Below are 71,753 nucleotides of genomic sequence, written 5' to 3' on the forward strand. Positions count from 1 at the left end.
TGCCAGTAACGAGATTGAACTAGGTATTGAGATACCGACGATCGAATCTCGGACAAGTAACATACCGATGACAAAGGGAACAACATATATCGTTATGCGGTTTGACCGATAAAGATCTTCGTAGAATATGTGGGAGCCAATATGAACATCCAGGTTTCGCTATTGGTTATCGACCGGAGATGAGTCTCGGTCATGTCTACATAGTTCTCGAACCCGTAGGGTCCGCACGCTTAACGTTCGATGACGATCGGTATTATGAGTTTATGTGTTTTGATGTACCGTAGGTAGTTCGGAGTCCCGGATTTGATCACGGACATGACGAGGAGTCTCGAAATGGTCGAGACGTAAAGATCGATATGTTGGAAGCCTATGTTTGGACATCGGAATGGTTCCGGATGAGTTCGGGCATTTTCCGGAGTAGCGGGAGGTTACCGGAACCCCCCGGGGAGTATATGGGCCTTATTGGGCCTTAGTGGAATAGAGGAGAGGAAGGGAAAAGGTGGGAGGCATGCCCCCCTAGCCCAATCCGAATTGGGTGGGGGCCGCCCCCCTTTCCTTTCCCCTCTCCTCCCCTTCCTTCTCTCCTACTCCTACTACTTGGAAGGGGGGAATCGTACTCCCGGTGGGAGTAGGACTCCCCTAGGGCGCGCCATAGAGGGACGGCCCTCCCCCTCCTCCACTCCTTTATATATGGGGGAGGGGGCACCCGATAAACACACAAGTTGATCATTGATCCCTTAGCCGTGTGCGGTGCCCCCCTCCACCATAATCCACCTCGGTCATATCATCGTAGTGCTTAAACGAATCCCTGTGACGGTAGCATCATCATCACCATCATCACGCCATCGTGCTGACGAAGCTCTCCCTCGACACTCAGCTGGATCGAGAGTTCGTGGGACGTCACCGAGCCGAACGTGTGCAGACCGCGAAGGTGCCATACTTTCGGTACTAGGATCGGTCGATTGTGAAGACGTGCGACTACATAAACCGCGTTGTCATAACGCTTCCGCTTACGGTCTACGAGGGTACGTGGACAACACTCTTCCCCTCTCGTTGCTATGCATCACCATGATCTTGCGTGTGCGTAGGATTTTTTTTAAATTACTACGTTCCCCAACAGAACTCACCCAAAAACATGTTTACCACCTCAAGAGACTTGCAGTTAACTCTGAGTAAGATCCCACCAAACCTTCCCCTAGGTGGCAAACAGTGCCAATCAAAGTCTAGGCCACCAGAAATAGTTCCAAGATACTGTGAGGTGAAATTATCACGTCATGTCTCAAGCAACACAATAAAATCAAGCCTGTAATCCTTGGAAGTCTTCGCCAGAAACCTACGCTTAGCCAGGTCTGCAAGACCTCTGCTATTCCAGAAAATCCCTTTCATGGATCCATGGAATTTCCGCTTGAATTTAATCCTAGCACTCTGACGCACAACAGAAAGGCCGTATACCTTCCTCTTTCGTGTGCGTTTGGGCTTTGTTGGATCGATCTCACAGTCCGCATGACTCAGATCATTACCGGCACCCTCGGTTGGGTGTAAAGAAGCCGCATGCTCCTCTACCTCCAAGATCTCTGAATCTAGCAGACTCATGGGTACCAGTTCCTGACACATATGTTCCAAATCATGAACACCCAACTCATTAATATCACTCTCTTCTATCGGTTTAACCGCCGCAATGTTTTCCAGATCACAGCCTAGTATGTGTCGCCATAGGGTAATCACCACAGGGTGGTGTAGACTGATAACCCACAAGTATAGGGGGTCAATTTTAGCCTTTTTCGATAAGTAAGATTGTCGAACCCAACGAGGAGCTAAAGGTAGAATAAAAATTCTCTCAATTTCTATCGACCACCGATACAATTGTATGCACACCAATGTTTGCTTTACTTACAAACAAGTAGAAAAACTAGAAGTACTTTGTAGGTGTAGTAAGATAAATTTGCAAAATAATAAAGATGTGAAAATAAAACTTAGGTACTGTTTTACTAAAAGAACAATTAAGTTAGCATAGCGAGTGTGGAAAAGTGGTGGTAGGATTTGCGGAATTGTCCCTAAGCAATTGGCTAAGTTATTAGACCGATATCAAGTTTTATTGTGGGAGAGACCACTGCTAGCATGTAATCCCTTACTTGAAATTCTATGCACTTATGATTGGAACTATTAGCAAGCATCCGCAACTACTAAAGGTCATTAAGGTAAAACTCAACCATATCATTAAGATATATTGGTCCCCCTTCAATATTGTATGAATCAATTTCTATGGTAGGAAGAAGTTTCCATTACTCTTGCCCTCTAATGCATAGTCCTATCAACATACAACTAACCCTACAGTGTGATCCACGAGTGCTCATATGATGGGCACCAAAGAACAACAACATAACCATAAGCAATTTAAACCAATCATAGCAATTCATCAATTACCCATAGACAACAAAAGTCTACTCAAACATCATAGGATGGCAACATATCATTGGATAATAATATGAAGCAAAAAACACCATATTCAAGTAGGGGTACAACAGGTTGCATGAGAATGGACCGTTGAATATAGATGAGGGAAGGTGATGGAGGTGTTGATGAAGACGACGACTTTGTTGGAGTAGATCACCGTCACGATGGTTCCCCCGGCAGGCGCTCCGGCGCCACCGGGGGAGAAGGGGAGAGATCCCCCCTTTCTTCTTATTCTTGATTGGCCTCCCCCCTAGATGAAAGGAGGGTTTCCCCTCTAGTCCTTGGCCGCCATGGCTCCCGGAGGGTAGGAGCCCCTTCGAGATTTGATCTCTCTCTCTCTCTCTCTCTCTCTCTTGTGAATCTGTTTTCTGGCCGAAAACTGTTTCTTATATTCCCGGAGATCCTAACTCCGATCGGGCTGAAATTTTAACACCATATTTTTCCCGATATAAGCTTCCTTCCGACCGAAGGACTCCAACCGACTTACGAGGTGGCCACAAGGCAACCCCGCGCGCTCGAGGGGGTGGCGCCCTAATGCCTTGTGAAGGCTGCGGGCCTCCGTTTGCATTGATTCTTCCTCTCAAAAATCATATATATTAAAAGAAAATCTTCGTAAAAATTTATCGCGTTTAAATTCGTTTGATATGGATTTTCTGCGAAACAAAAAACATGCAAAAAAGTAGGAACTGACACTGGGCACTGAATCAATACGTTAGTTCCAAAAATAATATAAAATGTTACAAAATTTGTGAAGTTGTAGAATATTGACATGAAACAATCAAAAAATATAAATAGGATGAAGATGTATCGTAGACCGCGGATTTGTGGCCAAAGCTATACATTGTCATAAATGCAATCAATAAGATATGTGTAAAAATTAAAAGTAGTCATATCATTTTCAAGCATAATTAACATATAGCAATTAAAACTGCATCCATACATATGTTGACAGAAAATGTGCAGACATTACATAGTAGAGATAATATCAGTGGCAGTCATAAAACTTGCATCTGATATTCAATTTAGTGCTAAAAGTTATAAAATACGTCATTGCAATCATATAACTTGCCTATGCGTGTAGATACGGTCGATTCTTCCGTATGCAGCCATATCTAGTGCTCATATCGCGTCTCGGCATGAATGTGGCCCACATATCAGTGGGCGGGGGAGTGGTGAGGCGTTGGGTGAGCCAAGAATGATTGTTTTTATGCAGAAAACACCATCAACTTTTATTTAATTACGCACCTTCAGACTTCAGCACATAGTGGCTCGCGAGAAACATGAATTAAAAATAGTGCCAAGGGGATTCTATTCGATGCCCCGCACTCCATAAGCTAACTGCACTATCCAGTCAACCCGGAATAAATTGATGCAAGTAAGACAAACGAAATGTTCTTTAACACAATGTTCGCTCAGCCCAACAAAGGAATAAACCAAAACTAAAGACATGTGGTGCTATTCCCCGCATGAATAAATAGATGTAAGAAAAGAATTTAAGTTCTGTTGTTTCGGACAAAAAATTGTTCATGCGTTAAAAAAATCTGTGACATCTAAAAAAATATTTAAACATTGTAAGAAATATTTTTGTAATTATAAAAACGTAAGTTGCATTGTAAAAAGGCTCACATTTCTAAATAAAAATCTGGCGGGGAATATCAATGTCCGTGCATCTGTTGTTATTTATCTTGTTCTATTTAAGAAAACTACGTGGGGAATAGAATTTCTCCATGACATGTGCATATTATCATGAGAGCGGGATCATGCTGATTAAGCATCCATTTTTTCAAATTTTAAATTTCTTTCGGACAAATCAGATGAACTATATTTTTTATCTATATTTTCAAATTTAAAGCTATTCAAATTCAAACAAAATTTCCACTGATTTGTGTGAAACAAATTTACACACATTCATTCTGCACTATATCTTCTTTTATCTAGATTTTTTAATTTAAAACATTAAAATTCAAAACAAATAGTTGATTTGTCAAAAAATTCAAAAATAAACAAAAGATCTGCCGTGTTATTCCCTGCAGGAATAAATGTATCTAAGAATACAACTTAAATTCTGTTGTTTGTCACATTTAAAAAATGTTCATAAGTTACAAAAAAATATGTGACATGTAAAAAATATTAAATTCTGTAAGAAATATTTTGTAATTATAAAAAACGTAATTTTCCTTTAAAAATGTTCACACATTTAAATAAAAATCTGACGGGGAATATAAATGTTCGTGCATATATTTTATTTATCTTGTTCTATTTAAGAAAACTATGCGGGGAATTGAAATTCTCATGACATGGGCATACTATGACGAGAGCGGGATCATTCTGATTGAGCGTCTATTTTTTCAAATTTTAAATTATTCAAAATTTAAATTTCTTTCGGACGATGAACTATATTTTCTTTTGTCTAGATTTTCAAATTTAAAGCTATTCGAATTCAAACAAAATTTTCATTGTTTTTCCTGAAAGAAGTTTACACACATTCATTATGGAATATATCTTCTTTTATCTAGATTTTTTAAGATAAATATATTCAAATTCACAAAAATAGTTGATTTGACCTATATTTTTCAATATCGAGATTTTTAAGAAAAAAATTGAATTCGAACAAAAAATTAGTTGATTTGTCCGAAAAATTTACGTACATTTATTTTGCACCATATTTCCTTTTCTCTTGATTTAAAATTTAAAATTATTTAAAATCAAACAAAATTAAGTTGATTTGCCTGAAAAATTTATCTAGATATAAATTGTTTGCTAACATAGAAAAAAGATTGAATACAGAAGATTAATTATGTATATATCTTTAATTCATGTCAAACATCAGCCGGTCGAGTGGTTATCAAGCATTGCTAAACGCAGCAGGTCGACGGTTGAAATCCGAGCTCTAGAGTTTAATTTTATTTGAGGATTTCTAGCATAAATAAATAAAATGCAAGGGTGGTTTCTGAGAAAAAAATAGTTGTGTCTTTAATTTTTTTTAGCATTTTCATTGTAAATAAATAAAATGCAAGGGCGATTTCTAATAAAAAAAATAGTGCTCGTGGATCCCCTTGGCTCTACTATGTGCTGACAGGTGCGTAATTAAATAAAAATCAAAGGCATTTTCTACCAAAAATGTGGATTTTGAGCGTAAATAAATAAAATGCAAGGGTTGTTTCTGAGAAAAAATAGTTGTGTTTTTTATTTTATTTGAGGATTTTCATTGTAAATAAATAAGATGCAAGGGTGGTTTCTAAAAATAATAGTGCTCGTGGATCCCCTTGGCTCTACTATGTGCTGACATGTGCATAATTAAATAAAAATAAAGGCATTTTCTACAAAAAGAATGTGGATTTCCAGTGTAAATAAATAAAATGCAAGGGTGGTTTCTGAGAAAAAATAGTTGTGTTCTTTTATTTTATATGAGGATTTTCATTGTAAATAAATAAAATGCAAGGGTGGTTTCTAAAAAAATAGTGCTCGTGGATCCCCTTGGCTCTACTATCTACTGACAGGTGCGTAATTAAATAAAAATAAAGGCATTTTCTACAAAAAGAATGTGGATTTCCAGTGTAAATAAATAAAATGCAAGGGTGGTTTCTGAGAAAAAATAGTTATGTTTTTTTATTTTATATGAGGATTTTCATTGTAAATAAATAAAATGCAAGGGTGGTTTCTAAAAAAATAGTGCTCGTGGATCCCCTTGGCTCTACTATCTACTGACAGGTGCGTAATTAAATAAAAATCAAAGGCGTTTTCTAAAAAAAATGTGTGGCTCACCCAACGCCTCACCACTCTAACCGCTGTCATGTGGGCCGCATTCATGCTGACACGCCACGTGAGCGCTAGATACGGCAGATACGGAAGACTAACCATATCTGCACACATAGGCAAATTATATGACTGCAATAACGTATTTTGCATCTTTTAGCACTAAACTAAACATTATATGCAAGTCCTATGACTATCATCGATATTATCTCTACACAGTACAGTAATATGTTAGGAATTACTAACAAACACTGATGTAGAGAAATTAAACTGGTTAGAAGTTCATCAGAAAAAAAACATTTTTTTTGCAATAGGCCAAAACATGATAGCTCACTATCGTGGCTCAAGCCATCTTTTTTCTCGTCATTTTTTTCTTGCTGCTCGTACAAGCATAGGCTAGTGCCCAACTAGGAACAGGTGCATCGCCCCATGAATTTCGATTGGGCAAAGTACTTTCTTTGAAGGTGGGCAAAGTATCTTCAGTAGGACATATAAAATTGGGAGGAAACTGAACCTCTCGTTCGTCATGCTTCTAACTGAATCCCTCGCCGCGGGCTGCTCGGCGTCGCTCTCAACAAGCCCTCACGCCGCCTGCCTCGACACCGCTGTCACCAACCTCCGTTCTGCCGCCGTCACCCAGGTCCAAGAGGAATGAAGTTTAGTTGGCCACGCTGCTGCCAGGGAAGCCAAGTGGGGCGCTGCTACAGCTCTGTGCGCCCACGACGATGCTGCTGCTTGTGCCGTCCCCGTCCAGGCCCCCTGGGTTCGAGGCCTCGCCAACGCCGCCACTGCCGTCCAGCAGGCCAGTACGCTGCACCCCTTCGCCTGTGCGGCGCCATAGGGCCGATGCTTCTAGTGCTGTTGGCCTGCAGTGCCTTGCGCCATTGTTTGAAGATCGCAGGAGGCCATCCTGCGCACCCCAGCTCCAACATCGCCTCGGGCTCTTACGGCGCGCCATAAAACAATGGCCGGAGTCTTCATCTCCAGGGTCGGCGGCACCTTCTCGCTGCATAAGACAAAGACGGCAAGCCGCCCCAAGGCCACGCCCGTGACTCGCGCGGCAGAAATCCTGGTATGTCGCTCTCTTGGCATTGTCAAGGATGGAGAGGACGTCACCACCACAGCCTTGGACGCTTTCGCGGACCATTTCAAGGAGCATCTATCGCCGGAGGTGCTCACAGCCATGAGAGGCCTGTTTAAGCTAGACGACGTCAATGTAGATGCTGTGGAGGAAGCTCTCCTGGCGCATGGAGGAGCAGGGCCGGTCCTGAGATTTCAGAGGCCCGGGGCGAGTCTACTACTTTGGGGCCCTTAATACAAACATCATGACAAATCAGTATTGTATACAAGATGTTTCCAATAAATGTTGTTGTCATTAACGAATTAACTATGTTCTTAGGGCCTCTTACATTTTTGTCGTCGATGTTGATGCCAAAATTTTCTTCCGCTTCAATTTAGAAGTTTTCTTAGTTGGCTTCTTTTCCTCCACAACAAGTATCCCCAACTCATCATTTTCTCTTCCTTTTTTTTCAATCTACTCCCTCCGTAAACAAATATAAAATATTCTAACTCTTTTCTTATTAGGAAGTAGCATACATTTTAATGTATTTATTCACTTCGTATTTATTTACGAAGGGAGTACTAGATATCATACATTGTAAACGACAGTAATATATAGCACAAATTGTTAGGAAAAAAATTGCATCGAAGGTTGAACGATGCATGCTATGCATCATGTAAATTACGTAAATTAGCAATATACGTATAGGAAATAGGGATTCATTGTATGGCATACCTTGAATCATACAGATCGGTGTCGCCATGTAGGCGAACGCTTGTCAAGTGCTCGGCGGCTCGGCTCGGCAATGGCACCGTGTTGACTGGAATCTGGCGGGACACTCTATGATGTGCGTGTGTGTTCAAGGCCCAAGGACAGGGTAGCGAAGTTCATCGGTGTATTGCCACAGTCAGGGCCATGGAGTTAGATCGTACAGCGCCTACCTAACGGCAACTCGCGATCGGGGCCCTGAACTACAGATCGTAGGAAAGAGCCAGAGACGCACAATTCAAAGAAAGAAATCGTTGATTAAGGAAAGAAAGAAACCACTGATTGCCTGCGTTGGTTAGCTGCATTTGCCTGGCTGGGGTACATAGGTTTTTAGGCGAGGATGGGCTACCTACGTAGCATACAGAATACCTGGCACGAGGCCCCTGTATTTGGGGGGCCCGGGGCGGCCGCCCCCTCTGCCCCCTCCCCCCCCTCAGGGCCGGCCCTGGGAGGAGGAGGCGCGCTGGACCTAGAGAGGGCCGACGAGGAGGCCGTGCTGCAGTAGGCAGCATCCTGAGCCGCTACTCATAATCTGGGTTGTTAGTTGCTATGTTAGTACAACTATTTGTATGTTGCCGGATGGTTAGGTGCTGGGTCAAGTTTTAGCTTGGTAGCGAAGTGTGTGGGCGTGCTGTATATGCGCCATGTATCAGGTTATCTATGCAACCGTGGGTGTTGGCTGTCGCATATGTATGCACACAAATTGCTGTTCTCGCTGCTAGTTCAGATGCTATCATGTTTCCTCTTGCCTATGTTTAGTGGCTATGCTCTAGGGTCCTTGCTGTTAATTTATGTCAGCACAACCAGTAAACTTTCTGAGCTGGAATGTCCGGGGCCTTAACTGTCCGAATCGGCGGTCGACAATTAATGCTACTATCGCTTCCTCCTCCTGTCATGTAGCGTGCCTCCAGGAAACGAAGCTTGACAGCATCGATCAGTTCACGGCTGCTTTCTTGGGAGGGGGGGCATAGGCTGCGTAGCTTCGCACAACGTCCAGCAAATGGCACCAGGGGTGGTATCCTTCTTCTTTGGGATGACCTTTTGGTGGAGATGTCCAGCATCATCATCACCACCTTCTGCCTCTCGGCCATGGTCCGTGTCAGTGACTCAGGTGTGAGCTTCAAGATAACCACCGTTTATGGCCCCACCGACCACTCGCTCAAAGATGTGTTCTTTGCCGAGCTCATTGGCCAAAAGCCACCCGCTGGTGTGGCTTGGATCGTCTCCGGGGATTTCAACCAGATTTACCGGGCAAGGGATAAAAACAAGAGGAACGTGAACTGCAACCGTATAAATTGGTTCCGTGCAACTCTCCATAGTTGTGAGCTCAAAGAAATCCACCTCCAGAATAGGAGATTCACATGGAGCAATGAGAGGTCCAACCCTTTGCAAGCTCGACTCCTTCTTTTGCAATGCAGAGTGGGACAAAACATTCAACGACCACGTGTTACATGCACTCTCCTCGTCCCTCTCCGACCACTGCCCGCTTCTTCTTGCTGAAGATAAGGGGCCAAGGAGGCCTAGGACCTTCAAATTTGAGAACTTTTGGGCTTCTATGCCAGGCTTCTATGACGTGGTCCACAAGGCATGGGCCGAGCCAGTTGAGCATACCGACCCATACATGATCCTTTTCCACAATCTCAAGAAAATGGCGACGCGTCTCACGGAATGGAGTAGAGGCCCTTCTCTAAAGCCAAGATCCACCTCCATGTGCCCTCTTGGTGATCCTCTGCCTCGACATTGCTCAGGAGGGAAGGTTGCTCTCCCCTGGGGAGTGCAACCTTCGAGCTCGGCTTAAGAGAAGGGTCATAAGCTTGGGCGCGCTGGAGAAAGCACGTAAAAAGCAGTGTGCTAGAATCACAAACATTAAGGAAGGGGATGCCAACACCAAATTCTTTCACCGTCGCGTTAACACGAGAAGGAGGAAAAACTATATTCACCGGATTATGAAGGATCAAGGGTGGGTGACCGAACACAATGCCAAGTAGAAGATAATCCATGACCACTTCTCGCAAGTAATGAAAAGAGGAAGCGGGAGCACGAAGGACTTCAATTGAGAGGAGCTCAATCTGGAGTCGCATGACCTGCGTGAGCTTGATGCTCCCCTCTCTGAGGCGGAGGTCATCGAGGCGATTAATAGCATGCCTAGCAACAAGGCGCCTGGGCCAGATGGCTTCACCAGCCTCTTCTACAAAAATTGTTGGGGCATCATCAAGCACGACCTCATGAGGGTGATTCAACGCTTTGACTCCCTCCACACAACAAACCTACACTGACTCAACTTTGCGAATATTGTGTTGCTTCCCAAGAAGGATGGGGCAGAGAGCATCGTCGACTTTAGGCCCATTAGCCTCATCCATGCAATCGCCAAGATCATCGCGAAGGTGCTCGCTATCCGGCTTGGTCCGCACATGTCCGCCCTCGTCTCCAACGCTCAAAGTGCATTCATCAAAACACGGAGCATCCACGACAACTTCATGCATGTTAGAAACCTTGCGCGGCGCCTACACAAGAGCAAGACTCCCTCTCTCCTTTTCAAGCTGGACATCTGCAAGGCATTTGACTTTGTCAAATGGGAGTACTTGCTTGACCTCCTTTGGAGGCGAGGTTTCCCAAGCAAATTTTGAGAGTGGATTGCGGCTCTTCTATACTCCTCATCTTCAAGGATCCTCTTGAATGGGGTAGCTGGTACCCCCATCAAGCATGACCAGGGACTATGGCAAGGGGACCCCGCCTCTCCCCTCCTTTTTGTGATAGCTATTGACCCATTGAGGCAAATCCTTGATGTGGCGACAAGGAAGGGCCTTCTTCACAAGGTTCGAGGGAGAGGGGTCATGGGGCGAACCTCTCTCTATGCAGATGATGCGGCTGTGTTTGTAGCGCCGATCAAAAGAGACGTAGACAACCTCGCGGCCATTCTGCGAGGTTTTGGTGAAGTCACCGGCCTTCGCACCAACTTCCATAAGAGCTCAATGGTCCCCATTCGGTGCGACAACCTTGACCGGGGCCACATCACGCAAGGGCTACCGGTTGTCAGGGCTTCCTTTCCGCTCCGCTACCTGGGACTCCCGCTATCTGTGTGGAAGCTGAAGCTCGCCGACCTACAATTTCTTGTCGATAAAGTGGCAAGTAGACTGACTACATATGACGGCTAAAACATCACCACCATTGGCCGCGCGACCCTTGTTAAGTTGGTCCTCGCTTCCCAAGTGATCTACTTCATCATGCCACTTGTCATACAACCCACCATTCTGCAAAACATCGACAAGCTTGAGCGGGCCTTTCTATGGTTGGGGTCGGATACGACATCCGGGGCAAAGTGCAAGGTCAATTGGGATGTTGTCAGCTAGCCGCTCGCCTATGGTGGACTAGGGGTCCTCAACACCAACAAGTTCACGCGGACTTTGCGTTTGCGGTGGCCTTGGTACGAGTGGAAAGAGCCCACGAAGTTGTGGATCGGGAGTGGGAACCCGTGCGATGAGGAGGACCTCAACTTTTTCTACGCCTGTACCACCATCACGATTGGGAACGGTGCGAAGACTCCATTTTGGGACTCCCATTGGCTCCTTGGTCGCAAGCCCAAAGACATTGCTCCGCTCATTTACGAGACTTCCTCCCGGAAGCACTGGAAGGTACGGGAGGCCCTCAAGGACAATGTGTGGATTCTCAAAATCAGACCGCCCGCATCGGTTTCCATCAAGCATGTTGCGCAATTCTTCACCCTTTGGATGCTGCTGCACGAGGTGCACCTGGATGAGCTCACTGAGGATGACATCCTATGGAAGCACACGGAATCTGGGCACTACTCCGCGGCCTCCGCTTACAAGGCACAATTTTTGGGCTTGGTCCTCTCCCCCATGGACCAAATGGTCTGGAAGGCTTTGGCCCCACCAAAAGTCAAGTTCTTTGCTTGGCTCGCGCTTCAGGATAGGATCTAGACTGCTGACAGATTGGAGAAGCGAGGATGGCCTAACTGTGGCCCCTGACCCTTGTGCCGACGGATGCAGGAATGTGGCCCTCATCTTTTCTTCAGATGCCGCTTCACTCTCAGGCTTTGGAACATGGCTATCCAGAAATTTCGCATCCACGACATGGACACGTCTACATGGCACATGTTTGACTCCATTCATGCCTGGTGGGCGAGCACATGCACCACGGGCACCACCGATAGAAAAGTAAAGACATCGATTACCATGCTAGTGTCATGGGTCATCTGGAATGAGCGCAACGCAAGAGTGTTCAGGCAAAAGAGCGCACCTCCGCAAATCTTGCTCAGCATCATTGAAGACGAGGCAAACCTTTGGATCAAAGCTGGGGCAAAGAAACTAGGGTCTTTTTTATTGCAAGAATAATTGTCATGCCGTAACTTGGGTGTGTATTGTAACAAACTCTCTCTCCTCCTTATTTAATATATGAGACAAATCTTTTGCCTCCGTTTCAAAAAAAACTGAAAACTGCACATGTTTGACGTAATATCCATGTTTCTAAAATAAATCCTTGAGCACCTGAGCGCGGTTGCCATGCAATGAGCTTGGCTCCACTCAACAGCATTCCTACAATATTGTATTCAAAAGAAAAGAAAAAACTGTGCCCACCGCAATTTGTACACTAGCATCCTTATTCCCAGCCATCTTGCACTAGTTAGTATATACTCCCTCTGTCCCATAATATAAAAACATTTTTTACGCTTGTCAAAAACGTTCTTATATTATGGGACGGAGAGAGTACCAAATGTTCACTACCCTGTTTTGGGAATACTTATGCTCTAAGGGCATGTACAATGGTGCTATCTTAGGTGCACTACATAGGATAATTGCTGAGTTGTAGGAGAGAGAATCCATAAAAAAATATTTGTCTTCTCTTATTTAAGAGATGATCACTTAGCTCGATATGTGTCACCATGATTTTAGGAATAACTAGTTATTTTAGATAAGACTATGAGATAACCCATTGTATACATGTTTTATTGTCATCATACATGCAAGGTTTAAGATAAAACTATCATATCAACCATTATACATGCCCTAATATAAACACCATAGCTCTACAACATGCCACTCAGTACTGGAAAACTATGCACGCCCAGCAACAAAAATGGAGCCAATCTAGTCAAAACTGTTCTTTCAAGAACTCGGATCTCTTCTACCTAAGGATAGCCTACCCCACCCACAGGCCACAGTGACAAGGATCCAGCAAAAGCCTGGTTTTGCAAGCAACAAACATGTCTAGAAAAACTAAATCTCTCTGGCAGTAATGCAGAAAACAAGTTGACAAGCATGAAGCAGTACACACAAGGATCCCTGCCAAAGCCAACATTATTTCCAGGTCCTTGGCCAAATCCAATGCTTTACTTGCTCTAGGAAAGAGTAAAATTACTAGCTACTGATCTACAAGATCTTATATTTCTTTACAGAGGGAGTAGCTAATTTGTACAAGACAGATGGCACTAAGTTACATTCAGTAAACTCAAACTTCAATACAATAAGTTACTGGAACTACAAAGCAACTATAGACTAGAAACAGAGCAGACAGTGGAAGATGGTGTAATCTTCAGGTATCAACACCATCTACCGAATGAGCACAAGAGACTTCAATCTTCAGGCATTAACCCTGTCTAAGGCTGTCGGAAGGGGTCGGCTACTGACCGACCAATCATGGTTATGCTTATTGACATGGTACTCGGTCAGTATGAAATAGTCTTGAATACAAACCGAGCGTGTCGAGAGGCTCTGTTTTCCACTTGTAGCAGCTTGTGCTCATAACCCACCATTTCAATGCCGTAGTGATTATACGCTTCAAATTCAATTCTGTCTAGCACCTTTGCATTCAATACAAAGAACCTGGCAAATTCAACCTGTTTCCCATAGCCCTCGAATGGCTTAAACACCACTTTTTTGAGATGGGCCTCAAGGCATTCGATTGGATGTAGTGGGTCATGCTGAGGCTCATTTTGCTGATCCATATCATGGTGTTTACCAAACTGCGACATGGGAGGAAGAGGCATATGTTATGGCAGTAGCTAACTAGACTATACTATGTGAATCAAATCAGACACTTAAAGCAAGCAAAAATGAGTACTCACGGTGACATGGAGCCTCTCCAAACAGGGAAACCACCTGAGAATGTTAAGAACTGCATGCAGCTTATCTGCAGAAGATCTGAGAGCCAAAACCTTTACGGTGCGCATGGAGTTTGCCGAGCTGACCGGGCTTATTCCCTGAAGAAAGCAAACAATGGACATAAAAATTATCATCTGCATGTCGGTGTGGCGAATGCAAGATTAGATGACAACGTTGCTGCTACCTGGAAGAGTAGGATATTGGAGACGGCGGCTATGAAAGGGCCCAATATCTCCACCATTTCACTAGAGCTATGACTGAAGATAATGGTCTTAAGAGTCGGCGAGCTAACACGGAGGCGACCAGCAGCAGAAACTTCGGCCATGTATAAGCTCTCCAAGGCATGGCAGCCGGAGAGCAGCGCGTGCAAGACGTCCTCCGAGATGGAAGTGTGAAACAGGGTGAGCTTCTTGAGATTGGGGAAATTCATGGCCGGCACAATCTCGCCGGGGAAATCACAACCGTTGATCTTGGCAGCCAGGATGGTGGTGGATGCGGAGCGGAACACTGATGCCAGCAGCCGGGGGCTGGCGTGAGCGATGTCGAGCTCCTCGAGGTTGGCGAGGGCCCGGGAGTGAAGCCAGCTCTCCGCCTGGGCGCAGAGGTCGTCGGCGCCGCGGCAGTGGAAGGAGAACCGGCGCGCGGGGCCCTGGTGCTGGGAGATTATCTGGGAGACAGCGGAGGGTGGGACGCGGGAGGGAGTGGGGACGGGGCCGGCGGCGCCGGGGGGTCGGGTGCTGACCTCGAGGTTGAGAGGCGCGGAGCGCCAGAGGTGGCGCCATTGGCGGGAGAGGATGGGCGTGCGGCCACCGTCCTTGGTGGGGAGGAGGGAGATGGTGATGCCGAGGATGTCGTCGGGGAGTCTGGTGATGAAATCCTCGCTGCCACCGCCGCCGCCGCCGCCGCTCCGTGCCCGCTTCCGGGCGTACCCATGGGATTCGCGCGCCTCCCCCGCGGCCTCCTTCTCCATGGTCGGCAACTGGCGACTGGCGAGGGGTAAGCCCGCGTCCCACACTATCACGCCGTGTAGGTGCTGAGGAAAGATGATTAGAGAAATAAACCGAATTTTTTTTAAGTATCGGTGTTTATTTGTACAGGATAAATGCTTAACTAAATGTCTTTTCTATAGAAATAGACACCGGTGCTTCAGAAAATCTTATTTTATTTTTTAAAATATTTCTTTAAGCATCTTTCATTGTACAAGGCATCACTGGGTTTATGGAGATGGGGCGCTCGGTAACTGCAGGCAATGGTGCATCGTGGTAGTAACTTCTCCTGTTCATAAAGGTTCAAACTCCCATGTTCGTCTGACGCCCCGCCAGTTTTTTAACTCCTTCGGTTTGATAACCGCCACCCACGCACGAACGTCTCCTTCCTGCGATCCCCAACCGCCGCTGCACCGAGGAGAAACACCAGTTCCCCACGAACGGACGTGGCTGTTCGTAGCGTTATCTACTACTCCCTTTGTTTCGAATTACCTATCTTGAATTTGTCCAGATACAGATATATCTAGACTCATTTTAGTGCTAGATATCTCCGTATCTATACAAATCCAAGACAAGTAATTTGGAACGGAGGGAGTATCTATTATCTACTATCTACTATCTATTATCACTATAAAAAGAAGAGAGAGGCAGATCCAAACAAATCACAGCCATCCATCGTCAAAATCTAATGATCCTTAATCATTATGTGTTTAACGCTACCAACCACGCAACGAGCCACGATCGATCGCTAATCGCCCCGCAGTAAAAAAAAACCGCCCCCGCACGACCTCCTCCTTCTCCCGCACCTCCTCCCGCAGCCGCGCCTTTTACCGCTGCCGCGGGTCGCCGGGACGGGAGCCTCCCCACCGCGGGTCGCCGCCTCCGCCCGCCCTTCACCGCTGCCTCCGCGCCTTTCACCGCTGCCGTGGGTCGCCGGGACGGGAGCCTCCCCGGCCGCGGGTCGCCGCCTCCGCCCGCGCTCTTCACCGCGCGCCGCCGGAGCCGCGGGTCGCCGGGAGCCTCTGTAGCTGCCGGAGCCGCCCCGCCGTGGGTCGTCGCCTCCGCCACGCCGCCACGCTGCCACTCCGCCGGATTCGCAAGTAAGTTTCTATACTCAGAGAATCAAGCAAACCAATTTCAAATTCTGTCAGCATATAGACAAATAGCTGCCATCAGGATTCCTGAAATTTACGAGGACATATTGAATTAGTGAGGATTTCGGAAATTTGTAGTTCAAGCAACTCATATTTTGAAGTTTTGTTGCTTACCTTCCCATCCCATTGTGTTGCTATGCTCCTGAAGTTGCCTAAATTTTGCTATATTGGGTTATCCACAATAGTATTGGCAGCGATGTTTTGTTTTGTGACAACTACTCAAATTTATAATCTAAATATATAATCTGCACATTGTAGTTTTAGTTAAAAATGAAAAAAAAGTATAGATAACCCCCAGAAGTATCCCGTTTGGATCACATAACCCCCCAATGTTTAAAACCGAGTTCTTAATCCCTTGAACTATTCTAAACTGGACATATCACCCCCTGGCACCCACTTAAGTGGTTTGGGAAGGTGGTTTTGCATATGTGGCGCCTGGGATGGGCCCATCGACCGGCCACGTCGGACTGGGCCTGCTGGGTGTGGTCTAAACGACGCCCTCGAGCCGGTTCGACCCAGACCCAGCCTCTTCGCCTCCCAATGGACTTAGTGTGAGCTTTGTAATTTTTCAGCAGTGTACTACAGCAATATAATTTCAGAGCAAATTGTTGATCATTATACTGTTCTGTATGCAATGCTATGTAAAAGAAGGGAACTTTTGACAGCAAATATTTTATCACTGTACTGTTCTGTATGGAATAGTGTGTTGCAAGATATTTTATCAGAAGTGTACAAATTATTGGCATCAAATTCAGAAATAGATAGCAAATTTCCATAGCATTGAAGAACTTAATTTCACACAATAAGTTCCATGGCATACTCAGGTTCAACCTGATAAAAGCTACAGGTCTTTGACATGCAAAACTCCACAAACGACACTTAATTGTCAAGGAATTTGATGTTTCACATCAAATAAAAGCACACACTTCTATCTTGTGTCACACATCAACTACGTGACATTGAAAAACAATCCGGGCATTCACTTTTTCCCAGTGAGAAGCCATTCCAGCATGTTATTTCTTGGCACTTGCATCTGCTGTGAGCTTGAAGAAGCCCTGTTTGCGACTCCTACTGTGGCTTCCCCTTGGAACTGGTTGAGAAGATGCAGTAGGCATTGCACTTTGACTTGCGGCTGATTGTTTCTTTCTTGAGAAGATGGTCTTGCTGAAGTAGATGTTGGTTGCTTCTTTGTCCTCTTCCCTGGGTGTACCACCTGAAACAAAATGATCAGTACTTTCAGAGTGAACATATATCACATTAAAATTCAGAGATAACAGTTACCTGCTGTGTGTTTTTTCCTAAATCTTTTTGCTTCTTTCTCCTTGCTCTTTTTGCTGCTCTTGTGTAGCTAGCATTTTGTTTCTTACCTCTGTTTGGATTCTGCTCACAGGTTCTCTTGTTATGAGTAAAGCTCCCACACATAGAACAAGCAATTTTAATGCCTTTTTTTAATGCCTTTCTTTGAAAGCTTGTTCCCGTGAGGTTTCTCACCTTCTTCTCTTCTTCTTTTTGTCTTCTTTCTTCCTGGCATTACCCTATGAGGAGGTGGATGAGGTTTTGGCATGTCAGCAACTTGCCAACTCTCTTTTCCCTCCACCTGAAAAATAGATGCTCTCTGCTTGGTACACTCATGACATTAAACCTTTCATCTCCACTTAGATATGCAACTTGCTTTGACCTACAAAATTCTATTTTTCAGTATTACCTTCTTCCACACCTCTGCAACATCTTCTCAAGCCACCCTGCAGCCTCTCTGCTTGCAAAATAGAAAATAGATGCTCTCTGCTTGGTACACTCATGACATTAAACCTTTCATCTCCACTTAGATATGCAACTTGCTTTGACCTATAAAATTCTATTTTTCAGTATTACCTTCTTCCACACCTCTGCAACATCTTCTCAAGCCTCTACTCTTAACCAGTCTGCTGCTATCGCTTTCTTGAATTTTATACGGGAAAATAATGTAGTTCTTTTTTTTGTGCAAGCTAATATGTTTCAAGATTCATGAAATATGTTTCATATATGTTTCAACATTCAAAAACAGATGCGGCAAAACTGAATGCCATTTTGAAATATATTGAAATATATAATTTTGACATAATGAAAACAAATTATGTTTCCTCTTCCTCCCTAACTAACTGCGCATACTCATATTTACTTGAGATTCTGCTTACTTTGTTTGCAACATTTAGGAATTGAGCTTCTCTTGCATGAATATTTCTAATGATGTACGATGTTTCCCATTCATGACAGAGATCCTTTTCGTCACATATTAATATTTACTTGAGATTCTGCTTACTTTGTTTGCAACATTTAAGAATTGAGCTTCTCAATATTGCGTGAATATTACTAATGATGTACGATGTTAACCATTCATGCCACAGATGAGGAATCATTGTCCGCATGCGTTACAATCAGGGGATCGTTCCCCATGTAAAGATCCGACGAATACACCTACTCAGGAGACTGCAAATCAAGCACATTCTTCTTCGTCACTGCATGTGCCACGAACCCCTTTGAGCAACATAACCAACTCAGTTGTAAATCAAGATGTTGAAAAACCAAAAAGTGGTAAAAATTGGTATGCACGAATGTCCGATGAGAAGAGAGCGGAGTACAACCAGAAGCGGCGTATGGCCCGAGCACACAAGAAGGCTGCATTTGTCATTAGTATTAACCCTGAGGAGGTCTCTCCAACACCTGCTTCTTCATCACCGGATGTGCCACGGCCCCCTTTGAGCAACATAGCCAACTCAAACACAACCGGTTCGTTCTTTATCTTTACATGCTGCAATTTTAATATTCTGACTATTGTTTCAATATTCTATGGTACACTACTATATTGAGAGACTAACCTATCATACGTATCATACATGCAGCTGCAACCTCGGCTTATACCGACCATCCATCTGAAGATGTCGCTCTTGGGCGCAAAAAACGAAGCTCTGAAACGTGGTATTAATGTCTATCCGACGAGGAGAAAGCAGAGCACTGCAAGAAGCTCCGGATCGCTCGACTAGAGAAGAAAGCTGCAACCACTAGCGTCCAAGTATCACCTGGTAATTTCAACAAATATTTTCTAGCACCATATGATGCACCATCTTTCTGTACGTATTGCTCATCTTCAACCATATGAAAGCCATACGATGCACTGTCTTTCTCTAGGTATTGCTTATCTTTAAACAGCACAATCTGTTGTCAACGATATGCTAAACTCGCCATGCAGTGGGTCATCTATGCAGATAGATGGTCATATTGATTGGCTGCACACAAATCCCACTTACGAACGACAAACGATGGATGTTCATGGGGTATTTAACATGTCACAAGCTCAAGGAGCGCACATACAAGAAAACTTTCTGCCTCGAACACTTAGCTCTGTTCAAATGAAAGGTATGCCGAGGATTCAGTACTGATTGACCCATTTTGATTTTATAGACACAGTTTCCTGACCACATGTATCCCATTCAGAGGCATCTTCTGAGAAGAAACGGCGTCGCATGAGAGAACAATATGATCAAATGACGCCGGAAGAAAAAGAAGTTGTCTTGCAGAGGAAACGTGTGCATAAGATGGGAAAACGCCATGCATCATCTGAACAGTCCTACATTGCTGAGCCAACAGGTGGATCTGCAGTCCCCTCCCCAATTACACATGCCATTGATCTTACATGTAATTTAATTAGTCCCACTAAAAGACCATTTATCTTCAATTTTTGTCAAAAATAACTGTGTTTGCGTGGTAATTGACTGCACCTGCCATGTGATATTCAACTTTGTTTCTATCGTGTCGGCGGTGTGCAACCAGGTTGCCACGGCAATGGTGAAGAATCCTATGATGCTGGAATATTAGAGCCTATGGAGCCCCCTGCCGAAGTGGACGGTATATTTCCTTTCATTATTCCTGTCCCATTACTTAATTCCTTTATACGGCACTGTGTAGTTTCCCGTGTGTTGTAATTGTGGTGTATACTCCCTCCATTCCTAAATACAAGTCTTTTTTAGAGATTCCAGTGTTTAAAAACTACTGAATCTAGCTTAAAAACTTTTGGGTGAATCTATATCCTCGCGTTACAGTACTAAATTTTTCAATAGGAGAAATGATGATGCTCACATCCAAACATGAAGCTGATTTAATGTTATTGCTTTCCTAGAATGCTTGCACGACACACAGGATGGGCAACCAGTGTATGATGATGATGATGATGAATGCAGGATATTTACTGGACAAGGTGACCTATACCATGAATGCATATACCCTTATATCTTGCAGACTGTGATGTATTTTTGACTCCAATATTATTGCAGGTCATGAGTTTGAATCATACAGAGTGACACCTAATGTTTCACAACAGGCTTTTGCGGCTGATGATCCTTATGACTATGTCTACAAGAATCTACCAATTACCAACTAAGCATCATGTTTTGAAGCCAGTAAAAGACTGTGTCCATTGTGGAGCAATGAGGTTCCAGTATGAAGGTCCAGCCTTCTGTTGCAGAAAAGGTAAAGTTAAGGTATGTATCCCAGAGGTTTCTCAAGAGCTGCAACGATTGTTTTCAAGCCAGGTAGACCAGGATGCAAAATACTTTAGACAACACATTCGATATTTCAACTCCCACTTCTCCTTCACAAGTCTTGGAGTTACCCTTGACCAGCGGGTCAACACCGCGGCAAGAACCGGTGTATATACATTTCGTGCTCATGGTCAGTTGTACCACCGTCTAGACCATCTTGTACCAGGTGGTCACGGATCCAGACATCTACTATCTACTACCACTATAAAAGCACGAGAGGGGCAGATCCAGATCATCTCAGCCACCTAATCACACGATCTAACGATCCACGGTCTTTCTATGTTTAACGCTAACAAGCCACCAGTCCCACCGATCGACCCACACCTCCATAACGATTTGTCCACGTCCAGAACCGCTCACCCTCGCTGCTAATCCCGTGCCCATTCGTGGCTCCATTAGAAAACTGCTCCCCTCAACGCCGCATCTACGCACGAACGCGGGGGTGCCGCCCGCAGGGCCGCCACTCCATTAGAAAACTGCTCCTCCTCCCCGCCGCATGTCCCGACAGGCTGACGCACCCGGCCGCCGCCATGCGCACGCCTTCGCCACATCCTTCTAGCAGCCGGCCTCTTCTTACGCGCAGGAAGGCCACTGGAAGGTCCTCTGCTCAACCGCTGCCACACGTATGCCATCGTCACACCCTCTACCACCGTCTCCCTCTGCTGGGTAGACGAGGAAGCCGATGTCAGCATCACCAATGCCATGTTCCACGACTTCAGGGTCGCCGGATCTGGGATATCCACCCTCTGAAACCGCTGCCCAAGCCCCAAACCGCTATTCACACCCTGAACAAATACCGCGTTCGATGTGTTGATCGCGTAGGAAACTGCCAGCATTCACCGCTTTGTTTCCTCCTAGGAGCAGTTCATGGCGATTGAGCCGTGAGTTCACGGCCACGGTCGCCGCCGCCGCCGGGGCAGCCACATCCACTGACCGCAGCAACACCAACAACCAAGTGGACATAATGGGTGGGATACGGAGTGGATAAGGCCTCCGGCTGTCTCTCGAAGATTGAGGTGATTATGATGAGCAAGAAATCTCTCTGTTTTATTATTCTTTATTTTCTGAAGTTTATGTTCTACTGAAAAAATCACCAACCAATTCTACTTACTTTGAGCAGAACTTGCATCTTTTATGACTTCCTGCAATCTAGCATAATTCTTCTTTGCAATAGAAGACCAGTATTGTATGTTTGATGGGTTGACATTTCAATGCAGGGAAGAGCCGAGGAGGTAGCTTTCCCGCACAACACTCCATCTCTCACGATGTCAGTGATTCAATTAGGATGTGGCACTTTATTGTGTCTCTATTGGAGGAAAGGGACACGGAGAATTGGAATTACAAAGTTTACACCAGAAACATAGAGGTAAACGTTCATGTATGCATTTCCTCGTAGTTTTGGTTTCAGTTTCTTTTATCATGTGATTTGATGCAGATATAAGAACTCATCTCCAAGCTATAGTTTAGGAGAGGCGAGCCTACACCTACAGATGCCATATCATTTTGTGCAGCTACAGATAGGTTGATGATTTGATTTTCTTAATTATCATCCAATGTTACCTCATAAATCCTTTTGAGCAAGGTATTGTTTGTGTACATATTAATTGCTCAAGCATTTTCACCGTCTCTATTCAAGTTTATTATTGCGTGAAAAGTTAGATGCTTATATGTCTGGTGACATCAAAACATTTGATTGTTAAACGTCAAAGAAAGCAACCAAATATTTCATTTGTGATGTACTGATAGCATTTCTTGGTATTTCTTATTACACAAACACACTTGCAGATCACCAACCGTGTTTTTTTAGGTTGTGAATGCGTCCAAATTGGTATTCAACAGATCAGGCTGCTGCTGCCCCATGAATGACCGTTATGTGATTCTTTCTAGCAATATCCAAAGCCTTATGATCATGCTGCTGCTGCCCCATGACTGAATGTGTTTCTGAAAGAGGATGTCAACAGAGTATAATACTGGAAGGAGGAGTGAGCAACAGCCAGATCAGAGAAGTTAAGAACAAGACACATGCTTCAGATTAACTCCTATTTCTTAACCAGTATGCTTTTGATGATTGAAGTACATTAGAAAAGTATATATTTCTTCATATTAACGGATTCTAATGGTATGATTTCGGCATGCAAATAATTCTTCCATATGTCTGACTATAATGTGTTGCCGTGCAAATATGCAGAAGGATGATCTCACTTTTGGGGACATGGTTTTGTGAATCGATGTGTTATCTTGACCAAATATCTTAGTATTTGTACAATGTTGCAATATGGACAGCCTTGTCGCCACTTTTACTAGATTGATATATAATACTGTATGTACAATGATTCAGTACATATATACCTGTAGCAACTACTAATCGAAATTTCTTCTTCCACCTACAAAAATATATAGAATCTTCCTACATAATTTCATGTTGATACCTGATTTCCATGTCCATACTGTTGGGGCGAGCTAAAACTGCAAGGCCTCATAGTGCATAGAGGCACCTAATAAAGTTTTCAGGTTTGTCCCAAGAACTATTATATCCAGACAAGATATTTGCTTGCAGAACCACCAGAGTTCTGAACCTTCTAGGTAATTTCACATGGTGTTCAGGTTGAGCTGTCCAACAAGTGCAACATAATCAGCGGCAAGGCACCCACGATATCCTGATTTGCATTTAAGTGATATAAGGTTTACTCATGTTTTTATATTTTCTTTGTTTTTTCTGTTTTGCTTGGTTGAGTTTCAACTCATGTTGTTTGTTTGACAAAAAGAATCAAGAGAAGGGGGAAAAGAGAGGCGGAAGCATAATCTTGGGAGTAGGGGAGATGCTGACAGGTACTTCCCATCTTCCATCCATTTCATCTTGTGTTTGGATATGAAGTGGTGGCGTAGTTGCCACAATAGTCATGTTTTTGCCATCAATGAGAAGATGTGAAGAGTGATACAAAGTATGTCTTGTTATATGGAAGAGTTAGAGCTGAATGGAGCATCAAACAATGGAATCGAGTCATGCATGGAATTGTAAGCCGATCATATAGGCATAGACCTGAATTCATTTTTCCGATGTATAATTCAAATACTAATATAAAGAGTTCGTTATTGCTGTTTGTTGTGAACCATGTGAACATATTGCTGTAACAAAAAAATCTGTGTGAACATATTTGAATGGTCTCATCTTCAAATAAGATCTCTATAGTAGCAGGATTCCTTAATATTTAAATCTGGAAAGTGAAGAATTATATTTATAAATTATAAAACTGTACTTGGTCGGATAAAATTGTGCATACAAAAACTACAAGTTTCCTGTGCTTGAAATATTTTTTTCCACTATTTGCTTTGATCGATATGTGGCTTGCATGCAAATGATAATTGGAATTTTTTTTTCTTTGCATTTCTGGGGTGTGGAAACAATTTTGAATAAAGGATATATGTTATTTAGTGATGTTCTTGTTTAGATTTATTACCAGCGTAAAAACTAAATAAGGATCAATTTTAGATACGTGCATTTGCACGTACACGATTACTAGTGTAAATCCTGTACTAATCATCAATGGAATGGAATAGACGGTTCGACTTATTCATTCACAAATCTCAACACGCCCGGGACGCACCTTCCCAGTGGATCTTCTTCCAAGGAGAAGAATGCCGCTCCGGGATCTTCCGCTCCACACCGGCAAGCCAGCTGCCGGTGGCACGGGATCATGGTGGCGGTGCTGGAGGGGCGCCGCTTGAATTTGGTTGGGGATGATTAGTTGATGGGACAAGAAATATTTGGTCGCCGGTTGTCCGAATTGGCTGCTATAAAGCCATCATAATGTGCTCTTCCTATCTCATTTAGAAAGGCCTGAAGATTTTTTATTTTTATTTTTTACAAAAAGAACTAAGATCGATTATAAAAAGTTCACCAGAAATACAAAAGCATCTAGACACAGAGTAAAGATTACGTCAAGGTCCTTGGATCACCGTCGTTACCAAAACGAGCCACCGACATGCCTGACGCTGCTCCCAAAATGGAGCCGGGCTGGCCTTATATATGGAAGTCGGGTTGGCCTTATTCCACACTAGTTAAATAATTGTAGACTAAATTTCAAAATTGGGTCAGTCGATTTTTGAGAGCTCGCCGGAGTTTGTCAGAGGAAAGGGAGGGGCTCGGGTGGGGACGGTGGTTGTGGGGGGCGGTGGTTGTGGGGGGCGGTGGTGAGGCCTCGCCAAAACGTAGAAAACTCGACGCGGGTGGGGGCGAGGGTGGGGGGTTGGGGTGGCGGAGGAACACAGACGGCGGGGGGCGTTTCAGGGGAGGGGGGTCGGGGCCGGTGGTTTGGCCGGCGGCCCGTGCTGTGTTCTGTAGGGAAAGAATCAGATATGAGGAAGAAGATGGCTTAGGAGACGTAGGATCTTCATCCAACCATCTGAAATGGTCGACTGACCCAAATGACGAAATTCACGCGACTTGCATGCAGACATTCCTTTATATTCAGTACCATTATCATAGTTGCTTAGCACTGCTCTCAATCCATCAAGCTAAACAATGTGCCACTCATAATTTCAAACTTGTTGCTTAAATATAAATCTGATATAATGTTGATATTACTAAAATAGATAACGTTTAATTGGTCAGCTAATGTTCCTACTTTACTTTCGAAAAGCACGTGCATCACATATAGAGAGACATCAGGGAGTTGCATTCTTAATGTGCTCTGGTTCATCATGTGTGGGCACTGCGTAACGAACATTTTATTATGCAAAATCTGCTTGCTCTTCTTTAGCATGTTTCTCTTCTGTTCTTTTTTAATAAGTACTCTCTCCGTTCCTAAATACAAGTCTTTGTATAAATTCCACCATGGACTACATATGAAGCAAAATGAGTGAATCTACACTCTAAAATGTATCTGTATACATCTGCATGTGATCCATGGTGCAAATCTTTACAAAGACTTATATTTTGGAACGGAGGGAGTATGATAGTAGTACTATATGTTTCTTGTAGTGAAGAGGAGTAGGGACAGTGTAGAGGTCATTCGGTCGGTTGTGATGGACACTTTCAACTCTTCGGACCTCTTTGATTCGTAGGATTTTGTAAATATAGGAATATGAATTGTAGTGCCTGCCCACTTGAATCCTATAAGATTAGTAAGGAAATGTGGGGAGCTGTGTCGCCTTTGAGAGTTACACTGATATTAACAGTACCACACCTTCAGTTGAAGAGAGGTGGTATCCGAAGCTTTTCTAGCTGTATCAAAAATAGTAGCCCATATTTTCCAGCAAGCTCCACTTTCCTGATTTTACCTGTGATGCTTACGGTTTTTCTGTTATATCTACACTATGATCTGTGTAGTTGCTTTGTTTCGCACTAGCAGCAGTCCACTCTTGAAGCTAAACAACACACCAATCATAAGTCCAAATCTTACTTCTTCAAATATGGATTGTGATATGATACTGATATTAGTTAACAGACACACATTTAATTGGTCGGCTAGTGCTCCCACTTGATTTTCCAAATGCATGTGGCCACATTTAGAGAGACATCATGGAATTGCATTTCTTTGTGCGTTGTGATTCATCATGAGTGGGCAACCAACATTATATGCAAAGAAGCGGAACCTCAAGAATATGCTTCCTCTTTTGTTCTTTAACATGTTCCTTATGGGTGCAACGAACCCTAGGTCCATTGCCCAGACCGTGCACAGGTGCAAGAACAAGACTTCAGCACCAAGATCAGATCAGATCACGAGAGCTCAGTTCTCTTTGAAGGATCAAAGTGCAGATTAAGAAGACCAAGACTAGCCAAAGAGGCAAGATACAACTATGAGAAGAACCTCCCTTGCCGGGCAACCGAACCTGGCGAGGATGAGATTACCCCCGGAAGCAAGCCCCCAAATCATCCCGGCAGGCCTGCCGGGGCTCGTGGAGGCAAACCACTCCACCGCTCCACCTCACGAGCGACACAAGTCATCGATCAGTGCGGTGTCAAGCTGCAAAGTGACAAAAGTGACTAAGCCCCGAGGAAACCTTGCCGAGCAAGAGCGCATCGCTTCTCCACCATCAATCCACCAAAGCAGGAGTAGGGTTTTACGCCTCGTGACGGCCCGAACCTGGGTAAAACTGCCTGCGTGATCTCTGTCGTGCTGCTTTACGCTTCTCCGCTCTTTGTGCAACATGCTGATCCCCTGCCAAACCAAAAGGGGCTCTTGGTCCCATAGGTTGTCGTGGTTTCCCACGACATCTTTGGCGCGCCAGGTAGGGGGATCACTTGCGCGAACCCGAGAGCGTAAGCAGCGCGTCATCTTCACCACCATTTTCATCATCGACGGCTCCATCGACTATGACGCCCAAGAAGAAGTCCGGTGCTGCAGCTCACCCGTCCACCTTGAAGGACCCCTCGCCCGCGACCGCCGACGCCACGGGGAATGCGGAGGTGCATGAACGTGGGCGCTGCGAGGGACATGGTTTGCCAAGGTGGCGTTGTCATCACCTCCCCCGCGGCTGAAGCAGGAGCGGGAGGTACAGGAGAAGGACAACATCAACAACATCCTGGCGACCATGCTCTACGAGGTAAGGATAGAGAGATTATTCCTTCTGCCCTCTTGGCCTGGCCGAGGGGCATAGTCACGGCGGTGACGTTCGTTCCGAGGCAAATTGTAACCCTACGGACGCCCCCGCCGTGGGCGCGGTCGCAGGACATGAACCGTCCCCGGAGCAAACTGGCCCAACCAATGCTCTGAATGGAGTCGTTGGCCCGCGCGCGCCTTCACCTCGTCAGCACGCCATTCCAGCGACTGGTTCCCGACAACGGGAGCCCGACGCAGCCACCATCGGCACTGTCAGGAGCCAAGCGACGCTGCAGTCCACATCATCATCGTCGATGCCAAGCCCCGCTTAGAAGGCTATGGCACGGGCCCAGCTGCTACTGAGGTTTCCGCCGGAAGCTGATCAAATGGATGAGTGGAGAGCCACCATTCAGAGTTTGATTGGCTTTGCTGAGGCTGGGGGCTCACAGCGAGCTAGCCCGCCATGGCCTCCCCAGACGACGACGACGACTCGTACTGCTGGCCGTGAGGAAGGGACCACCCTCACGGTGTAGTCCCCTCCATGGCAATTAGTGCAGGAGCCGCAAAATCAAGAACCCGATGACGTCTTGATGGCCTCTTCCGACCCTCGAGTGCACCAAGGCCAACGGCGGGCCCCGGAGGACAGGCGAAGGGAAGGCGCGCGCATCGCTGTCGCGACAACCACCGTCGAACCAATGGGTGTGATGGCCCCAACGTCAACGAGCCCGCGCTCGAAGATGGCGGGTTCCTGCCTTTCGAGGTTGGGTGCCCTGCCTTCACTCGTGAGTTGTCGCAAGTCCGTTGGCCATCTGCTCGCACGTTCAAGCCAGAGATACCCGAGAAGTATGATGGGAGACTAAACCCGACAGAGTTCTTGAGCATCTACACCATCGCTGTTCAAGCTGCCGGGGAGAGATGAGAAGGTGTTTGCCAACTACTTCCCTTTGGCACTCAAGCCAAACATGAGGTCTTGGCTGATGCATCTATCAGAGAACTCCATTTCGACCTAGGCTGACCTCTGCCATGAGTACATTGGCGCCTTCATGAGCGGCCACCAAGAACCAGGGCGGCCCAGCGATTTGCAACTTCTCCAACAGAAAAATGAGAGACTCTGCGAAAGTACTTGCATAGATTCAACCGAGTCCACAGAAATATCCCAGATATCCACCCGACAGCTATGATAGCTACCTTCCAGTCCAATGTGCGCAACCGCAGGATACGTTCCAAGATGAACGTTCGGTTGCCCAAGATCGTGAAGGAGCTTTAGAACTTGGTGGACAAGTGTGCTCGGGTGGAGGAAGGGAGGAAACTTCCTGGAGAGGAAGATTGTGTCGACATCGACTCGGAGGATGACGACGAGTCCATCAGTCAGAACAAGAAGCACAAGGATAAAGTAGTGCTGACAGTTGAGGGATCGGGCATGCCTAGTACCGACAAGAAGGCTAAAGCCGAAGGCCCCGGCTATCAAATACCTCCCACTAAAGCTCAAAGGGCCAGCTCGGCACTGGTTAAACAGCCTGCCTGAAAACTCTATCGGCAGCTGGGAGGACTTGGAAGAAGCCTTCCTTCACAACTTCCAAGGTACATATGTCCGGCCACCAGACGCCGATGACTTAAGCCACATAGTCCAACAACCTGGAGAGTCAACCAGGAAATTTTGGACTAGGTTCCTAACCAAAAAGAACCAGATCATCGACTGTCCAGATGATGAAGCTCTAGCGGCCTTTAAACATAGCATCCGCGATGAACGGCTCGCCCGCCACCTCAGCCAAGAAAAGCCGAAATCCATGGCAGCCCTCACGGCACTTATGACCCGCTTTTGTGCAGGTGAATATAACTGGCTAGCTCGTAGTAAAAACACGGCCAGCGACGCAGGCCCCTCTAAGGCCAAAAACAGCAATGGCAAGCTTCGACGTAACAGACACAAACACCGAAGCAATGGTAATAATACCAACGACACTACAGTCAACACCGGATTCAGCGACTCCAAGTCCAGCCAGCGGAAGAAACCGTACAAGAGAAACAATCAGGGACCATCCAGCCTAGACCGCATACTCGACCGTCCGTGCCAAATCCATGGCACCCAAGACAAACCAGCCAACCATACCAACAGAGATTGCTGGCTTTTTAAGCAAGCCGGCAAGTTAAATACCGAGAACAAGGAAAAGGGATCGCAGAGCGAGGACGATGACGAGGAGCCCCTGCAGCCAAACACAGGGGGACAGAAGAAGTTTCCCCCTCAGGTCAAAATGGTGAACATGATATATGCTACACACATCTCCAAGAGGGAGCGCAAGCGCGCACTCAGGGACGTCTACGCGATAGAGCCAGTCGCCCCAAAATTTAATCCATGGTCGTCATGCCCGATCACTTTTGATCACCAGGATCATCCAACCAGTATCCGTCATGGCGGTTCAGCCGCACTGGTCCTGGACCCAATAATTGATGGGTTCCACTTGACGTGAGTCCTAATGGACGGTGGCAGCAGCCTCAACTTGCTCTATCAGGATACAGTGCACAAAATGGGCATTCATCCATCACAGATCAAACCCACAAAGACTACCTTCAAAGGAGTCATATCAGGTGTAGAGGCCCGCTGTACGGGCTCAATCACGCTCGAGGTTGTCTTCGGATCTCCGGACAATTTCCGAAGTAAGGAGTTAATCTTCGACATAGTCCCCTTTCGCAGCAGCTATCACGCACTGCTCGTACGGACCGCATTCGCCCGATTCAATGCAGTGCCACACTATGCTTATCTCTAACTCAAAATGCTCGGCCCACATGGCGTCATAATAGTCAGTGGAAATACGAAACGCTCCCTCCATACAGAAGAGCACATAGCTGCCTTAGCAACAGAAGTACAGATCGACCTTCTCAAGCAGAACCTTAATTCGGCTGCCGAGCCCACGGACACCGTCAAGAGGGTCCGAACTACACTGCAGCAGGACAGCTCAGCTCGTCAGGAGTTAGACTAGCAATTCGGCCTCTGTCTTAGTCCCGGTCAAGTAGTGGCATTCGTATCACGCGTACATAACTACGCACTCAAAATTCCATGGGCATCGATGGAGGCATAGCTAGTTTGTGATCCACAGTATGGCTCAACCGACACCGGATACACACATACTTTCACTTTTATTCGTTTCCTTTTCAGGTCTCAATCCCGCAGGCCCCATCGGATGGCCTGATCATCAGTCCTCTTGAAGGATAAACACACCAAGACGACGAGAAATACAGACGTACGGGGGATTTTCAAGGTGATTTCGTTAACAATCACTGTACCTATTTTTCAGGACCCACATGTAGCTCTCCCTTGGTTTTTGGCATATTAAATAGCATGTTGCTTATCGCACTACTTGTATCAATGCGCCTCGACGTATTAATTAAATTACAATGAAAACAGTTCGCGGCTGGAGCTTTAAAGCCCCAGCTTATCACCTTTGCACCTTTTCTGTTTTCTTTCTTTCTGTTTTTTCTTTTTCTTCCTCCCCTGTGGCTTCCTATGCATAGGCATGTCATAAAAGAACAATTCATGCACACAAAGTAAAGGCCAATGCATAGTATAAACAGTTTCTTGCAATTTTTTCGTGTTGGAAACGTAAAGAGGCGGAGATGTAGTTCCTCTCTCATAATAATTGCAAGTAGGAGCAGCAAGAACATGCATATTATATCTATCAAAATCATCATGTGTAATAGTAAAACGCAACCCATCAATATAATCCTTAATAAGGGTAAACTTCTCCGATATAGTGTGGTTGGGAGAATTCAAAAAGATGATAGGACTATCATGCGTGGGTGCAATAGCAACAATTTCATGTTTAACATAAGGAACTATAGCAAGTTCATCTCCATAAGCATAATTGATATTGGCATCTTGGCCACAAGCATAGCAAGCATCATCAAAAAGGGATATTTCAAGAGAATCAACGGGATCATAACAACCATCATAGCATTCATCATTCGGTAAGCACGAAGGGAAATTAAACAATGTATGAGTTGAAGAGTTACTCTCATTAGAAGGTGGGCACGGGTGATCAATCCGATCTTCCTCCTTTTGTTCTTCGCTCTCCTCCTCATCTTTTTCATCCAACGAGCTCACAATGTCATTAATTTCTTCTTCCATAGACTCCTGCAAAATATTAGTCTCTTCTTGGACAGCGGAGACTCTCTCAATAAAATCATCAATATCAGAATTGAATTCATAATTCTCATAGCAATATTTAAGGATAGCTAATTTTTCAGGTCTATAAACTGAATCATCAAAATTTTCACACTCTTTAAACAAAGATTCAATTTCATAAGCACCCATAAAAGCAACAAATTCTTCTATTTGTTCCACATCATAGTAATCATATATACCATTAGCATAAGAAGCCAAGGTTTTATCATCATTAAATTTGCATGAAAAGGGAAGGTGTGGAGCCTTCGTCCTAGAGCAACAAGTATAATCATATCTCAAGCATAGTTCCCGAGCATACCAATGCAACATATGAATTTGATCCCATAATAGTTTCCCTTTTTGAGTCAAGCGATAATCCCTAAAGTATTCACGTTGATCCAACGTGTCTCCCATAACATAATTGAATGGGGTTTTCTCAGGATTATCAAAGTAGTACATAATATTTTTCACATAACCAGCATCGAGGGTTTTAGGAGGTTCCCCATCTCCATGAGTAGCAGGTACACCTAATTTTTTTGGTATTTCTTGTTCCATATCCATAACTAAAGATAGAGAACAACTAAGAACAGCAAATAAAAATTACTTAGTGATAAAGCAAACAAGCACACACGAGAATATTCACCCCACGCTATTGCTCCCCGGCAACGACACCAAAAAAAGGTCTTGATAACCCACAAGTATAGGGGATCAATTGTAGCCTTTTTCGATAAGTAAGAGTGTCGAACCCAACGAGGAGCTAAAGGTAGAACAAATATTCCCTCAAGTTCTATCGACCACCGATACAACTCTACGCACGCTTAACGTTCGCTTTACCTAGAACAAGTATGAAACTAGAAGTACTTTGTAGGTGTTTTTGGATAGGTTTGCAAGATAATAAAGAGCGCGTAAATAAAAAGTAGGGGCTGTTTAGATAAAGAAGCAATAAAGTTAGTATAGCGAGTGTGGAAAAGTGGTGGTAGGAGTTGCGAAATTGTCCCTAAGCAATTGACTACGTTACTAGACTGATAGCAAGTTTTATGTGGGAGAGGCCACTGCTAGCATGTCATCTCTGACTTGGAATTCTATGCACTTATGATTGAAACTATTAGCAAGCATCCGCAACTACTAACGTTCATTAAGGTAAAACCCAACCATAGCATTAAGATATATTGGTCCCTCTTCAATCCCGTATGCATCAATTTATATGCTAGGTTGAAGCTTCTGTCACTCTTGCCCTCCAATACATAGTCCTATCAACATACAACTAACCCTATGGTGTGATCCACGCGCGCGCTCATATGATGTGCACCAAAGGACAGCAACATAACCACGAGCAAATTAAACCAATCATAGCAATTCATCAACCACCGATAGGACAACGAAAATCTACTCAGACATCATAGGATGGCAACACATCATTGGAAAATAATATGAAGCATAAAGCACCATGTTCAAGTAGAGGGTACAGCGGGTTGCGGGAGAGTGGACCGCTTTAGATAGAGGGGGGAAGGTGATGGAGATGTTGGTGAAGATGGCGGAGGTCTTGGTGTAGATTGCGGTGATGATGATGCCCCCCCCCCCCGGCGGCGTTCCGGCGCCACCGGAAACGAGGGGGGAGAGCCCCCCTTCTTCTTCTTCTTCTTCCTTGACCTTCTCCCTAGGTGGGAGAAGGGTTTCCCCTCTGGTCCATGGCCTCCATGGAGGCGGAGGGGTGAGAGCCCCTCCGAGATTGGATCTGTCTCTCTATCTCTCTTTGTTTATGTGTTCTGGGATTCTGCCCTTTCACCGTTTCTTATATTTCCGGAGATCCGTAACTCTAATTGGGCTGAAATTTTAACACGGTCTCTATCTGGATATTAGCTTTCTTGTGGCGAAAGAAGGGCATCAACCGCCTTACGGGATGGCCACGAGGGACCAGGGCGCGCCTGACCCCCTGGGGCGCGCCCCTGCCTTCTGGCCCCCTCGGGCATCGTCTCGCATTGATTCTTCTTCCAAAAAAATCACATATATTCCAAAAAAAAATATCCGTCAGTTTTTATCCCGTTTGGACTCCGTTTGATATGGATTTACTGCGAAACAAAAAACATGCAACAAACAGGAACTGGCACTGGGCACTGGATCAATATGTTAGTCCCAAAAAATAGTATAAAAAGTTGCCAAAAGTATATGAAAGTTGTATAATATTGGCATGGAACAATCAAAAATTATAGATACGACGGAGACGTATCAGGAGGTCGCCCTCTTCTTTCTCCCCCCATCAGGGGGAGAGTCGCTCTCCTCCTCCTCCTCCTCGTCGTCTTCGGCGACGGAGGAACGGGTCTTGTCTTCGGACATTATGTCTGAAATGACTTTGCCGCAGGGGCCACTCCAGACCCCCTTGGCCTTCCCCATGGCCTTCTTCTATGGTGCCTTGTAGGGCGTCGCACCAGCATCTTTGCTAGACGCGGGATGACTGGTTCTTCAGGCAGTGGAGCCGGACATTGCATTCACTTCGCCCTCTTCACCCATTTCTGGAGAAGCAATGATGATAAAAGTTTAGACACCCTCCTTGAAATAAACAGGCAGGGGATGTGTTAAGAACTTACCTCGCTGGCGGGGTGGTTAATGTCGTGCCCGCGGTCCGAAACTGTGGCTGGTGGTGTCTCGCTGCCCTTGAAGAGTAACCTCCCGACATCTTCGTGAGTGGTCTCGAAGAGCCTCTTCAGGGTATGGTGATTTTTTGGATTGAACTCCCATAAAGGGAGACTTCGGCTTTGGCACGGAAGAATCCGGCGAACTAGCATCACCTGGATTACGTCGACGAGCTTGATGTCTTTGTCCACCATGCTTTGGACGCGCGTCTGTAGCGCTATCAACTCGTCTGACGAAGACCAATTCGGGCTCTTCTCTACCCATGAGGTGAGTCGCATTGGAGCACCAGAGTTGAATTGGCAGCTGCGGCCCAACCGGCATCGCGGGGTTCTGTGATGTAGAACCACTCTTTCTGCCATTCCTTGACAGTCTCCACAAAAGTACCTTTCGGCCAGGAGACATTGGTCAGCTTACTCACCATGGCGCCTCCGCACTCTGCGTGCTGGCCATCCACCACCTTTGACTTCACATTGAAGACCTTGAGCCACAGCCCGAAGTGGGGTTGAATGCGGAGGAAGGCCTCACACACAACGATGAATGCCGAAATATTGAGGAAGGAGTTCGGGGATAGATCGTGGAAGTCTATCCCGTAATAGTACATCAGCCCGCGGACGAAAGGGTGGAGTGGAAACCCTAGCCCGCGGAGGAAGTGAGGGATGAATACCACCCTCTCATTGAGCTTCAGTGTGGGGATGACTTGCCCCTGGGCTGGAAGACGATGGGCGATTTCCTTCGCCAGATACCCGGTCGCCTGAAGCTCAGTAATGTCCTCCTCCTTGACGGAGGAGACCATCCACTTGCCTTGACCTCCGGATCCGGACATGGTTGAGTGCTAGCTTGAGTGGGAAGAATATGGGAACTTGGGCGCTGGAGCTCAAGAGTGGAAGGGCAGAGGAAGAGAGAAGGCGTGGGAGAGGAAGGGGGAGTCCTTATCCCCTTATAAAGGCAGTGAAAATCGAACGCATCCCCACTCGCCCTAAAACTCGCCTGTTCTCAAGGGCTGTGTAAATGGTACAGTTGGGTTACCCACGCCTGCATTGGTGAAAATCCCGCAATAAGGGGACACGATCTCTGCTTTGACAAGACGTGCCAATGGAAACCGCATCTCGAAACGCGGGGCAACGGACAAAAACGGTTTGATATAGTGACCAAACAGATGTGATGTCATCTTGCAAAAAGTTGTCAGCAGATGGGACTCGTGGAATATTATATTCCCTCTGCAATTGTGTGTGGTGCGTGTGTTACCGGTCAGGACACATTCAATATGTCCGAAGACTATGTTGGAGTTCGGAAGGAGGAACCCGCCTTGCAATGCCGAAGAAAGATCTACGCGTCGGATACCTTGTCATTGAAGCCAGGTTCAGGGGCTACTAAGGGAGTCCTGGACTAAGGGGTCCTCGGGCATCCGTCCTGTTAGCCATGGGCCAGACTGATGGGTTGTGAAGAACACGAAGACCAAAGATTGCACCCGTGTCCGGATGGGACTCTCCTTGGCATGGAAGACAAGCTTGGCGACCGAATATGTAGATTCCTTTCTTTGTAACCGACCTTATGTAACCCTAGATCCTCCCGGTGTCTATATAAACCGGAGGACTTAGTCCGGAGGAGAGATTTTTCATGATCATAGCCATACAACCTAGACCTCTAGGGTTTAGCCATTACGATCTCCTGGTAGATCAACTCTTGTAATACTCATATTCATCAATATCAATCAAGCATGACGTAGGGTATTACCTCCATAGAGAGGGCCCGAACCTGGGTAAACATCATGTCCCCTGTCTCCTACTACCATCGACCTTAGACGCACAGTTCGGGACCCCCTACCCGAGATCCGCCAGTTTTGACACCGACACCCGGTTCTGCTGGAAGGGGCAGGGCTGGGATTACCAACAACTCCTGGCCTTGCGTCCCGGACGAGCATCAAAGGCTCCAAGAACCTGGTCACCGGGTCGATGAGCTGCAGTGGTTCACGGCAAGTTCCACGCTCCACGTCAGATGGCCGATCGAGGTGGAGGAGACACGCATTTCACCACAATGGGAAAGCTTGATATCTCCTGCACCGTGGGCAGCTCGCCCACCGCACCTCCTCCGGACCTAAACCAGGCTCACTCCCCAAGCATCAGCACGAACATTCAACATCGCCAACTCCAAGCTACTGCCTGGGGCTTGGCCCCAAGGTTTCACATTCAACATAACCAGTAGAAAATAGAGGATGGAGGAGAAGGGATGTGAGGATGAATGCCTCCGCTCCTCCCTCGCCCCTCCTTTTATAGGTGGGTCAGGGAAGAGAGTCGATCCCTCGATGGGTAACCGCCGTCCTCCTCCACCAATTCAAGAAAACCGGGCCCCTGCCTTGATACTCTCTCGCACCACACGCCTCCGTTACCTACCCCACTCGATGCATGCAGCATACGTGGCTAAGGATAAGGGCGTGGTGGGAAGAGTGAATTGGCAGTTATTCGCCCGTGCGTTGAAGTCATTCACGGGCCATTACAAGAGTGGACCCACCACGATTGGCTTTACACGACACGCGAAAGAACCAGAAACTGGCCCGGGCTCAAGTTACTAAAGAAGCAAAGAAGATCTCAAGGGGCCAGCCACTTCTACGCCTCTGCCTATGCACTAGTTTGGGCCTACCTCGACGACGCCCGGCAGCGTGTTCGGGCCAGGCCCGAGGGCTCCTGTTGGTGCAACGAACCCTGGGTCCGTTGCCCAGACTGTGCACAGGCGCAAGAACAAGACTTCAGCACCAAGATCAGACCAGAGCACGAGAGCTCAGTTCTTTGTGTTGGAAATATGCCCTAGAGGCAATAATAAATTAGTTATTATTATATTTCCTTGTTCATGATAATCATTTATTATCCATGCTAGAATTGTATTGATAGGAAACTCAGATACATGTGTGGATACATAGACAACACCATGTCCCTAGTAAGCCTCTAGTTGACTAGCTCGTTGATCAATAGATGGTTACGGTTTCCTGACCATGGACATTGGATGTCATTGATAACGGGATCACATCATTAGAAGAATGATGTGATGGACAAGACCCAATCCTAAGCATAGCACAAGATCGTGTAGTTCGCATGCTAAAGCTTTTCTAATGTCAAGTATCATTTCCTTAGACCATGAGATTGTGCAACTCCCGGATACCGTAGGAATACTTTGGGTGTGCCAAACGTCACAACGTAACTGGGTGGATATAAAGGTGCACTACGGGTATCTCCGAAAGTGTCTGTTGGGTTGGCATGAATCGAGACTGGGATTTGTCACTCCATGTGACGGAGAGGTATCTCTGGGCCACTCGGTAGGACATCATCCTAATGTGCACAATGTGATCAAGGAGTTGATCACGGGATGATGTGTTACGGAACGAGTAAAGAGACTTGCCGGTAATGAGATTGAACAAGGTATCGGGATACCGACGATCGAGTCTCAGGCAAGTATCGTACCGCTAGACAAAGGGAATTGTATACGGGATTGATTAAGTCCTTGACATCGTGGTTCATCCGATGAGATCATCTTGGAACATGTGGGAGCCAACATGGGTATCCAGATCCCGCTATTGGTTATTGACCGGAGAGGTGTCTCGGTCATGTCTGCATGTTTCCCGAACCCGTAGGGTCTACACACTTAAGGTTCGATGATGCTAGGGTTATAGGGAATAGATATACGTGGTTACCGAATGTTGTTCGGAGTCCTGGATGAGATCCCGGACGTCACGAGGAGTTCCGGAATGGTCCGGAGGTAAAGATTTATATATGGGAAGTCCTGTTTTGGTCGCCGGAAAGGTTTCGGAGTTTATCGGTAACGTACCGGGACCACCGGGAGGGTCCCGGGGGTCCACCAAGTGGGGCCACAAGCCCCGGAGGGCTGCATGGGCCAAGTGTGGGAGGGGACCAGCCCCAGGTGGGCTGGTGCGCCCCCCCACAAGGGCCCAAGGCGCCTAAGGGGAGGAGGGGGCAAACCCTAAGGGCAGATGGGCCTTAGGGCCCATGCCTGGTGCGCCTCCCTCTCCCCCTCCACCTGGCCGTCACCCAGATGGGATCTGGGGGCTGCCGCCACCCCTAGGGAGGGGACCCTAGGTGGGGGCGCAGCCCCTCCCCCCCTATATATACTTGAGGTTTGGGCTGCCCAAGACACATGAGTTCCTCTCCTTCTTGGCGCAGCCCTACCCCTCTCCCTCCTCGTCTCTTGCGGTGCTTGGCGAAGCCCTGCTGGAGTACCACGCTCCTCCACCACCACCACGCCGTTGTGCTGCTGCTGGATGGAGTCTTCCTCAACCTCTCCCTCTCTCCTTGCTGGATCAAGGCATGGGAGACGTCACCGGGCTGTACGTGTGTTGAACGCGGAGGTGCCGTCCGTTCGGCACTAGGATCTCCGGTGATTTGGATCACGACGAGTACGACTCCTTCAACCCCGTTCTCTTGAACGCTTCCGCTTAGCGATCTACAAGGGTATGTAGATGCACTCTCCTTCCCCTCGTTGCTGGTTTCTCCATAGATAGATCTTGGTGACACGTAGGAAAATTTTGAATTTCTGCTACGTTCCCCAACACTTTGAAGGATCAAAGTGCAGATCAAGTCAAGGAGGGAGAAATACATATTTGCAAAATACATACAGATCTAAATGTTGCAGACCCGTTGACTAAGCCTCTTTCACGAGCAAAACATGATCATCACCAAGACTCCATGGGTGTTAGAATCATTACTATGTAATCTAGATTATTGACTCTAGTGCAAGTGGGAGACTGAAGGAAATATGCCCTAGAGGCAATAATAAAGTTGTTATTTATATTTCCTTATGTCATGATAATTGTTTATTATTCATGCTAGAATTGTATTAACCGGAAACTTAGTACATGTGTGAATACATAGACAAATAGAGTGTCTCTAGTATGCCTCTACTTGACTAGCTCATTAATCAAAGATGGTTAGACATGTGTTGTCATTTGATGAACGGGATCACATCATTAGAGAATGATGTGATGGACAAGACCCATCCCTTAGCTTAGCATAATGATCGTTAAGTTTTATTGCTATTGCTTTCTTCATGGCTTATACATATTCCTCTGACTATGAGATTATGCAACTCCCGAATACCGGAGGAACACCTTAGGTGCTATAAAACATCACAACGTAACTGGGTGATTATAAAGATGCTCTACAGGTGTCTCCGAAGGTGTTTGTTAGGTTGGCATAGATCAAGATTGGGATTTGTCACTCCGAGATCGGAGAGGTATCTCTGGGCACTCTCGGTAATGCACATCACTATAAGCCTTGCAAGCAATGTAACTAATGAGTTAGTTGCAGGATGATGCATTACGGACGAGTAAAGAGACATGCCGGTAACGAGATTGAACTAGGTATGATGATACCGACGATCGAATCTCGTGTAAGTAACATACCGATGACAAAGGGAATAACGTATGTTGTTATTGCGGTTTGACCGATAAATATTTTTGTAGAATATGTAGGAACCAATATGAGCATCCGGGTTCCGCTATTGGTTATTGACCGGAGACGTGTCTCGGTCATGTCTACATAGTTCTTGAACCCGTATGGTCCGCACGCTTAACGTTCAATGACGATTTGTATTATGAGTTATGTGTTTTGGTGGCCGAAATTTGTTCGGAGTCCCGGATGAGATCACGGACATGACGAGGAGTCTCGAAATGGTCGAGAGGTAAAGATTCATATATTGGAAGGTAGTATTGGGACATCGGAATGTTCCGAGTGATTCAGGTATTTTACCGGAGTACCGATGGGTTACCAGAACCCCCCCGTGGGAAGATATGGGGCATAGGAGGGAGGCTAACCAGCCCAGAAGGGGCTGGTGCGCCCTCCACAAGGGAGGAGGCCGAATTGGTTTAGGGAAGGGGGCACCACCCCCCTTTCCTTCTCCTACTCCCTCTCCTTCCCCCTTTCCACCTCCAAGATAAGGAAAAGAAGGGGGGCCGAATCCTACTAGGACTAGGAGTCCTAGTAGGACTCCCCCCTTGGCGCGCCCCCTCCTGGCCGGCCGCCTCCTCCTCCCCTCCTTTATATACGGGGGGCGGGGGCACCCCCAAAAGCACATCAATTGTTCTCTTAGCTGTGTGCGGTGCCCCCTCCATAGTTTACTCCTCCGGTCATAGCGTCGTAGTGCTTAGGCGAAGCCCTGTGCGGATCACATCATCATCACCGTCACCACGCCATCGTGCTGACGGAACTCTCCCTCGACCCTGTGCTGGATCAAGAGTTTGAGGGACGTCATCGAGCTGAACGTGTGTTGAACTCGGAGGTGCCGTACGTTCGGTACTAGATCGGTTGTATCGTGAAGACATTCGACTACAGCAACCGCGTTAACCTAATGCTTCCGCTTTCGGTCTACGAGGGTACATGGACACACTCTCCCCCTCTCGTTGCTATGCATCTCCTAGATAGATCTTGCGTGATCGTAGGAAATTTTTGAAATTTCATGCTACGTTCCCAACATGCCCCATGGTGGGCACCAACTGTCGTGGGAACGGATCTGATAGTAGAGGTAGGGGGTACGTAGGAGAGGGTAGAGCCTAGCTACGGCGAGATTGTACACTCGGATTTACGAGTTCGGGCCCCTCTCGAAGCAGGTAATAGCCATATGTCTCGGTGCCGCAGAGGCTTTGTTTGATTGCAGTGTTGAGTTACAGGGGGTGCGAACCCTTGTGCAAGAGGGGAGGGGTGGCTTATATAGAGTCCACTGACCCCTCGCGGTCCTCAATTACGCAAGGGTTCAATGAGAGAATAAAGGCACAAACGTTACTGGAAACGCCCGTGTTTAATCGTCTTTATAGCGATGGAGTGATTTCCTGACCGTTTCCATCCTGGGGTGGCTCTAGGTCTTCTGTTCTTCGAGTGAAATCAGATATTCCGAGTGAATAACGGTGGTCGAGTGGAGATGAGATAACCGAGTGGACCTTCTGTCGAGTGAGTTGTGATACGTCTCCAACGTATCTATAATTTTTGATTGCTCCATGCTATATTATCTACTGTTTTGGATGTTTATGGGCTTTATTATACACTTTTATATCATTTTTGGGACTAACCTATTGACCCAGAGCCCAGTGCCAGTTTTCTGTTTTTCCTTGTTTTAGAGTATCGTAGAAAAGGAAAATCAAACGGAGCCCAATTGACCTGAAACTTCACGGAACTTATTTTTGGAAGGAAAGCAACCCGGGAGACTTGGAGTCCACGTCAAGGAAGCTTCGAGGAGGCCACGAGGTAGGGGGGCGCGCCCACCCCCCTGGGCGCGCCCTCCACCCTCGTGGGCCCCTTGTGGCTCCCCTGACATACTTCTTCCTCCTATATATACCCATATACCCTAAAACGATCGGGGATCACAATAGATCGGGAGTTCCGCCGCCAGAAGTCTCCGTAGCCACCGAAAACCAATTTAGACCCGTTCCGGCACCCTGCCGGAGGGGGCAATCCCTCTCCGGTGGCCATCTTCATCATCCCGGTGCTCTCCATGACGAGGAGGGAGTAGTTCTTCCTCGGGGCTGAGGGTATGTACCAGTAGCTATGTGTTTGATCTCTCTCTCTCTCCTTGAAGTTTGAGTTTACTGAAATGTAACTTAGTGCCATCTGTCTTGTACAAATTAGCTACTCCCTCTGTAAATAAATATAAGATCTTTTAGATCACTAGCTAGTAATTTTACTCTTTCCTAGAGCAAGTACAGCATTGGATTTGGCTAAGGACCTGGAAACAATGTTGGCTTTTGCAGGGATCCTTGTGTGTACTGCTTGATGTTTGTCATCTTGTTTTCTGCATTGCTGCCGGAGAGATTTAGATTTTTTAGACATGTTCGTTGCTTGCAGAACCAGGAGGCTTTTGCTGGATCCTTGTCACTGTGGCCTGTGGGTGAAGTAGGCTTTCCCTAGGTAGTACTCCCTCTGTAAAGAAATATAAAAGCGTTTAGATCACTAGTGATTAGAGTAGAAGAGATCCGAGGTCTTTCAGTTTTGACGAGATTGACTCCATTTTGTTGTAGAGCTATGGCGTTTTTAGAGCATAAGTATTCCAAAAAAGAGTGGTGAACACTTGATGGCAGTTACTGAAATCTGTTTCAATATACTACTCCCTCCGTCTCATAATGTAAAACGTTTTTTGACACTATTGCAAGATTGCTGTGAATATTGATTAGATCACTTGTAGGAATGCTGTTGAGTGGAGCCAAGCTCATTGCATGGCAACAGGTACCGCTCAGGTGCTCAAGGATTTATTTTAGAAACCTGGATATTGCGTCAACATGTGCAGTTTTCAGTTAGAAGCATGACGAACGAGAGGTTCAGCTTCCTCCCAGTTTTATGTCCTACTGAAGCTCTTGCTATCTCATTTGGATAGGCTTGCAGATTTATTTATTTATGTTGTGAAAAGAACTCAGATCTATTATAAAAAGTTGACCAGAAATACAAAGCACCCAAACACATAGTAAAAATTACACAAACGAGCCACCGTCGCGTCATTGTCGCCGCTCCCAAAACGGATCCAGGCCGACCTTATAGATGACAACCTACAAATCTTCGTGCATGTGCGACCAGCATCCCAAAACCGCAGTTGTGGTCGTTGAACCCTCGAATTGATCTAAAAAACTTCACACCAAAACTTGTGGTCGTGAACACATGACAAGAAACTCCAACCTCATCATCCCGAGGAGGTGGCAGGAATCTACACTGGAGCTTCATCTAATCCATACCTACAGATGAATTTGAGGAGGATCAGAGCCTAGAAGATTGAATCGAGGAAGAAGCGCTGCCATTCATCCGGACGCCATCCCTGCAAGGATTAAAACCCTAACCTATTTACTAGCCGGAGCCGATGCACCATGATTGCCCTCCCCGCCACTACCTTCCGGAGTGGCAAGCAAATGGGAAATGAATCCAGAGGAAGGCTTTGCCCTAGACGATTTGGGAGAGGGGAAAGAAAGACGTAACATGCAGAATGTTATTGGCTTCAGCTCAACCGTAGCCGAATATGATTCCTCGCGGTTCTGTTGTTATCTTCATTCATTCCCTACCGTCACTTCCTGCCAGCCAAACCATCATTTCCCCAGTGAATTTCTCCACGACGAGGGCTGGTCCGTCGGTAGTGGCGTCAGCGTCAAACAAAGAAGATGATCGTGGTGAGAAAATCATATTGTCCACACGTTGGAAACCGGCCAAGAATTACGACGAATCCGTTTCCGCATGCTTGGATTAAAGCATCTCCAACAGATGACCAAACATTTTATGCCCTAAACATGGTCTTAGGTGAGAGAAGGTTTTTGGAACCAGCAAAGTTTTGTTTTCCCAGTAAAGCCCTATAACCAGTGCCCCCAACATTTAGAAAACGATTGAGACATGAGATTCGACGGTAGGGAGGGAAGTATACCTGGCCATGGGATACCCGGCCCGACTGGCCTGACCCGACCCATCCCAGTCTTGTTCGCGGGCCGGGGCTGGGCCTGAGTTTTGAGCCCGAAGCAAACGTCAGGCCGGGCTTGGGCTTAACATTTTTGCGTTTTAGGGAAGGGGCCTGGCCCGAGGCCTGAGGCCCAGCAGGCTTTATCACTGTCGGACCATGCTTGGGCCTAAAAAACATGCCCGACGACCGAGCCAGGCTCGGGCCTAGGTTTTCTCCCTCGGGATTTGTTAGGCCCGGCCCGGCCCGACAGATGGCCAGCTATAGGCCTCATTTGGTTTGTAGGAATTTTATAGGAATGCTATATGATAGGATTTGCGAAGGAAAAAGTTCTTTGAAGCCGTTTGGTTTGTGGGAAAAATGAATTCCTATTCCTATGTAGGATATGAATCAATCATTCATATTTTAGAGAAAAAAAAGTTAGCTTAGACTCAATGAAAAAAATTTATCCTATGCATTAAATGACATCTTTTTTTTCCTATAAGAATTGGGATGCATACCATCTCACTTTCTATAATTTTCATATTCTTATTTATATTTCTATTCCATAAACTAAAGGAGGCCATAGAGGGGAGGCAAGGAGGCGGAGCGGAAGTTCGATACTGGTTGACGGATGCCGTCGGGGCCGAGACAACAAACAATGGTGTTGGGGCCTTCCAGGGGCCAAGGGGTCAAGGGGACTCAACAAAATGGCGGTTTGTTTTAGCTGGGCCGTCATTTCTGGCATCCGTTGGAGGCGCTCTTTACCCCTTGCTGCACAGAGTTTTTTGCTTGTCTTAGATTTGTCTAGATACGGAGGCATCTAACACTAAAATGAGCCTAGATATATCCGTATCTAGACAAATTCAAGACAAGTAATTCGAAATAGAGGGAGTACGTGCCATCCGCGTGAAGCCCTGATGCAGGGCATTCATTCACGAATCATGAACCGTGATCGTGGCTTACCGCACGCGCAGGATACGCGTGACTTTCCCTCGTCTCGTTTCACGGCGGCGAAACGAGATCGGCCGCTCTCCACCGAATAAAACGATTCCGGGCCAAACGCCGGGGAAGCGCGCGCCGTTTGACCATCGCAGTACTCCTCCGCGGGAAGGCGATCCGATCCCGTCACCTGGTGGCGCCAGACGGGCCCGAAAACAGCCCGTGACGGCACCCCCACGCACCGCCGCTGACAGCGGGCCGGGTCAAACGTGGTAACCGGCGCCAGCCAGCCCACCCCGCTACGCCGGGTCCTCGTGGACCTGACCAGGGTCGCGCGACGCGGGGCGCCGCGGCGCACCTGGACCAGGCACACGCACGCGCTGACCCCGCGACTAGTTCGCGTCAATGGGCGTCCTTCCCGCTCTTCGCCCGCGCCCGAAAAGAGAGAGCGGCAATTTGCGCTCCCATTCCCCGTCTCCCGCTCGCGCTTGACAGCTTCCGTGGACTCGGCGTACCACTGCCGCTGATGATGGTGTTCCGTGGACCGTGGACCGTGGCCTTTGCTCGTGCCATGCGCAGATATGAAATCGACTTTCCAAAATACATTTGTGCCGAATTGTGTATGCTGGGAAAAAAGATTCAGTACTATTCAGCCAATATGTTTATTGATTTCGTATGTGAATTTATAAATTTGATGCGTTTGAAGCTCCTGGAAGAGAGATTCCTATAGAAACGATGGTTGATCCCTCGCAAGGGAACAAAAGAAATTTATAAATAAGCATCGAGCGCAATGATGGACCATAGATAGCCCAAATCTACCTGTACAACCTGGTGCTTCGTTTCAAACGTTGCGGTTTTCTTCCGGTTCACGGTGCGTGAAACAATTTGTTTTCCCCATACTGTTATCAATATCAACAACCAAACCAAACCAAATCAATGCGGTTATATAACGAATTTATGAGCAAACACTAGAAAGCAAACTTTAAAAATCAGTGGAATGCGCCACAAAACTCGATTGTGGTCGCCAAAACGTAGTGGTGGAATAGAAATATAGAATCATAATGTGCAACCAAAGATGCCAAACCAAAGAATTCATTTCGTGCACGGGCGGTCCATGACATTCTGACCTGGCAGGCCAGAGCCGGACCGGAGGGCATCACGAACGAACGCGCGAGCGATTTAATTTCTGACAGCGACGACGCCGCACACACGACACCACAAACCCAACCCAACTCCCGAGTCCACCACCACACACTGCCCTCCCTCCCCCTCCCTCCCCCCACCCCACTCCTCCCCGCCGCCGCCGCCGCCGCCCCGCTCCGATCCGCCCCGCGCCGCGCGGATCGCCGCGCCATGGACCAGGTGAGCCCGCCCGGCCCGTCCGATCGCCGCGCCGCTCCCTCCCCTCCCCTGTGTGCCTCCCTGCCCCCGTCCGTGCCGGCGCCGGCCGTAATGTCAGCTTGTGTTTGCGTTGAGCGCAGTACGAGAAGGTGGAGAAGATCGGGGAGGGCACGTACGGGGTGGTGTACAAGGCCAAGGACCGCTACACCAACGAGACGATCGCGCTCAAGAAGATCCGGCTGGAGCAGGAGGACGAGGGCGTCCCCTCCACCGCCATCCGCGAGATCTCCCTCCTCAAGGAGATGCAGCACCGGAACATCGTCAGGTACCCCTCCCCTCCCCCGTCCCGTCTCGTATCTCCTCCCCGGCGTCAGGGTTTGGGCTGGATTTGGCCGCTGCCGAATGCATGGACCGGCTGACCCCTTTGGCTGCTGCCGCGCAGGCTGCAGGACGTGGTGCACAACGAGAAGTGCATATACCTCGTCTTCGAGTACCTCGACCTCGACCTCAAGAAGCACATGGACTCCTCCGCGGACTTCAAGAACCACCACATAGTCAAGGTCACAGCCGCCACCCCCTTTGATTTCCTTCACTACTTAGATTGCCGACTGTCGGTTACTGCTTACTGACAGTAGCTCCATTTGGCTGCTATCATGTGGAAATGTGAAATGTGATGCTGTTTTGTGCCCTGCGTGCAGTCTTTCCTCTACCAGATCCTGCGCGGCATCGCCTACTGCCACTCGCACCGTGTGCTTCACAGGGATCTCAAGCCCCAGAACCTGCTGATAGATCGCCGCACCAATTCATTGAAGCTTGCTGACTTCGGATTGGCCAGGGCGTTTGGCATTCCTGTCCGGACATTTACTCATGAGGTACGTTTTGCAGCACCGACATGTCGTCGGTCTGGTACATTGTGATTTAAGTTGCATGTATCTGGGAGATGGCAGTTGGAAAATTGTTCTGCTATGCTTTTGTCAGGGGCAGAATGCACTTAATTTTAATTAGTTACAGACTTACAGTGATACCTATCAATACCTCCTTCATTTCAAGTCTGAAATGCATTCTGTACTTGAATTCAGTAGACCACGTGTGCACACTATTGCTGGCGTACGTACTACTATCTGTCTCATTTGGCTATCAAAGTGTGCATGTCTTCATAGAAAAGAGATAACTATGTACTATGTCTTGTTGCAAACTGAGGTTGATATCTCCCATTCCCAAACAAAAGAGAGGTTGACGTCTCCTATTAGTGTTCACTGTTGTTTGGTACTACATCTTAAGACTGTTCGCTTATCGCCTTCCTCTTTAGCCTTTATCAAGTGTTTCCATAATCAACGGTGGATGATTTTGCTAGTCTCTTGTCGTAGTGCTACCTTGCCAATTTAGCTGTACTCTCCTGTATGACGGATCACGTGACAAAAGGCAAGATAATCTAGGAAAGGTACAGAACAATTTGCTACATTCCCAGAACATACAGTGTTTGTTACTATGGGCAAAAGAGAATGAAACATGAAGTTTCTGTTTTATGAAAATTTTCAAATTGTAGGCAAGCATAGCTCCAAGCTTAATTTAGTTTGAGCGTATTCATATGATCATATTAATGAGCTGTTCCCATGTTACAATTTTGCTCCTGCCTTTTGCCTTTGTTTTTTGATCTAAACAGAATGATGTTTATAGGTGGTGACATTATGGTACAGAGCACCAGAAATTCTTCTGGGTGCGAGGCAGTATTCTACCCCTGTTGATGTGTGGTCGGTTGGTTGCATTTTCGCCGAAATGGTGAATCAGAAACCTCTATTTCCTGGTGATTCTGAGATTGATGAACTCTTCAAGATTTTCAGGTTTTTCTTGTAAATTGTGTGGTCTTGCTTTAAGCTATTCCATGCATCTGAAGAAACAGCTAATCTTGGTTGCCAAATCTTTTACTTTCATGCAGAATTATGGGCACTCCTAATGAAGAAACCTGGCCAGGTGTTTCTTCGTTACCTGACTACAAATCAGCTTTCCCCAAGTGGCCATCCGTGGTAAGTCATAAATGTTCTCTCATTATTCTTGTGAAAAAGGGGTTAAAATATCAAGTTGCCGTTAGGGGTCAGACCTTGTAGTTTCTCCTTGCTATGGAATTAGTTGTAACTCTGTGATTATACAACATTATACTGATTGTTACTCTGGGATTTTGTTTCTAACCCGAGGAGTTTGCTGCAGGATCTTGCAACTGTGGTTCCAACACTCGAACCTTTGGGACTTGATCTTCTCTCTGTAAGTTTCACAATCAAATGTTATTTGTTTCCATAATGTGTCATGGATTGTGCATTTGTGCTTATTATCTTGCTATCTGCATTCACTTTGCTTAGTGTGTGGATACACGGTGCATCTTTTATGAGGGGTTTGCAATGCCTTATTTTTTATTGCATTTCAATAATCTAAGGTGAACAATGTAGATTCTGCTTCTATTGCTGTGATCTTGTCTGTGCTTATTTTATTCCTGTTGTTGCAGTCTTGAGACTATGTAGCAGCGCTCTAAGTTGTGCTTCCCTTCCCACATGAATTCAGACAAACATACTAAAAAAAAAATCTTAGTCTGGTACAAACTGAAGTTGTCATGTTAAAAAAACATTTATAGATTGTAGGTGCATATGCTACCAGAATGCCACTTTGGATGCACATTGCTAATTTATCTAGGTTGCTAGGCATGTGACCCCTTTTGAGTAGATATTGCAGTAAGTCCATTCTCATCATGGCTCTTGCATGATTTGTATTGCTGCATTTGCAGTCATGAATTGTATACATGTGTGCTTCCTTTGATGCGATTATATCACGAGCATAATACCACATAACACCATTGATGATATACGCTCCTTATGATAGATTTATTTCATTTCTACCTTTTCTGTTCTTTGCCATGAGTATATGATTCTATTCATGTGCATTCATAACCTTGCTTGCTAACTTCTCTCCACACCATCGTGCAGAAAATGCTCTGCTTAGATCCAACCAGAAGAATCAACGCCCGAACCGCCCTCGAGCACGAGTACTTCAAGGATCTGGACGTATCCTCGTAGATCACTTGCCCTGCTCCTCTGTAAATTAAGATCGCGTCGACTGATCGACAGCTTCCTGGATCATGTACTGTGTGCTCCTTTCTCTCCCATTCTTTCTGACTCTGGCTGTGTAGAGAGAAATGTGAACGGAAGCGCCTCCGGATTCGCCCTTCCGTGTAGTCCAAGCCAATTGAAAAATGATCCTGATGCTCTGGGAGCTCTGCATTGCGATTTTGCCCCATATTTATATGGACACCGACGCCGGCACCAGACTTGTGCATGTACGATGAATTTTGGAGTAGTGGCAGATGGTCAAGGGGCTGCAGTGTTTCATGAACTACCAAATGATGTGACAATGTTTGGTAGTGTACTACTACTTGTACTTGGTAAACATCATTATCATCATGAATGGAATCAGTTGTGGACAACTACATGCTGCTACTTAGCTTACGCGGTGGGCGCCCTTGTACGTCAAGATTGCTCATCACGTTTTTGCATATTAACCTAGTTTTAAATAATGGCCATGACATTCCATGTTTGGCGCTAAATTGATGTTATAACACGCTAAATGGTGCCATAGCGGTTTAGATGACGCTAAGTTGTACACGATGCATTTAGTGTGAGGCCCCTCCAAACGCTATGACACCGAGATAGCATGCTATTAAAAACTACTCCATTTACAAATATAAGATGTCCTAACTGTGTATGCAGAGATGTTTTAGTGTATTCACTTATTTCAGTCTTTATATAGTCCATATTAAAATATGGAAACCATCTTATATTGATGAACGGATGGAGTATGATCTTAGCACCTCAATCTCAATGTTTTTGAGGACGGAGGAGAACACCAACCTCGCCTTCACCACCATCGGAGAGGACAAGGGGCTCTGCGTCGATCATTACCACCTCCAAGGCGCTGCCGAAGTAAGCACCTGAACAACTCGAAATGCGGAGCCGTCTCGTGGTGGCACTCGCACACCATGATAAAGTTGGCCGAAAAATTGTTGGTGCGCGACGCGCTCGTCCCCGACCAATGCCGGGACGGCCTTGTTTCTCGGCATCCTCCATTGTAGCACTCCTTGTGGCGACAATGGCTTCTTGGCCTGTAGGGCCTCCAGGTTGTGGCCGCGAGTGGAGGAGGGAAACCATTTCCCAAGCGCCTCGCTCGGCTCCTTCTCTCCGACGCCTGCATTAGCCTTCTTCTTGCGCTCGTCGGCGGCGATGGCCTTGGACCTGCTCCGGCCATGGTTCTGGCCACAACCTGTCTTGCCTTCGCCATCACCCCAAGCTTGATAAAAGGAGGAAGAGAAAGGGGGCCCAGACATTGAGGAATGCACATCAATGGCGTCAGGAACGGAGGCTAGTTGCCCATTGGGATTATACGATCAGTGTATACATATGTATAGTTTTTCACATGTTCCGAGGTAGGCTTAGTACATACTTCCTTCATTCCAAAATATTTATCGTTTTAAGTAAAACCATGATAAGTATTTTGGGACGGAGGAAGTAGCAGTTTATTCAACCACATGACATGTGTGGACAGCTATCTCGAGTTAAGTTATGACAAGTATTTGAAGAAGAAGAAGGAGGAGGAGAAGATAAGAAAAATCTGTTTTCAATCGATTCATTTTTGTATTCTTTCAATGTGCTCGGATATGCGTGTTCATAGGTGTTGTAACATCTCAAATTTTCAATTTAGAATTTATACATAGATCATCCATGCATATCATATTTTACTGCATTTCATTTCGCGATCTTCGAAATCCTAAGCAACTCAAGGACCCTCGGAGAGAGTTGGGGATTTCCCCATTTTCATATTTGGGTTTTACCAAATATCGAAACGAGGATTTTTTGGTTTTAATTATTCTTCTCTTCGAAAATATTTCATGTTAAAATATATGAGAGGAGATAATATGACTTCTTCAAAATAAATGAAATATTGGAGGGAAAATATTAAAATCAAATATTTGATTTCATTCGGAGTTTATTGCTATTTTATTTGAATTAGAAAAATTACATGTTTTCTCAAAGTTGCATTTTAGACCTAAGAAAATGTTCATCTTATTCTAAATATTTTATTTAAACGGTGACAATTTGTTTTGGAATTTTTAGTTTTTTATTTTATTTTCTAGGATTTTTTTAGTTTCGGCGGAATTATTAAAAAAACGCGCAGCGCCCGACTGGGCCGAAGCCCAGCTGAGCCGGCCCGCTTCCCCGCCGCCGTCTCCGAGCGGGAGACCGCGCCGCCGCCGCCGCGAACCGGAGTCCGGCCGGGACTCCGTTTCCCCCGCGCCTTGCCCCCTCCTCCAAGTCGCCGCCCCCGTCTCTTATAAGCCCCCCCCCTAGAGCCCCGAGCCACCCTGCCGACGCAAGCCGCCAACCCCGCCGCCGCAAGCCGCGCCGCATCGCCTCGCTGCCGCGCTGCCCCGCCGCTCGCCGGAGCCGCCCGCCGCGCCGGACCTCCCCGGAGGTATAGCGCCGTTTTTTTTTAAATGATTCATTTTTTTAGAAACCCTAGTTTTTTAAAATGATGTGGGATGAAGTCGGAGACCGACAGTTGTTTAGACCAAATTTGATCAAAGAGTCTGAAGAGAAAGTCAAGTTGATCAGAGATAGACTGAAGATAGCTCAGTCCAGGCAGAAGAGTTATGCAGATTCGAAACGCAAGGAAATAACCTGTGAAATTGGAGATAGAGCATATCTGCGAGTGTCACCCCTGCGAAGAGTGAAACGTTTTGGAGTTAAGGGAAAGTTAGTCCCGAGATTTGTAGGACCGTATCGAATTTTGGAACATATGGGAGAAGTTGCCTACAAGTTGGAGTTACCCGAAGGACTGTCAGGAGTTCATGATGTATTTCATGTTTCACAGCTGAAGAAGTGTCATGCTGAGATGGCCGATAAACCATTAAGAGATACAGTACCCTTGGAGGCGATTCAGTTGGACAGTGATTTGACCTATGAGGAGAAGCCAGTCAGGATTCTCGAATTTGCCAGCCGAGTCACCCGCAGCAAGGTTATTTTTGCAAAGTTCAGTGGAGCCACCATATCGAGGATGAAGCCACCTGGGAATGAGATGATGATCTTCGCAAAGACCACCCACACCTATTCTCTAGCCAACTCGAATCTCGAGGGCGAGATTCATCTTAAGGGGGGTAGGTTTGTAACATCCCAAATTTTCAATTTGGAATGTTATACATAGATCATCCATGCATATCATATTTTACTGCATTTCTTTTTGCGATCCTCGAAATCCTAAGCAACTCAAGGACCCTCAGAGAGAGTTGGGGATTTCCCTGTTTTCATATTTGGGTTTTACCAAATATCGAAACGAGGATTTTTGGTTTTAATTATTTTTCTCTCCGAAAATATTTCATGTTAAAATATATGAGAGGAGATAATATGACTTCTTCAAAATAAATGAAATATTGGAGGGAAAATATTAAAATCAAATATTTGATTTCATTCGGAGTTTATTGCTATTTTATTTGAATTAGAAAAATTGCACGTTTTTTCAAAGTTGCATTTTAGGGCCAAGAAAATGTTCATCTTGCTCTAAATATTTTATTTAGATGGTGAAAATTTGTTTTGGCATTTTTAGATTTTTATTTTATTTTCTAGGATTTTTTTAGTTTGGTAGAATTATTTAAAAAAACGCGCAGCGCCCGACTGGGCCGAAGCCCAGTCGAGCCGGCCCGCTTCCCCGCCGCCGTCTCCGAGCGGGAGACCGCGCTGCCGCCGCCGCTAACCGGAGTCCGGCCGGGACTCCGTTTCCACTGCGCCTTGCCCCTCCTCCAAGTCGCCGCCCCCGTCTCTTATAAGCCGCCCCCGACACCCCCTAGAGCCGCGAGCCACCCCGCCGCCGCAAGCCGGGCCGCCCCGCCGCCGCCGCTGCCGCTTGCCCGCGCCGCCGCCCCGCACTGCCCCACCGCTCGCTGGAGCCGCCCGCCGCGCCGGACCTCGCCGGAGGTATAGCGCCATTCGTTTTTTTAAAGAATCGATTCGGTTTTTTAGAAACCCTAGTTTTTTTGGATAGATCGGTTCGCCGGTTTTTTTTCGGTTTAGTTACTTTGCGGACGTTCGTCCGTACGTTCATTTTAACGAACGGAGTTCACTCGTTAGCCGCAGACAATGAACGCTCGTTCGTTAGCCTGTTCGTCACTTTTCTTTTTCTCGGATTTTCCGCGATTATTTTCAATCGCGATTTCTGATCAGATTTTTGTTTTAGTTTATTTTTTCGCTCGTTTGTTGGAATCAGGTGATTCAAGCGCCTAGATCTTCGTCTTAAAACCCTTTTTCCGTTTAACCAACTTGAACAAGCTTTTGCTACTGTAAAATTTGACCTTAGTCCAGATTAGCAAACCGATCTTGTTTGTTTCGCAGTTTGAGTTTCGTTGCTTCGCTCGATTTGATTCTTTTCGCAAACCGGAGTTCTTAAGTTGAACTTTCTGGTTAGATCTTCTTGTTTGAGATTTACCAGTGTTTCTTTGCTTGTTTGCTTATGTATGCTATTGTTTGTTTGCGATAGAACACTCGGAGTGCGAAGCGTGCTACTATGAATCCCTAGGTTTTGCGGATCATCAGCAAGGTAAGTAACACTTTGATCATATCCCTTTATCACCCAGTTTTTATGCATTAGTTCCAATCCTCAAACATTGCATGGTTAGGTTGTGATTAACATGTGAGTTGGGAAGTAGTTGATGAGGTAGAACCTATTGCCCTATTATTATCAAACCCTTGGGAGTTACTTCTACGAATTGCTTATGTTGCTATGCTATGCTCATAGACGTGGTTTGGGTGAGTGAAATCCATGACAGATGTGAGATTGTTAATTAATGGTTCAACTTAAGGTGGCAACTTGAATACACATCTGGGTGGATTGTTTGTTGGGCACCTAGAGAACCCAGTGTTGTCCTAGGATATCCCGGAGTACCCGTGTGATAATCCTATGGTCCGCCACCCAGGCTCAAAGGGAACTGAGATATTTTCATGCTAGGAACTTCCGTGTGCAGCCACAAGCTATTATGGGCTCTAGCATAGTTGAGTAAGTTGCGTGAAGCTCCCGAAGAGGTGGATCAGCAGGTAGAGGGATGTAGGTTGGTATGGTCTGCCCGGAGTAAGGGGTTAATGCTTCTGAAAGACTGTGTCTCGGTCATCCGTTTCTCAAACACCCTGTAGTGCGAGAAATCCAACGAAGGAGATCGAGTCTTGTGGGGAAAAGTGCGCAAACCTCTACAGAGTGTATAAACTAATCATGGTTAGCCGTGTTCCCAGTTATGGACATCTTGAGTATCTAGTACTTGGAGTATCCTAAGTATCTCATCACTCTAAAATAATATTGTTGGGTTGTTAATTACTTTAATTGGGATTGAGTTGGAGGAACCTTCTCAATGATGTTTCAACTACCATGATAGTTAAATAAAACCTATTCCTTTGTTGTAGGGAAAAATTGGCTTTTCGCAAAACTATAACCATAGAGCTTTCCACCAGCCAAATATGCATGTAGTGATAGTATTATTCTGTTCTTGCTCTACCATGTTACTTTGCGAGCATATTCCATGTGCTGACCCGTTTTCGAGCTGCAACGTATTATGTTGCAGACTTTTCAGACGAGGAGTAAGGTTCGTTAGGTCGTTGCCGTGCAGCTCAGCTATGCTGTTGGAGTTGATGGACTCACTTTATCTTCCAAGCCTTCCACTGTTATCGTATTAGATGGCCTTAAGCCATATTTATTGTAATAAGTTCTCTTTTGAGATATCCAATGTAATAAGTGTGTGATTGCTACTCTGTTATAAATCCTCGAGTAATGTGTGTGTCAGCATTATCGATCCAGGGATGACACTGAAGCACTGAGACTTGACCGTTTGAGGTCGGGTCGCTACAAGATGGTATCAGAGCACACGCTGAGTGTAGGACACGACCACTAAGCTAAAAGCCCTAGATCACTATTCTCTTCTCATTTCTGACTCCTCTCCATTTTCTACTCTTTAGAATGGCGGACGCAAGAAACAAGTTTGCACAACCGGATGAAGAAGCACCTTTTGGATGACACTTGAAGGAAGTCACTAGGTACCTGAACATTGGAATACCAAGCTTCACCGGGACTTACAACACCACTCTACCAGAAGAGGAGCGATGGATGATTCAAGTTCAAGTTCCAGGAAGGACATTCACGCCAGTCACTAAGCCCATAGAATTTTCCTTCGATGCACCAACCTGGAGTCTAGGAAAGAGTATGACAGCTCACATCACCATGGGACCCATTGGAGAAGTTTATCAGAAGGAGCTTAAGGATACTATCCATCAGATTTGTGGGCGCCGAGATGAGCAATGGGAGATGATCATCACCAGGAAGGATAGATCAATTGCAGCTTTCATCCAGGAGTTAAACCAACATATTCGTCGCCAGGAGAACCAGATGTGTGCAAGAATGATAGATTTGAAGAAGGCAATGACTAGGATCACGGAACTGGAGGAAGAACTCAAGGCTACACATGAAGATTATGAGGAGGAAATTGTCGTACTAGTGGATAAGAATGCCGACCTAACAATGAAGCTAGGAGTATTCCTGGGAGACCCCGCACCAGGAGAAGAAGACGAAGAACCCAATGAGATTCGCCCGGAGGACTACATCATCATCGACGACACCGACTCGGACCCCGACAATAGCGATGATGACTATGAAGACGAAGCTGGAGTAGACATCATGGAGTCTTCAACCGAAGAATATTTTTAGTAGACCACCACATCAGTAGTAGTATTCCACCATGTAAATAGTATAGCCCGAGCAGTTTGGTAACGATAGTTAGATCGATTGTATGCCCTTGTTTGATTGATTGAGTGAAATGTTTGTGTTTGTTTCATGTGCATATGGGTAGTGCTTTCTCATTAGACCTCATTCTATTCTAATCTCGTCCGAATTTCGGCCTGTTAAAGATCCGCATCGTAAATGGGCCACCATTTCGGCCTGCTAAGTCCAGTGGGTTATTTGGCACAACCAGGGCCCAATCTCACTTTCGGTCTATTAAAGGCCCATGTTTTTTATGGGCTCGAGATATTTACACATGTAAACGACCTATTTTTACTGAGGGCCCAAATTATGTTTAGGCCTGTTAAAGGCCCACTATGGGCACATGCGTACCAGAAAAATATGAAAGCTTATGCTGATTTAGGCCCAGATATTTTTAGTGGGCTACATGCCAATTTCGGCCCGTAATCGTTTTTAGCCCAATTGTAATGGGCCTGACGAGTGTTGGCATGTTGGGCTCCTACGAAGCTTTCGGCCGAATACATTACTAAGATAAACCTACACTATACAAAAATAGCGTCGTAATTACTACAGCCTAAGGCAACATCATAAATGTTTATCACAACAAAATAAATTCCAACCATACAAAAAAAGGCCTGTTGGCATAAAGTTTACAGTCCTTCCAGATAAAAGCACCATCAGATGTATAGAAGCACAGATCATTTGACCTGAGTGCTAATGTTTCAGGCTGTAGAATCTGATGGAGCAGCACGATCTCCACCTTTTTTCCGCCATTGCTCTTGAACAACGAAGCAAATGTCTGATAGTCTGGTTTCAAAACCATACATATCTTGACGACATTTCTCAAACACTATTCTTGTTTCCTAAACAACATTCATTAGGGATTAGACTTGTGTCTGGAGCACAGATATATCACTCTGTCTAGCAGGAAGATTTTGTTCAGTAGGCGATTTGGACGAGGTTACCTTGACAACCAACCCAGAATTACGCAGTAAGGTGCTTTTTGCACTGTTAGTGGAGAGATACTGATGCACTGCAACAAGAGGTGACATTGTTCCTGTAGTAGCCTCGTCACCTTCAGGTGGTTGTGGCTGTTGTGACGCCCCCGATTCAATCGTACACTAATCATACACGCAAACGTGTACGATCAAGATCAGGGACTCACAGGAAGATATCACAACACAACTCTACAAATAAAATAAGTCATACAAGCATCATATTACAAGCCAGGGGCCTCGAAGGCTCGAATACAAGAGCTTGATCATAGACGAGTCAGCGGAAGCAACAATATCTGAGTACAGACATAAGTTAAACAAGTTTGCCTTAAGAAGGCTAGCACAAACTGAGATACAGATCGAAAGAGGCGCAGGCCTCCTGCCTGGGATCCACCTAAACTACTCCTGATCATCGTCAGTGGGCTGCACGTAGTAGTAGGCACCTCCCGAGTAATAGTAGTTGTCATCAACGGTGGCGTCTGGCTCCTGGGCTCCAACGTCTGGTTGCAGCAATCAGATATAGGAAAGGGGAAAAAGGAGAGAAAAGCAACCGTGAGTACTCATCCAAAGTACTCACAAGCAAGGAGCTACACTACATATGTATGCATTGGTATCAAAAGGATTAAGGGTATCATATGTGGACTGAACTGCAGAATGCCGGAATAAGAGGGGGATAGCTACTCCTATCGAAGACTACGCTTCTGGTAACCTCCATCTTGCAGCAGAAGGAGAGAGTAGATGGTAAGTTCACCAAGTAACATCGCATAGCATAATCCTAACCGATGATCCTCCCCTCGTCGCCCTGTGAGAGAGCGATCACCGATTGTATCTGGCACTTGGAAGGGTGTGTTTTATTAAGTATCCGATTCTAGTTGTCATAAGGTCAAGGTACAACTCCGGGTCGTCCTTTTACCGAGGGACACGGCTATTCGAATAGATTAACTTCCCTGCAGGGGTGCACCACATATCCCAACACGCTCGATCCCATTTGGCCGGACACACTTTCCTGGGTCATGCCCGTCCTCGGAAGATCAACACGTCGCAGCCCTACCTAGGCACAACAGAGAGGTCGGCACGCCGGTCTAAATCCTATGGCGCAGGGGTCTGGGCCCATCGCCCATTGCACACTTGCACGTTGCGTACGCGGCCGGAAGCAGAACTAGCCCCCTTAATACAAGAGCAGGCTTACGGTCCAATCCGGCGCGTGCCACTCAGTCGCTGACGTCACGAAGGCTTCGGCTGATACCACGACGTGGAGTGCCCATAACTGTCCCCACGTAGATGGTTAGTGCGTATAGGCCAGTAGCCAGACTCAGATCAAATACCAAGATCTCGTTAAACGTGTTAAGTATCCGCGAACACCGACCAGGGCCAGGCCCACCTCTCTCCTAGGTGGTCTCAACCTGCCCTGTCGCTCCGCCACAAAGTAACAGTCGGGGGCCGTCGGGAACCCAGGCCCACCTCTATCGGGATGGAGCCACCTGCCCCTTCAGCCCCCAACTCCGAACAGTACCATAGGTAATGTAACTGTGTAAAGTATATAGTATATGCCCGTGATCACCTCCCGAAGTGATCACGGCCCAGTAGTATAGCATGGCAGACGGACAAGAGTGTAGGGCCACTGATGGAACACTAGCATCCTATACTAAGCAGTAGGATAGCAGGTAATGGTAACAACAGTAGTAGCAACGACAGGCTATGCATCAGGATAGGAATAACGGAAAGCAGTAACATGCTACACTATTCTAATGCAAGCAGTATAGAGAAGAGTAGGCGATATCTGGTGATCGAAGGGGGGGCTTGCCTGGTTGCTCAGACAAGTAGGGGTCGTCAACACCGTAGTCGATCGGGGGTACTGGCAGCGGTCTCGGGGTCTACCGGAAAGAAGTAACGGAGGGGGAACACAATAAATAACAGACCAAACAAAGTAACACAAAACGTAATGTGGCAATGCGCGGTGCTAGGTATGCCCTAACGCGGTGGAAGGTGATACCGGCGAAGGGGGGAAACATCCGGGAAAGTATTCCTGATGTTTCACGTTTTCGGACAGATGAACCGGAGGGGAAAAGCTGCAGGTTCACTATGCTAGGGACGTGTAGTGAACGAACGGACTGCGAATTCGGATTCGTCTCGTCGTTCTGAGCAACTTTCATGTACAAAGTATTTTCATCCGACTTATGGTTTATTTTATATGATTTTATGAAGTTTTAAACATTTCTGAAATCCTGGAATTAAATTTAATCCAAATAAAAAAATGGCTATGGGTACACAGGAGTGTACCCAGGAATGTGTGTGTGTGCATGACATGTGGGGCTGGAGGGCTCAGTTGACCCAGTCAAGTTTGACTAGTCCACTGATGAATAGTGACAGTGGGGCCCAATTGTCATTGTCTTAGTTTAACAGATTAATTAATCTAGATTAATTAGAGGTGGGAGCCACACATCATAGACAACAACTAAACTATTCTAGTTAATTAGATTAATTAGCCTGGGTCCACTTCTAATAGCCTTAGACTAATTAACATTTAATTTAGCCTAAACTAATTAGACCTACTAATTGGGTCGGCCATTGGCAGCGGCACACCCGGGCCTTGGCTGTGCTTGCCATGGCTAGCACGCACGAGGCACAAGCCACGGCGGCCATGGCCAACAGCGGCAGCAGCACAAGGAAAGCAGTAGCAGCGGCCGTGAGCAGCAGCAAATGGAGCAGCAGTGCAGCGACAGCAGTAGCAAGCAGAGCAGAGTAGCCGTATGAGCAGCAACGCATTGCAAGGAGCAGCAGGGGCGCGCTACATGGCCGCGGCCGATGGCCGGCGAGCAGCGCCAGGCAGAGGCGAGGCCAGGGCGGGCGCGCTTCAGCAGCAGTACGCCGCCGCAGGAGACGGTGGTTAAGCAGCAGCAGCTCACGCACGCGCCTACGCCAGTACGCGTACGCGTACACGCGACGCGGGCTTGGATGTGCTCGGGGAAGGCAAACGGTGACCGAATCGAGGCGGAGGAAGGGGGATCCGGAGAAGGGCTCACCGGGGAGAACGTAGGCGAGCTCGGGGAAGGTCGGGGAGGCGCCGGTGGTGGAGATCGACGGCGATGGCTGCGGCGGCCATGGTGGGGATTGCAGCTCGATGAGGAACATACATGGCCTTTTGGATTCGATCCAGAGGTGTAGGTGAAGGAGACGAGGTCGGGGAGGATCCTGGCCACCTTGTAGCAGCTCGGGGATGCCTCGGAGCACGGCAACGACGACGCGGCGCTGACGGGAGTCTCGGGCGCGAGCTCTAGTAGAAAGAGAGCGAGAGGAAGGGGATTGGGAGGCTAGGGTTCGCCGAGGTGCCGCGAGAGCGGTCTAGTAGGCACCCACGACGTCGGGGAGGCCGCAGGATGGCGGACGTGTGGCCATCCGCGCCATGGACGCGGGAGCGCCGTCCACCGCGATGGAGTGAACAGGAGGTTGAAGATGGCGGCTACATGGGCTGGGCTGTGCACAAAATAGAGTTACCGATTTCTATTTATTTTTAATAGCAAAAGCATTATGTAAAATATGAAACTTGTCATATAAATAGTCTTCATTATTTTGGAGAGGCCCACAAAGTTTTAAGTGGTTTGGAAACACATAAACATTTGTTTATTCTGAAATGGCTATTTTGGTAGCTGTTTGACCACTTTACATTTTCCTAGAAATTAAATGGTAAGTCAAATGATGTTGGTTACAACTGACAATTGATTAGGGGATTTTATACCAAAATTCGAACATTTTAGTTTTATAGTTTGAAGAAATAATAATTTGACCTATCTTTTAAATTTGAATTCGAGATCAGTTTGGAACAAAGTGATGATTAGAAAATTTTTAATTATGATGACGTGGCACCATAAACAAGAGTTTACTGTAGAGTGACACTTGGGGTGTTACAGTTGTTCAATCATTTGTTCCATAGCTTCCTGAAAGTTTGAACATGTAGATTAGTGTACCAGATAAGTTACTAATGAGACAAAAACAAACAAAGTAGGTTAAACGTTTATACATAACTTATTTTGGTGAACTACTGTAATACATTAGCATGTATTGTAGTGCCAACTACATAATAAAATCACTTTCGGAACATATGTCCATGTAGCATGCCTAATGTATTGTCTATTTCCTCACATTCGTTGACATCTAAGGATAAAGAGACATGGTTTAAAGTAGGATGAACATAGTATGACATCATTCATATCATGGGCAAACAGATATAAACCAAACAGGCTATTTTATCATTGTGTGCGCACGTGAACATAACAACTAGATTACAGATCAAGACCAAAAGAATATCCTTCATCTCTTTTAAACCATGTAAGGTGAAATGATACGTTAAGACAACTGTGAATAAAAGTGAACATAGTAACTGACATTGGCTGCAAACCAAGTAGTTAAATGAACACATCACAGTACCAATCAGTTCAAGGCAGGAGGAGTAAGAACTTACAACAGCGGCTTGAACTAGTGTGCTCATGCCCTTCATCTTGATGGTGTGGCAATCCTTGAAGATTTGCACTGCATTCGGTTCAGGTTCTTTTTGGTCCGCACGGGCTTTCCTCTGTATTTGGAACAAGTCAATATAGATATGATAATATGGCACAAAAAAGAAGGAAGTAGCAGCTATTTACAAGAGCCTCGCAGTGTGCAATATAGCTACGAGATCCTGTTGTGTGTTGGAATTTCACTTTAGAACGGTTGGTTTTGTTCTTCAAATAGTTAGCCTTGAAGAAGATACACTTGTAAGGCACATACATAAATACAAGTTCAATATGTGGTCTGATCAAATACATATAGCCTACCTGATACTTTGGATTAGACCAGTGTTTAACGAGGGCTGTCCAGTCTTCATCTGTAATATATTCCACTGGAGATGCTTGGGCGATTTCATTGTTAGCCTTGCCTTCAAAGTGAAATTTTCTAAGGTGGTACCAATACTGTCGCAGAGCAGACCGAAAAATATGAGTGCATGCTTGTTTAGTTGCATCATCTTTCGGATCCAACTTGAACCTCATCCATTGAAAAAAGAATGTGAGTCTTATTAGGAGGAAGCTAGAAAGTATGGGACAGAGCAAGACAATATTACTAATTGCGATGAATAACATTACTTACGGATAAATGGTCAAGGAAGGTGTTAAACTGGGTATTGTCTTTCTCATTCCTGTACTGGATCCACGTTGGGAGGATACACGCATGACACCTAACGGCAACTCCTGCCTCTGATACTAACTTGGTTGACTCTGTAGCATCACGTGGCCTTTTTAAACCTGCCTCAAAATGGATCTCCATTCTTCCTCCTTTAGATTTTGTTAATCTGTCAAGCATTATCCCTAATGTCTGTTTTCGCTTGCGCCGCGGTGCTAGTTCAACAACGAATATGGAAAGTGTTAGTGTACATCAAACTGTGAGAGTACATATAAAGGAGCATGCAACTGCAACTTGACTCGGTCAGGTACCATCTTGGTGTTGATGCTCATGAGGTTCATCTGATCTTGCCAAGTCCCTGTTGTGTCAGCAGTGCTTCAGAAGTAGTGTGAGGTGTGAAGGCAGCTTGGGAACTGGCCAGTTCTGGAGCAAACGAACGAGTAACTGGTTGAGATGCTGGTACAATTGAAGCGGATGCTGCAGCTGGTGGAGCAGGTGATACTGTGTTTGTAGATTTAGCCGGTGGACTTGGACCTTCTACTGCACTATAAGTACCAGCAGAATCTCGACGGCAGAACTTTTTCTGTTTCACCCGATGAGTAGCAGCACCTCCTACTATATTATTTTCCTTGCTCTTTTTTGACTTTGCCATGTCAAGCTATACCCACAACACAAAAGAATAAAATCACTCTTCAGAACTCATTGATGCATGATACAGACAAGCAATACTTTGATGTAAGGCAACCGTATGAGGATGGAATATGTAAGAAAAACAGAACGGCATGACATATTCACAGCTAGGATGTGCAAACTAAGCAGAAGGATTTTCAAGAAAATAGAAGTAATGCAAACTAGACACCATATGAAAGATGCAACCAATATTACTGTGCCAAGTTAAAAGTGTCTTGTCATAAGTGGCAATTTGAAAAATTAGAAGCAGTACAACGTAGAAATCAATGCAAGATGCAACCACTATCAAACTGCCATGTTAAAAGCGTCCAATCATGAGTGACTGATGTGGGATACACAACAGTAGTACTTTGATGTAAGAACATGGTATGATAGATAGATGCAGTGTATTCTAGACACAGAAAGCCATGTCATATGCACATGTATAACGTATAAACTCAGCAGGTGCAATTTAATCAAAATAGAAGAAATACAGGCTAGACAACATATGCAACATGAAACCAATTATCACACTGTCAACTTAGAGCAAGCACCTGCGATGGTGGAGTACGGGCGATGAACTCATCATGTAGACTTGGGACTTCAACTTCATTAGCAGTAGCAGTGGAAAATCTAGAGAGTCTCTGTTTGCGTCGGTGCGGAGGACCACCAACATCCCCTAACTTACTCTTTTCCTTCCTATTTTCTGATATTGCCTTATGAAGTCAAAACCACAAGAAGATGAATAAAATTAGATCTGCATAACTGGTTGATGCATGATACAGATGAACACTACTTTGATGTAAGGCAAGCGCAGGATAGGAGGATGGAATTTATACAAAAAAAGACAGCGTTTCATATTCACACGTGCGATAGGAGGATGGAATATGTATGAAAGAACAGTAAGCGGAAGGCATTTCAACAAAATTAGAAGAAATGAAAGCTAGGCACCATATGAACATGCAACCAATATCACTCTATCAGGTAAAAAGTGTCTCGTCGTAAGTGCCATTTCAAGAAATTAGAAGCAGTACAAGCTAGAAGACAATGCAAGATGCAACCTACATCACAGTCCCAAGTTAAATGTGTCTTATGGGTAAGTGATCGTTGCAGGTATAAGTTGTAAGCTACGCAGATGCAATTCAACATAATCAGAAGCAATACAAACTAGACATCATACGGAAAACGCAACCACGTATAACAGTTCCAAGTAAGAGCAAGCACCCGTGATGGTGGAGTAGGGGAGATGTGCTCATCATGTACACGTATGTTCTAAAAACAGGAACACGTGTCATATTCACAGGCATTATGTGTAAAGTAAGCAGATGCAATTCAAGTTAGAAGCAATACAAGCTAGACATCATACGCAACATGCAACCACATATAATAGTGTCAAGTTAGAGCAAGCACCTGTGATGGTGGAGTAGGGGAGATGTGCTCATCATCTACACAGCTACGTTGACTGTCCAACCTTGTGTTGTCCTGCGAATCTTGTTGGAAGGATGGCGGAGTAGAATCTGTAGAGACCCCCTATTTGAGTTGCTCTGAAGGACCACCATCATCCACTGCCGGACTAATTTCCTTCAGCTGTAATGATTTTGCATTGTGAAGTCAAACCGATAAGAAAAAGGAATAAAATTTGCTCTTCAGAACTCATTCATGCATGATACTGACGAACACTACTCGGATGAAAGGCAAACACATGATGCGAGGATGGAATATGTATGAAAAACATGATGGTGTGACATATTCACACCTATGATGTGGTAACGAAGCAGAAGGCATTTCAACAAATTAGAAGCACTGCAAGCTAGACACCATATGAAAGATGCAACCAATATCACTCTGTCAAGTTCAAACTGTATAGCGTTTCAACAAATTAGAAGCAGTACATGCTAGAAATCATATGCAAGATACAACCAATATCACAGTGGCGACTTAAAGGTGCCTTATCATAAGTGACTGATGCGGGATATGCAAGAATAGTAGTCTGATGTAGAAACAGGAACACATGTCATATTCACAGGCATTATGTGTAAAGTAAGCAGATGCAATTCAACAAAGTTAGAAGCAATACAAGCTAGACATCATACGCAACATGCAACCACATATAATAGTGCCAAGTTAGAGCAAGCACCTGTGATGGTGGAGTAGGGGAGATGTGCTCATCATCTACACAACTACGTTCACTGTCTAGCCTTGCGTTGTCTTGCGAATCTCGTTGGGAGGATGGCGGAGTAGAATCTGTAGAGAACCCCCGTTTCAGTTGCTCGGAAGGACCACCATCATCCAATGCCTTGCCAATTTCCTTCAGCTTTATTGATTTTGCATTGTGAGGTCATACCGACAAGAAAAAGGAATATCATTCGCTCTTCAGAACTCATTCATGCATGATACTGACGAACACTACTCTGATGAAAGGCAAAGTCATGATACGAGGATGGAATATGTACGAAAAAATGGACGGCTTGACATATTCACACCTATGATGTGGTAACTAAGCAGAAGGCACTTCAACAAATTAGAAACACTGCAAGACACCATATGGAAGGTGCAATCAATATCACTCTGCCAAGTTAAAACTGTCTCATCATAGGTGGCGTTCATCAAACTAGAAGCAATACATGCTAGAAATCATATTCAAGACGCAACCAATATCACACTGCCAACTTAAAGATGTCCCATCATAAGTGACTGATGCAGGATACACAAGAAGAGTAGTTTCATGTAAGAACATGGTGTGATAGACAGATATAGTATGTACCAAAAACAGGAAAGCGTGTCATATTCACATGTATCATGTGTAAGCTAAGCAGATGCAGTTTACACTAATTAGGAGCAATACGAGCTAGACACCATATGCAACATGCAACCAGATATCACACTGCCAAGTTAGAGCAAGCACCTTGGATGGTGGAGTAGGGGAGCGGAGACTTGGACCTTGTAATGCACTATCAGTACAAGGAGAATCGGTACAGATGCTCCGTTTACGTTGCTGCAGAGGACCACCATCATCGCCTTCCTTACTCTTTTCCTTCCTCTTTCTTGAATTTGCCTTGTCAAGTCAAACCCACAAGAAAAAGGAATAAAATTTGCTCTTCAGAACTCATTGATGCATGATACTGATGAACACTACTTTCGTGTAAGGCAGCTGCATGATAGGAGGATGGAATATGTATGAAAAACAGGACGGCGTGACATATTGAAATGTATCATGTATATAGTGTAAACTAAGCACAAGGTGCTTCAACTTGTTAGAATCGATGCAAGCTAGAAACCATATGAAAGATGAAACCAATATCACTCTGCCAAATTAAAAGGGTGCCCTAACAAATGTATTTGACCAAATTAGAAGCAATACATGGAAACAGGCTAGAAATAATATGCAATATGCAACGAGTAAAGGTGACTCATCGTAAGTGATTGATGCAGGATACAGAAGAGAGGTAGTTTCATGTAAGAACAAGGTTAACACATAGATGTAGTGTGTACCAAAAATAGGAAGGCATGTCATATTCACATGTATAGTGTGTAAACTAAGCAGATGCAATTTACCCTAATTAGAAGCATTACAAGCTAGACACCGTATGCAACATGCAACCACATATCACACTGCGAAGTTATAGAAAGCACCTGTGATGGTGGTGTAGGGGAAGTGCGGTCTTCAGGTACAGAGCTACGTTCAATATCTTCATTTAGGCTTGCTGTTTCTTGAGAATCATGTGGAGAGGATGAAATTGCATTCTTTATAAGAGTATTGCGTCTCATATTAACCCACGCGCGTGACTATCTCATCATAAGCGATAGACGCATGATACACAAGAACAGTAGTTTGATGTAAGAACGTGGTGTGATAGGCAAATGTAGTATGTACCAAAAACAGGAAGGCGTGTCATATTCACATGTATAATGTGTAAGCTAAGGAGATGCATTTTAACAAATTAGGAGCATTAATGAGGGATACACAAGAAAAGTAGTTTGATGTAAGAACATGGTTAATAGAAAGACGTAGTATGTACCAAAAACAGGAAGGCATGTCATATTCACAGGTATAATGTGTTAACTAAGCAGATGCAATTTACCCTAATTAGAAGCATTACAAGGTAGACACCATATGCAACATGCAACCACATATCACACTGCCAAGTAAGAGCAAGCACCGACGATGGTGGTGTGGGGGAATTGCGGTGATCAACTAGAGAGCTACGCTGACTATCTTCATTTAGCCTTGCTGTTTCTTCAGAATCATGTGGGGAGGATGACACTACACTCTTTAAACGAGTAGGGCGTCTCACAGTAACCCACTCGGGTGACTGTCTCATCATAAGTGATTGACGAGGGTTACAAAAGAGCATTAGTTTGATGTACGAACATGGTTAATAGACATATGTAGTGTGTATCAAAAACAGGAAGGCATGTCATTATCAAAGTTATAATGTGTAAAGTAAGCAGATGCAATTTAACCAAATTGGAAGCAATACAAGCTAGACACCATATGCAACATGCAACCACATTTGACAGCGCGAAGTTAAAGCAAGCACCTGGGATGGTTGTGTGTGGCAATTGAGATCATCAACTGCAGAGCTATGTTTATTGTCTCCAACTGCTGACACTGCACCCATTAGAGCGCTGAAACGCTTAGTGCTTATCTTTGAATTACACTGGAGCGACTTCTGTCTTTTCCTTTCTGCATTCATCAACACCGCATCAGAGTCTGAAATACCCATGCATAAAAAACAATAGTGCGAGTACGGGTGAAGTGTGTGCACAATTAGTACAGTGTAAAGGTAGCAGATAGCAGGTCGGTGAGAAATAAATGATGGGATACATATGATAGCTCTACGACATGCATGCCACACTAAATTACTACATGATTCTATGAAAATAATAGTCGACTGAAAGCAAATAGGTCAGTCCATTTTTTCTGCACCGTCCGATGTACAAAGAACAGGCAGATCACCTTCATCTACCTCCAGCCAGTCAGTGTTGACGATCTTCCTCGAAACGCTAGCGACCACCGGCCCAGTATTCCTCCCCTGCCTGCGCCCTCCCCTCGACCTCACCGCACCGCCGTGCTTGGCACCGCCCCCCGGCCATCCATTCAAGCCCCGCCGACCTCCAGATCGGGCGCAAGCAGCTCCAGCGCCCCACACCCCTATATTAGACACCGATGCACCGCTTCCCCGGGGAACAGGCGGACTAGGTGCTCCGTGCGCCTAAGCGGGTGCTGCTTCTTTTAATTGCGGTTCGACTGACCCTGAATTGAAATCCAGGCGGGCTACTGACCTCTAGCAAAGGTGAAATAGTAAAAGGGAGGAAACCTTATGCATTTAGTATCACGAAGAAGTTGCAGTAAGAAGCGCTCAACTAGTTTCTTTCGTGGGATGAATACGGTGTGAGCGGAGACGTAAGATTTGCATGAATAAGGGAAGAGGAATACCTCTTTCTACTGGCAGTGTTGTGTCCTCCTTCTATTTTTCTGACAATCTTCTTGTTGTTCGCCGGAAACTAGAAGTTGTGGAGGACGATGCAGCCTTGGACGAACCCATGGCCAAGTTATTGAGTGTGGTGCTGTGTCCATCTGTCGGCGGCGGGGAAGCAGATCCGAGGCGGCGAACGACGGCGTAGCGGGAACAACTCTGGTGCGGTGGATGGTTGCGACAGTGGAGCCGCAACAGTGAGGCGCAGGACGGTGTGGTCGGAGTGGTTCTGGTAACAATGGAGGTACAATCTACATTGTTAGGAAAGATTCGAGAAGCTCAGAAGCAAGACAAAGAGGTTGCCGAGATAAAAGAGAGAATGAGTGAAGGAAAGGCCAAAGGTTTTTGTGAGGATGAGCACAACACCTTATGGTTCGAGGACCGCGTTTATGTGCCCAATAACACAGAGATCAGGAAGTTAATACTTTAGGAGGCTCATGACTCACCATACTCGATACACCTCGGAAACACCAAGATGTATTTGGATTTGAAGGAGCATTTCTGGTGGACTGGTACGAAGAAGGATATTGCCGAGTATGTAGCCGTATGTGATGTATGTCAGAGAGTGAAGGCTGAGCATCAAAAGCCAGCAGGATTGTTACAGCCTATGCCGATACCCGAATGGAAGTGGGATAAACTTGGCATGGATTTTATCACCGGATTACCCAGGACCAAATCAGCATATGATTCTATATGGGTAGTAGTGGATCGCTTGACCAAAGTAGCTCACTTTATCCCAGTGAAAACCACCTATACAAGTGCAAAGTTGGCCAAGATATATATGACCTGGATCGTATGTCTGCATGGAGTTCCAAGGACCATCGTATCAGATAGAGGGACACATTTTACTTCAAAGTTTTGGCATCAGCTGCACCAAACTTTGGGGACAAGGTTGGACTTCAGTACAACATTCCACCCGTAGATGGATGGACTGACCGAGAGAGTCAACCAGATTTTGGAGGATATGTTGAGAGCCTGTGCGCTAGATTATGGATCTAGTTGGGACGACAATTTGCCCTACGCGGAGTTCTCATACAACAATAGCTACCAAGCCAGTTTGAAAATGGCACCATTTGAAGCCCTGTACGGACGAAGGTGCAGAACACCGTTGATGTGGGATGAAGTCGGAGACCGGCAGTTGTTTGGACCAGATTTGATCAAAGAGTCTGAAGAGAAAGTCAAGTTGATCAGAGATAGACTGAAGATAGCTCAGTCCAGGTAGAAGAGTTATGCAGATTCGAAACGCAAGGAAATAACCTATGAAATTGGAGACATATCATATCTGTGAGTGTCACCCCTGCGAGGAGTGAAACATTTTGGAGTTAAGGGAAAGTTAGCCCCGAGATTTGTAGGAGCGTATCGAATTTTGGAACGTATGGGAGAAGTTTCCTACAAGTTGGAGTTACCTGAAGGACTGTCAGGAGTTCATGATGTATTTCATGTTTCACAGCTGAAGAAGTGTCATGCTGAGATGGCCGATATACCGTTAAGAGATACAGTACCCTTGGAGGAGATTCAGTTGGACAGAGATTTGACCTATGAGGAGAAGCCAGTCAGGATTCTCGAATTTGCCAACCGAGTCACCCGCAGCAAGGTTATTAAGTTTTGCAAAGTTCAGTGGAGCCACCATACCGAGGATGAAGCCACCTGGGAACGAGAGGATGATCTTCGCAAAGACCACCCACACCTATTCTCTAGCCAACCCAAATCTCGAGGGCGAGATTCATCTTAAGGGGGTTAGGTTTGTAACATCCCAAAATTTTAATTTGGAATGTTATACATAGATCATCCATGCATATCATATTTTACTGCATTTCGTTTCACGATACTCGAAATCCTAAGCAACTCAAGGACCCTCGGAGAGAGTTGGGGATTTCCCTGTTTTCATATTTGGGTTTTACCAAATATCGAAACGAGGATTTTTGGTTTTAATTATTTTTCTCTCCAAAAATATTTCATGTTAAAATATATGAGAGGAGATAATACGACTTCTCCAAAATAAATGAAATATTGGAGGGAAAATATTAAAATCAAATATTTGATTTCATTCGGAGTTTATTGCTATTTTATTTGAATTAGAAAAATTGCAAGTTTTTTCAAAGTTGCATTTTAGGGCCAAGAAAATGTTCATCTTGTTCTAAATATTTTATTTAGACGGTGAAAATTTATTTTGGCATTTTTATATTTTTATTTTATTTTCTAGGATTTTTTTAGTTTTAGCGGAATTATTAAAAAAACGCGCAGCGCCCGAGTGGGCCGAAGCCCAGCCGAGCGGGCCCGCTTCCCCGTCGCCGTCTCCAAGCGGGAGACAGCACCGCCGCCGCCGCCGCGAACCGGAGTCCGGCCGGGACTCCGTTTCCCCCGCGCCTTGCCCCCTCCTCCAAGTCGCCGCCCCCGACCCCCCTAGAGCCCCGAGCCACCCCGCCGCCGCAAGCCGCTAACCCCGCCGCCACAAGCCGCGCCACCCTTCCGCCTCGCTGCCGCACCGCCGCCACCACCGCTTGCCCGCGCCGCCGCCCCGCGCTGCCTCGCCGCTCGCCGGAGCCGCCCGCCGCGTCGGAGGTATAGCGCCGTTCGTTTTTTTAAAACCGATTCAGTTTTTTAGAAACCCTAGTTTTTTTGGATAGATCGGTTCGCCGGTTTTTTCGGTTTAGTTACTTTGCGGACGTTCGTCTGTACGTTCGTTTTAATGAACGGAGTTCATTCGTTAGACGCAGACAACGAACGCTCATTCGTTAGCCTGTTCGTCAGTTTTCTTTTTCTCGGATTTTCCGCGATTATTTTCAATCATGATTTCTGATCCAATTTTCGTTTTAGTTTATCTTTTCGCTCGTTTGTCGGAATCAGGCGATTCAAGCGCCTAGATCTTCGTCTCGAAACCCTCTTTTTGTTTAACCAAATTGAACAAGCTTTTGCTACTGTAAAATTTGACATTAGTCCAGATTAGCAAACAGATCTTGTTTCTTTCGCAGTTTGAGTTTCGTTGCTCCGTTCGATTTGATTCTTTTCGCAAACCGGAGTTCTTAAGTTGAACTTTCTGGTTAGAACTTCTTGTTGAGATTTACCCATGTTTCTTTGCTTGTTTTCTTATGTATGCTATTGTTTGTTTGCGATAGAACACCCGGAGTGCGAAGCGTGTTACTACGAATCCCTAGGTTTTGCGGATCATCAGCAAGGCAAGTAACACTTTGATCATACCCCTTTATCACCTAGTTTTTATACATTAGTTCCAATCCTCAAACATTGCATGGTTAGGTTGTGATTAACATGTGGGTTGGGAAGTAGTTGATGAGGTAGAACCTATTGCCCTGTTATTATCAAGCCCTTGGGAGTTACTTCTACGAATTGCTTATATTGCTATGTATGCTCATAGACGTGGCTTGGGTGAGTGAAATCCATGACAGATGTGAGATTGTTAATTAATGGTTCAACTTAAGGTGGCAACTTGAATACACATCTGGGTGGATTGTTTGTTGGGCACCTGGAGAACCCAGTGTTGTCCTAGGATATCCCGGAGTACCCGTGTGATAATCCTATGGTCCGCCACCCAGGCTCAAAGGGAACTGAGATATTTTCATGCTAGAAACTTCCGTGTGTAGCCACAATCTATTATGGGCTCTAGCATAGTTGAGTAAGTTGCGTGAAGCTCCCGAAGAGGTGGATCAGCAGGTAGAGGGATGTAGGTTGGTATGGTCTGCCCGGAGTAAGGGGTTAATGCTTCTGAAAGACTGTGTCTCGGTCATCCGTTTCTCAAATACCCTGTAGT

At 45.8% G+C, this 71,753-nt stretch overlaps 3 protein-coding genes and 1 pseudogene across 17 annotated transcripts; 3 read left to right on the top strand and 1 right to left on the bottom strand.

Moving 5' to 3' along the window:
• The first annotated feature begins 6,755 nt into the window (after positions 1-6,755).
• Positions 6,756-7,525, top strand: LOC125516520 (uncharacterized; annotated as a pseudogene).
• Positions 7,526-13,267: 5,742 nt separating this feature from the next.
• On the bottom strand, positions 13,268-15,293 carry LOC125514976 (F-box/LRR-repeat protein At3g03360-like). Its single transcript, XM_048680378.2, has 3 exons — positions 14,342-15,293; positions 14,121-14,255; positions 13,268-14,018 (listed from the first exon to the last, which is right to left on the bottom strand). Exons 1-3 carry the CDS (start codon positions 15,125-15,127, stop codon positions 13,722-13,724), a joined length of 1,218 nt encoding a protein of 405 aa, XP_048536335.2. The 5' UTR covers positions 15,128-15,293; the 3' UTR covers positions 13,268-13,721.
• Positions 15,294-15,910: 617 nt separating this feature from the next.
• Positions 15,911-24,851, top strand: LOC125513618 (uncharacterized). 15 transcript variants are annotated; one of them, XM_087531334.1, is made up of 13 exons: positions 15,911-16,243; positions 18,682-19,063; positions 19,177-19,356; positions 19,463-19,690; positions 19,769-19,921; positions 20,105-20,179; positions 20,451-20,528; positions 20,605-21,887; positions 22,089-22,237; positions 22,307-23,382; positions 23,476-23,553; positions 23,637-23,700; positions 23,835-24,050. In XM_087531334.1, the coding sequence occupies exons 4-8, from the start codon at positions 19,504-19,506 to the stop codon at positions 20,709-20,711; spliced, it is 600 nt and encodes a 199-aa protein (XP_087387460.1). In that variant the 5' UTR covers positions 15,911-16,243; positions 18,682-19,063; positions 19,177-19,356; positions 19,463-19,503; the 3' UTR covers positions 20,712-21,887; positions 22,089-22,237; positions 22,307-23,382; positions 23,476-23,553; positions 23,637-23,700; positions 23,835-24,050. The 15 variants fall into 15 exon arrangements, with proteins under 15 accessions (XP_087387460.1, XP_087387455.1, XP_087387454.1 ...); XM_087531329.1 differs by lacking the exon at positions 23,835-24,050 and adding an exon at positions 24,430-24,851 and having other exon boundaries at positions 22,307-23,553; XM_087531328.1 differs by having other exon boundaries at positions 22,307-23,553.
• Positions 24,852-45,745: 20,894 nt separating this feature from the next.
• On the top strand, positions 45,746-49,354 carry LOC125514974 (cyclin-dependent kinase A-2). Its single transcript, XM_048680376.2, has 8 exons — positions 45,746-45,903; positions 46,023-46,207; positions 46,325-46,442; positions 46,581-46,754; positions 47,560-47,723; positions 47,819-47,906; positions 48,088-48,141; positions 48,855-49,354. The coding sequence occupies exons 1-8, from the start codon at positions 45,895-45,897 to the stop codon at positions 48,942-48,944; spliced, it is 882 nt and encodes a 293-aa protein (XP_048536333.1). The 5' UTR covers positions 45,746-45,894; the 3' UTR covers positions 48,945-49,354.
• Positions 49,355-71,753: the final 22,399 nt, after the last annotated feature.

Source organism: Triticum urartu, chromosome 6A, assembly GCF_056163025.1.
Source record: "Triticum urartu cultivar PI428250 chromosome 6A, HENAU_Tu73, whole genome shotgun sequence".
Taxonomy (NCBI): Eukaryota; Viridiplantae; Streptophyta; class Magnoliopsida; order Poales; family Poaceae; genus Triticum; species Triticum urartu.

Coding starts and splice junctions, on each gene's coding strand:
- LOC125513618 (XM_087531329.1), top strand. CDS start 19,504: ATGCTAAACTCGCCATGCAGTGGGTCATCTATGCAGATAGATGGTCAT. Junction 19,691..19,768: donor TAGCTCTGTTCAAATGAAAG/GTATGCCGAGGA, acceptor TATCCCATTCAG/AGGCATCTTCTGAGAAGAAA. Junction 20,529..20,604: donor CAGGATATTTACTGGACAAG/GTGACCTATACC, acceptor ATATTATTGCAG/GTCATGAGTTTGAATCATAC.
- LOC125514974 (XM_048680376.2), top strand. Junction 47,724..47,818: donor GAACTCTTCAAGATTTTCAG/GTTTTTCTTGTA, acceptor ACTTTCATGCAG/AATTATGGGCACTCCTAATG. Junction 47,907..48,087: donor TCCCCAAGTGGCCATCCGTG/GTAAGTCATAAA, acceptor AGTTTGCTGCAG/GATCTTGCAACTGTGGTTCC.
- LOC125514976 (XM_048680378.2), bottom strand. CDS start 15,127: ATGGAGAAGGAGGCCGCGGGGGAGGCGCGCGAATCCCATGGGTACGCC. Junction 14,256..14,341: donor CCAATATCCTACTCTTCCAG/GTAGCAGCAACG, acceptor TGCTTTCTTCAG/GGAATAAGCCCGGTCAGCTC. Junction 14,019..14,120: donor TGGAGAGGCTCCATGTCACC/GTGAGTACTCAT, acceptor CCCATGTCGCAG/TTTGGTAAACACCATGATAT.